Raw genomic sequence first — 72,089 nt, forward strand, 5'->3', positions numbered from 1 at the left:
ACAGGCAATTTTTATACTCCTATGGCTCTGAAGAAATTGCCTTCCTTCCCTGAAACTTCTACCATACAAGCTCCTCTGGATACCTGTAAATTGAGTTCAACCACCCAATACTTCAATACATAAATCCTAAAAGGGTCAACAAAATACTCCTCCATGTTAACACAGACCAACAGTTCTCAACAGGAGTGATTTTGCCCCCCTAAGAAGTCATTTGACATTCTTGATTGTCACAACTTGGAAAGAAGTGGGGACTTGCTGCTGGTATCTACTGGGTAGACAGAAGGATGCTGATAAACATCTTACAATTCAGAAGACAGCCTGTCACAAACAATTATCTAGTCTAAAAGATCAGCAGTGCTGAGGTTAAAAACTCCTGCCATATACTTTGTTTTCTCATATAGCATTCATGTCCTTCTCTTCTATCAGACTAATACCTTTTAACAGCAGAAACATGTTACCTGAATGTAGCAGAGCTATGGCTGAATCCATCATTGCATAGAATTATGGACAAGTAGATTATAATACCTTATTTTACAAGTATAATTAAACTAAGAACACAATAAATTACTTTAAAATATGTACATTCCCTGGATTCTTATAATCTAGCATCAAGCAGCCAGCCTTAGCAACAAATCAGTGGTTTTCAAATTGGTCATGCAATCAGTAATTCTAGTAATTAACAAAAACAATTAAAATATCAGAAAAAGGTGGAAAGAAATACCAAGTGTGTAAAGGCGAAAACAGGAGTGATTTTGGGGGTGACAGATTTTGGTATAATGAGGGGGGAACTGTTATTTTCCAAATGTTCTAAAAACAGAAGCTATTAACTATAAGAAAATACCTAATTCTAAAAAAACTTCTAACAAAAACTTGAATTCTTAGTTCTACCAGGAAAATACACCATTGAGAGGAACCAAAATCCTTATAAGAAATCTAGGAGGCAAAGGCAACACAACAGAGAATGGAAACATTCCATCAAGGCAACAATAATCAAAGACATATAGAGAAGACAGCTAATCTGTAACATAGGCAACGCTTCCATTAACCATCAACATTAACAATGCTGCTTCAAATTATTAATGACTGTTTCCATTATTATCTACAGAAAGACCATTTTTTTCCTTCCTACCCATCATCACTAGCCCTGATGCTAATCAAGTTAGCCAAGGCATGGTAGGTAGAAAGTACAAAGGATGGATGTGGTCTCTGAACAACACAAAGATTTAGCAGGATTTATAAAATAAACTGCTGATTCCTCCCTACCCACATTTTTTTAATTAAAAAACTTGGGCCAGGCATGGTGGCTCATGCCTGTACTCCTAGCATCTTGGGAGGCTGAGGCGGGCGAATTGCCTAAGCTCAGGAGTTCGAGACCAGCCTGGGCAACACAGTGAAACCCCGTCTCTACTAAAATACAAAAGACATTCGCCGGGAGTGGTGGCAGCTGTAATCCCAGCTACTCGGGAGGCTGAGGCAGGAGAATCGCTTGAAACTGGGCGGCAGGGGTTGCAGTGAGCCAAGATCTCGCCACTGCACTCCAGCCTGGGCAACCGAGCAAGACTCCATCTCTACAAAAAAAAAAAAAATCAAACAATTATAGGTAACACAGAGAGTAAACTGGCTCTCCAATGAAAATAAACTGGCTCTCCAAACGACATTATTAAACGAAAAAAGTAAGGAGACTCTAATGGGTATATTGCCCAACTATAACAAAAGTAGTACCTAGAAATTAACATGTCCTGAAGCAACACCCCATCTATGGATTACACATGCTTTTTTTGTATGTATATTTGAATTGCTTAACCTTTCTTACGCTAATGCCACTCTATCACCTAAAAAAAACCACTTATCCCAGCAAGATGGGTAACAGTGAGTTATATGGTGAATGGGGTAATACAAAAAACAAATGTGAATAAGAGATTCTAATTTAATACTAGTAAACCCTAACTCAAGAGGTAAGTGTATCAGGACACTACAGTGGTATAAAAAAACAAGAACAACAACAAAAAAAAGTCTTATCTTTCCTACTCTAGAAAGGCTGGCCCTGAATCTTAAGTTAGTTGTAAAAATCTAGCTTTCAAACTCACTACCACAGTGAGATGAACCAAACAGAAAATGAAGATTAATTATGATCATTAATGTGAGGTTTCAGTTTTTAAGAACACCGAAACAGTAGTACAGTCTGGAACATTCCTGTCATCAAGTCTCAAAATTTTAAGTCACTTTTAAGTCCTTCCCTCGTAGTCACCAAATTCCCAGAAATTCAGCAATGTCAAATTTGGAATCTGATCCAGAAGAGGCTGTTTAGTCCTAACTCTTCTCAGCAAAGCCACTACCTCCAAAGCCATCCACATTAAAGATTCCTTTTTTTTTTGAGACTGAGTCTCGCTCTGACACCTAGGAAGGAGTACAGTGACAGGATTTCAGCTCACTGCAACCTCCACCTCCCGGGTTCAAGTGATTCTCCTGCCTCAGCCTCCCTAGTAGCTGGGACCACAGGTGTGCGCCACCACACCCGGCTAATTTTTGTATTTTTAGTAGAGACGGGGTTTCACCACGTTGGCCAGGCTGGTCTCGAACTCCTGACCTCGGGTGATCTGCCCACCTCAGCCTCCCAAAATGCTGGGATTACAGGCATGATCCACCGTACCTGGCCTAAAGATTTCTTAATTATAAAGTCTTCTTTACAATGAGCCAAAATCTACTTCCTTAAATAAACCTATTTCTTTCCCCCAAATGACAGCATTTCATATACCTGGCACGCAAGCACATGACTCAGTTGTTCTCTATGCTTGGCTAATCATTGCTTCCCTGATAATGGCAAATTAAAGTACCTCCAAGAAATACTGACAAGTGTCACTGAAGAGTGGCATTCTAACACAATACTGTAAATGCAGACTGAAAACAGGAGTCTAGAATAAACTGGAGCTTATTACTAATTTTCCACTTCTAGACACCATACCACTCTTACATATTGTCTGTGTTACCCTAGCTTATTCGGCAACCACACATTACTGACACCACAGCTTACTTGTTAAACTAGTGTAAATACTTGACTTTAGTCAATTCCATCTTGATAGATACAAACTTTCTTTCTCAGGCTATCAAAATTTTTTCAGATCCTGACCGTCATCCAAGGCATTTATCACTGCATGGAGATTCAAGTTACCAAACGTATCATAAACAGTCCAACTACACTTTCAATTGTTGATAAAAACTAGAATATGACCTACAGCATACCACTATGGCCTTTCATTTCTTTCCAAAATCTCCGACCTTTCTCCTTTCTATTGCTGCCACCCTCCTCCTGACCTTTGTTGTCTTTATTCAAATAATCTTCATTATTCAGCCACTTACAACATGCCACCCACACAAGGGCTCAAAAAGGGGGTGAGGGGTGCTATGCAGCTTAGCCCAGTATGAACTAACTCCTGACACTGACTTTATTACAAGTTTTACTTCCACAAACACTGCTTCAACTAGATTCACCTTTTTTCTTCACTGTGCTGCTCAAACCTCTTTATTGCAAAGCCTTCTCTGACAACCCTAATCCAGTCTCCCTTCATCCTTCCTTTATGCTTTGCACCATTTGCTTCCACTGTAACAGTAGTCTTTCATGTTCTATAAACTCTCTAAGAACCTGTGTATCTGCAGTAAAAGTTTTCATGCTAAACACACTATTTGCTAAATTATTATTAAAATATCTCTGAACCTATCTTGTCAACTACATTCATCAAAATGGCTGTACATGAGGCTGAGGCAAATGGATCACTGAAGGTTTGGAGTTTGAGACCAGCCTGGTCAACATACTAAAAATACAAAAAAAAAAAGGGGGGGGCGGCCAGGTGCGGTGGCTCATGCCTGTAATCCCAGCATTTTGGGAGGCCGAGGTGGGCGGATCACGAGGTCAGGAGTTTGAGACCAGCCTGGCCAATATGGTGAAACCCCATCTCTACTAAAAATACAAAAATTAGCCGGGCGTGGTGGCGCTCACCTGTAGTCCCAGCTACTTGGGAGGCTGAGGCAGAAGAATTGCTTGAACCTGGGAGGTGGAGGCTGCAGTGAGCTGAGATCATGCCACTGCACTCCAGCCTGGGCAACAGGGCAAGATTCACATCAAAACAAAACAAAATTAGCCGGGCACGGTGGCAGGCTCCTGTAGTCCCAGCTACTCCGGAGGCCGAGGCAGGAGAATCTCCTGAACCCAGAAGGCAGAGGTTGCAGTGAGCTGAGATAGCGCCACTGCGCTCCAGCCTCGGTGAGAGTGAGGCTTTGTCTCAAAAATAAAAAATAAAAAATAAGGCTGTATACACATCATGACGGCATAACCAATTTGGTGACTAAAACCATCAGAACCATCACAGCTATTAAAATAATAACTTGTGGGCTGGGCACAGTGGCTCATACCTGTAATCCCAGCACTTTGGGAGGCTGAGACGGGCAGATCATGAGGTCAGGAGATCGAGACCATCCTGGCTAACACGGTAAACCCCATCTCTACTAAAAATACAAAAAAATTGGCCGGGCATGGTGGCAGGCGCCTGTAGTCCCAGCTAATCAGAGGCTGAGGCAGGAGAATGGCGTGAACCCAGGAGGTGGAGCCTGCAATGAGCCGAGATCATGCCACTGCACTCCAGCCTGGGCAACAGAGCGAGACTCCATCTCAAAAACAAACAAACAAAAAAACAAACTTGTAACATGCAAACAGATTTCATCTATTCCAACGCTTGTACATAGACATTATTAGCATTTCATCAGGATATTTCCATTATTTAAGATTGTCATGGGATTGCAGCATCACTAGCCTTGGGCTCCAATTCCAGCAACATACCACACAAATACATAAACACACCTGCCTGCCCTTCTTCATGGTTTTTAAATCAACATGTCTATTTCCAAACATCCCCTAGGTAGGTAAGGGAAGAAAGCATTATCACCTATTAATTTACCCTAATCATAGGGCAGCAAGTAGCACAGAATTGTAAATGGAGGCTATTAAAACAGCAAATGGTCCATGAGTTACATAAGAATATTAGAGAGCCCTGGTCAGCTAGTCAGGTTATTTATCCAACACCTACTACATAATGGGGCACAGTTCTAAATGTTAGGGAGAAAGGAAAAATATATATATATTCTAACGGGGAAATGAAAGGAAATAATTTACAAAGTCAAAAAATAATTACAAGCTCATCCAAGCAAAATCCATTTTATCATTTTTAGAACACTGTCATGGGGGCAACTGGGTGGTAAGGTGCTCAATGTCACCTTACCTGAAAAGAAAGCATCAGTCATAAATGGGCTGCTTTCAACCCCTACGAAAGCAGAACAGCATAAGGCAACCTTAAAATGATAATGGCCATGGCTTGGCTGGGCACAGTGGCTCATGCCTGTAATCCCAGTACTTTGGGAGGCTGAGGCAGGCAAATCATTTGAGCTCAGAAGTTCCAGACCAGCCTGGCCAACATGGCAAAATGCCATCTCTACTAAAAATACAAAAATTAGCCAGGAGTGGTGGCACACACCTGTAATCCCAGCTACTCGGTGGCTGAGGCAGAACTGCTTGAACCCGGGAGGCAGAGGTTGCAGTGAGCTGTGCTCGCACCACTGCCCTCCAGCCTGGGTGACAAAGCGTGACTGTGTCTCAAAAAAAAAAAAAAAAAAAAAAAAAAAGGCCATGGCTTAAAGAAGGCAAAGCATGGCTAAAAGGGTAATTAAAAGGAAGAGTAGGGAAAGAGGTAAGAAGGAACTTATCTGGATAGGGCCTTGTTTGTAAGTCATTTTTCAGCATAGGAATGCTGTGATCTAACTGACGTTGCCAAATATAAAGGGCAACAGAAGGCAGTGAGACTAGCTAAGTTTCTTCAGTAGTCTGAATGCTACAAATGGTACCTTAGAATAACTAGAGTAGTAGCAGCGAAGAAGATAAAAAGTTAGATGCCAAAATATTTTGACAACAGATAGAACCTACTTCCTTAACTCTTTAACACTACCTAAACCACTACATAATTTAAAGTTATCAGGCTACCTGGTGACGTAACTTGTACAGTTGGCTTAAATTGTTATGCCTAACAATAGGGACCTCAGCTAAAGAAACCTGGCATCAAACTAGGACTGGGATGTTTAGCTGTATGGCCTCAGGAAAGTCTATTTCTTTCTACTACCTGGCAGAATGGATTGTTGAGGCTGAATTTAAAGGTAGTAACATAGCATCTAGCAAAGCTCCTGTCCCTTAACAAGCACTCAAGTAGTAGCTATTAATCACCTTTTCACAAGTTTAGATCTTGCTTCCCTAGCTAGATTATCACCATTTACAAATGGATTTTTTTCATTCCCCAAAATAAAGGTAGATGTTGGCTAGAATCAGGGTCATTTAAGAAACTTGCAGTTGCTTTTAATTAACTTCATGCCTCTTCAACTGTTAACATCAATTAACCCATTTTTATAAGTCCACATACAAATATAAAGTCCACAATACTATTTAACCTAGAGAAACTAATCATTGCTGTATCAGTATTAAAAGACAATGCCAAATACCTAAAACTATTTCAACCTAAGGTATTCCTCCAGACACTCAAAAGAGAAACAGAGGTGCTTCAATCTTGTCTGATCTATAAATAATGCAAAGGAGGCATGAGGCACTTTCCCAACATTTAGTTATATATAACTAGAATGACACTTCAATTAAAAATTCACTTTGGATAGAATTGTAACAAGTAGAATCTCAAAATGTAACACAGTAGAGATAGTTTCCAAAGTATGCGCCCTTGAGGAACATACTTAGGAAAGGGGTATTCATGTCTGCAAATGAATACAAAGTGGCAAAAAACATCCAAAACAACTTGAGATTTGTATTTTCTCCAGAATGTTTCAATTACTTCACTTTCTCTAAAATCTAGTTCTTTGTTGTGCTAAAGCAAATCCACCAGATCCTACCCACAGTAAAGCATCCTTTTAAAAAAAGCAAACAATGGCCAGGCACAGTGGCTCATGCCTGTAATCCCAGCAATTTGGAAAGCCAAGGCAGTAAGATTGCTTGAGGCCAAGAGTTCAAGACTAGCCTGGACAACATAGTGAGACACCACCTCCACAAGTTTAAAAATTAGCCTAGCAGGGTGGTGCTCTCATAGTCCTAGCTGCTTAGGAAGCTGAGGCAGGAGGATCACATAACCCCGGGAGTTCAAGGTTAGTGAGCTTTGATCATGACACTGCACTCCAGCAAGGGCAACAGAGTGACACCCTGTCTCCAAAAATAATAATAATAATTAAAACCGTTTACTTAAGGCCAGGCGCAGTGGCTCACACCTATAATCCCAGCACTTTGGGAAGCCAAGGCGGGTGGTGGATCACAAGGTCAGGAGATCAAGACCATCCTGGCTAACACGGTGAAACCCCATTTCTACTAAAAAAATATTTAAACAATTAGCTGGGTGTGGTGGTGGGCGCCTGTAGTACCAGCTACTCAGGAGGCTGAGGCAGGAGAATGGCGTGAACCCAGGAGGCGGAGCTTGCAGTGAGCCGAGACCGCACCACTGCACTCCAGCCTGGGCAACAGAGTGAGACTCGGTCTCAAAAATAAATAAATAAATTAATTAATTAATTAAACAATTTACTTAAAAGTAGGCTGGGTGTGGTGGCTCACACCTGTACTCCCAGCACTTTGGGAGGCCGAGGCCGAGACTAAGGTCAGCAGTTTGAGACCAGCCTGGCCAACATGGTGAAACCCCATCTCTATTAAAAATACAAAAATTAGCAGGGCATGGTTGCGTGCACCCGTAATCCCAGCTACTCAGGGGGCTGAGGCAGGAGAATCACTTGAACCCAGGAGACAGAGGTTGCAGTGAGTTGAGATCACACCACTGCACTCCAGCCTGGGAAACAGAGGGAAACTCCGTTTCAAAAAAACTTACTAAAAAGTCAAAAAAAGCAAATGATGATACGACCAATTTATCCTAGCGGCTGTATACCAATACCTACCATTGGAAATTTTTTTTTCCCCTTTTTGGTTTTTTGAGACAGGGTCTCTGTTGCCCAGGCTGGAGTGCGGTGGCATGATCACAGGTCATTGCGGCCTTGACCTCCTGGGACCACAGGTGCACGCCACCATGCCTGGCTAATCTGTTACTTTTTTGGTACAGATGGGGTCTATGTTTCCCAGGCTGGTTTCAATCAATCCTTCCCCCTCAGCCTACCAAAGTGCTGGGACTACAGGTGTGAGCAACCACACCCTGCCAGAAGTATCTTTTAAAAGGCAACAAAATGCAAAGTCTCCTATTAATTAGGTAGTACAAAATAATTATGCCCCCAGAAAAGGACTCAAATCACGACAGAGAAACCCAGAAAGAAATGTAGTTTAGGAGAAGAGTTAATTCCTATGCCAATCAAAAAGAATGCTTATCTATAGAAGTTTCTCCATTATATTTAAAAACCATATTAAGAAGACTATATTCTAAGCAACCTGCAGCAATGCAATTTTAGAATTCAATGTATTTATTAAACAAGGCAATTGTACAAATGGAAACATTTCCTAGTGTCTACTGGCACTCAAAATCACTGTTACTAATGGATTATAAACCATCTTCCTCTAATGATGTAACTTTACTGTAAGGTTTCTGGAAAACATCTATAAATAAGTTATAGTGGTCACCTACCATAATTGGTATATTTTGATGGCAAGAATTAAGTAACCTACAATGTCAGTTTAATGATTCTTTTTTTAAAAATGTTAAAAAATGGATCCGACACCATTAGCTAAATTCTGCAGTGGTCCCTCAGCACATACGGGGGACTGGTTCCAAGAACCCATACCAAAATCCATGAATGCTCAACTCTCTTAAATAGCATAGTGTTTGCACATAACCTACGAACATTCTCTCATACACTGGTGTATTGTTACTTTTTTATTGGGTTTTTTGGGAGTATCTTCAATCCTCAGCTAGCTGAAACTGAATGCAGGACCCACGGTACAGAGAGCCCACTGTATTAGCTTTCTGTAGTTACGATACCTCATTGCTTACTGGATCATTCTGCATTTTCACTTACTGCTACTTTATTGCTACTTGGCAAAAATATTCTACTCTTTTATAGGAGATTAAAGGATTTTGGGACAGACAAGGTGGCTCATGCCAGTAATCCTTGCATTTTGGGAAGCCGATTGCTTGAGACCATGAGTTCAAGACCAACCTGCCAGGCACAGTGGCTCATGCCTGTCATACCAGCACTTTGGGAGGCGAAGGCGGGCAGATTATTTGAGGTCAGGAGTTCGAGACCGGCCCGGCCAACATAACCCCATCTCTATTAAATATACAAAACTTAGTCGGGTGTGGTGGTACATGCCTATTATCCCAGCTACTGAGTGGCTGAGGGAGGAGAACTGCTTGAGCCCAGGAGGCAGAGGTTACAGTGAGCCAAGATCATGCCCACCACACTCCAGCGTGGGTGACAGAGACTTTGTCTCAAAAAACAAACAAATCATAAAAACAAACTAAAGTATTTCTAAGGTACCTCTTTCTAGAGCTCTAAAATGCCCATCCCCTCAAATTGAACTGCTGAAACTAAAATTTTGACAACTCAAAGGTTACCAGTAAATCTGAATTCCCTCTAAAACAGGAGGCGCTCTTTTATGAAGGGAAAAATCAGACATGATTTGAAAATATCTAAATTCTCAAATTCTCTTTGCAAAGGCTTCTATTCTTTCAAGTAGCATACTTTTGTACTGTTTAACTTCCATCATACTCAATTATGTAAACCAGTGGGGGGTATTCACGCAATATAGAAAAGAGAAGACCTGGCCGGGTGCAATGGCACACGTCTGCAAACCCAGCACTTTGCGGGGCTGAGGCAGGCATATCATCTGAGGTCAGGAGTTCACGACCAGCCTGGCCAACAGAGTGAAACCCTGTCTCTACTAAAAATACAAAATTTAACCAGGTGTGGTGATGCACGCCTGTAATCCCAGCTACCGGAGGCTGAGGCAGGAGAATCGCCTGAACCTGGGAGACGGAGGTTGCAGTGAGCCAAGATCGCACCACTGGACTCCTGCTGTCTAGGTGACAGAGTGAGATTCTATCTCCCAAAAAAAGAAAGAAAAGGAAGACTTATGAGTTTTATTTTTCTCTTTAAGGCTTGCTTAAAGTGATAAACCTCATGGTAAGGGAAGGCGGAAAACTCAGGAGGGAGGGGAAAAAAAATGAGTCTGAAGATTTTAAGTTTGTCTGGAATTACCCACAGGATATGTAAGCCAGATAAAGCAAATTTAACAAACATGGCATATTGAGCTATCTTGTACAAAAGTTCTCCCCAGTTGTATTGCTTGATACGTTCTATGGGTTTAAATTAGCCCCCAACTCTTCAACTATAAAATGCAGAAACCACTTCTGTCACAGAACTTAATAAAACTAGTTTCAGGGACTTACATAAACCATAATTTAAAATATTAAAATTTCTTTCTGGCCAGGCGTGATGGCTCACGTCTATAATCCCGAGACTTTGGGAGGCCGAGGCGAGTGGATCACCGGAGGTCAGGAGTTCGAGACCAGCCTGGCCAACAAGGCGAAACCCCATCTCTACTAAAAATACAAAAATTAGCTGGGCGTGGTGGCAGGCGCCTATAATCCCAGCTACTCGGGAGGCTGAGGCAGGAGAATCACTTGAACCTGAGGGGTGGAGGCTGCAGTGAGCCGAAATCACACCACTTCAGCTTGGGCAAAAGAGAAAAACTCGGTCTCAAAAAAAAAAAAGAAAAAAGAAAAATTTCCTTTTTGAAAAAGTTGGAAAAATTACCAGGTCCTTACCTAACATCTAGTATTTTTAAATCAAATTTTACCACTCACCATAAAATCTTTTGTTTCATCAACTAGAAATGTATCACCATGTCTTTTGTGAATTATTTTAGAAAAAGGGGTGGCTCAGGTATGGCCAGGAAGTATGACAGCCCTTACCAGTTACTTTTCTTAAATCTTTTCACATTCCTATAAATTTAAACAAACAAAAAATGTCACTAAGCCAGACGTTTATAAGAACCAATTGCTAGGAATTCTACCATGCCACCTTTTAGATGCTGAATCCTATCAACTATACATGCAAAGAATATCACTACAATGCTTGCACAGTGATGTGGGGGAAAAAAAAAAACCTGCCTAAATCAGTACTTCAACAAATATTTGGTAAACTCTTAGGCACAAGAAGAAAAAAACTTGATATTAAAGACGGTGAACGTGAAAACTGAAGGGGAAAAAAATGACAACTTACCAGTTTAACAGCCTCCTGAGCTGCTTCTTTCGTACAAAAAGTGACAAACGCATAACCTCTATTGAGACCAGTGAGTGGATCCATCATTAGACGAAGATCCCATATAGGCCCAGCTTTCTCAAATAATGGGACAAGTTCATCCTCAAATAGATCTCTTGGGATCTTTCCCACAAATATCTGTAAATTAAATATTAAGTAAAAACCATGGAGAACTGCTTTAGGAAACCAGATACCTGTGCTTTTACTACAAAAGATACAAGTTTTTAGTTGCTTTACCTCAGTGCCAACAGAAGGCTGCTGACCTGAATAAACGGAATCTGGAGGTGGTCCTCCATACTTCCTCTGTCCAGTGGTCACATCAAGTGTGTAGCCTGTTCTTTCCAAGAGTGCCTTGAAAAGTTCAAACGTCATTAATATAACATTTAATTCACTAGACCACACCCGTACATTTAGCAGTTAACATCCATCTTGCTCAAATCTTTCCAATTATCTTGGCATGTTCCCTCATAAACAGGTTTGTGATGTCTGTTTTAAAATTTCCTCTTAAATGTGTACTTGTTATACTCCTAAATTATCATCAAAATTCCAGGGTCTTGTTCAAATTGCTTTCTAGTCTCCACTTAATTACTGAATAGTGTGCTTAATGGACAAAAAAAAGTTAAGATCAATCCATCAGCAACTTTCAAGACAGGATGTATTACTACGTTAATACCATCTTAAAAAATGTACCTAATTTGGTTGAGTGTCTTTCAAATCTGGATCTCTTACCCAATAAATTCCCTATAAACCCCACTCCTAGGTACATACTGCCATTCTGGACATTGTGCCAACCTCAGAAGAAATTACACTTCCCATATCAAGTCTAGAAACTTGGGAGCTACAAGGAAAAAAAATCTCCTATTATTATTTGACATTTATGTGCTACATTTCATGGGATAGCATGGGTCATTCAGAAAAGTAACAGCCACAACGACTTTTAAAAACTTTATGAAACTGCAACAATGTTACATAACCTCTACATTTTAACTCCCAAAAAGTAATTGTTAAAATTTACACAACTCATATTTACTCAGAGCATCGGGTGTTTATTTCTTATTCTAGGCAAAGTATAGAAAGAAGTATAGGCTGGGCGCAGTGGCTCACGCCTGTAATCCCAGCACTCTGGGAGGCCGAGGCGGGTGGATCAGGAGGTCAGGAGTTCAAGACCAGCCTGGCCAAGATGGTGAAAGCCCGTCTCTACTAAAAATACAAAAAATTAGCCAGGCGTGGTGGCACGCGCCTGTAATCCCAGCTACTCAGGAGGCTGAGGCAGAGAATTGCTTAAACCTGGAGGGGCAGAGGTTGCAGTGAGCCGAGATCACACCACTGCACTCCAGCCTGGGCGACAGAGCAAGACTCCATCTCAAAAAGAAAAAAAAAAAAAAAGTATACTCCTCCGTTATCTGAAGGAAAAAGTCAAGAATTATTCCCCTTTTCCACTGCCTCAACCACAAAGCACAAAAGTGGTTTTCTAAACAAAACCAATTTTATTAGCTAGTACATTCTGAAATAAAAACAGACTAACCCTAGCTATCTGACAAAATTTATCAAAATGCATAATCTAGGGTCACCTCAGTCTCTGAAAATTACTGGACAGATTTTTAACATTTTCTACTCAAAGGACACTAACTGTTTATGAAAAATACTGTAATTAACAAAAACATTCATAAACTTGCTCACATCTATGACTGTAACATAAACTAAATGAGTAATAGCTCATCTTTCCATTTTCTCACATGTAATCCCTGTGCTATAAACGAATTTTTTAACCTTAACAGTTAAGACCCAAATAACACTTTTTGTCAATCCATAAAACCAGAAAGGAAAAACTTATTCCCTCTGTCAAACTTCCTATAAAAATGTCTCTATGCCTTCTTACCACAACTTAGGTCTCATTAAAAATTTAAGAGGCCAGGCGTGGTGGCTCACACCTGTGATCTCAGGACTTTGGGAGGCCAAGGTGGGTGGGTCACGAGGTCAAGAGATTGAGATCATCCTGGCCAACATGGTGAAACCTCATCTCTGCTAAAAATACAAAAATTAGCTGGGCCTGGTGACGCCCACCTGTAGTCCCAGCTACTCGGGAGGCTGAGGCAGACTTGCTTGAACCTGCAAGATGGAGGTTGCAGTGAGCCAAGATCACGCCACTGCACTCCAGCCTGGGTGACAGAGTAAGACTCTGTCTCCCAAAAAAAAAAAAAAAAATTAAGCCACCCCCTTGCAAAAAAAACTGAAAGCTGAAAGTCACAAACTAAAGTTCAAAAATTTTAGTTCTAGCTCACAAATGCAGACTTAATTACAACTGAATTACAATGAAGACAACTATATGCCACTTTTATGGAAAAACTAGATTTACAGATCAAACTCAATTCACTCACAGCTAGATCTGTGAAAGCCTCCAATTCATAGCTGTCTTAAACAGCTAACTCCATATACCAACCTTTTCCATATTCTAGGCTTTCCCTGTTTCCACACCATTACAACAATGCTCAAGGCCTATACCCTTAACTGATTTTCTTAAACCACACGCTTGGCTCAAGAGCACTGGCACACTACAAAGCACACCAGGTTAAAAAGTAATACGATCACCACATTGTCTATAAATTAGAAAACTCACCAATATAAATATCAAAACCAAGCTGAATTTGAAGCCATTCACTATGATTTTAAACCAAAAAAAAAGCCTTCCCCTCCTAGCCTCAGTTTCTCATTTACATATCCACACTAAATCTTATTGTTAAAGCTGCTTTGAAAAATAATCTAATAATCCATACTGATGGAAGTGGAGGGCAGCAGGGTTAACATTCTAAATTCACTGGGGTTTGAGACTCCTAAAAAAAAACAGTTGCCAAATGTACATTCTCCATCAGTATTCAACTGTCAGTAAGCTGGCTTTGCAGCTTTTCAAAAAATATTCTAGAGGTATCATGGGTGTATTTCTTTTATATTGGGACTACCAATAGAAGAGATTTAAACATCAGTAGCTGGATAACATGATAAACTTCACAGTAAATTGCTTTAGAAACAAACAGTTAAAAGAAAATAAAAAAAAAAAAGGAATTAGGAAAGATTTATGAATTATCTCAACATCTAACATACATCCATTTCACGCCCAAGGAATATTTACCAAAATTAGGAAACAGTTAAAATGACTTTAAAACTAAAGGGAGTATAAAAAGACATACCTTAATTTTTGCCTCATCTGGTCCTTTACTAGAATCTGCTACTTTGGTCCCTTGTTTTTCTCTCTGCCTATAAGTCTTCATGACTCCACATAAAAAGGCACTTTTGTTCTGCAAAAAAATGTTCCATTAATATTTAACAATAACCATATCTGAGTCTAATAAAATTTAGCAGATAGTATCCAAACTACTCAAATTTTTTAATTCTTTTCACATTGACATTAACATTACCTGAACATGAGAGAGATCACTGTCTTTAAACTGTTGAAGAACTGCCAATGCACCGTCTTCATTGAATTCTTTTAAAGCTTCAATAGCTCTTTCATCTAAATCACTATGTGCAACTAGCCCTGGAAAAAATAAAAGTTATCAGCTTTTAATATTTTTAGAAAAGATTTTTTAGAGAAGACTATGTTGGCAATACAGGTACATGTGTGCCTTTACAATTCTTCTACTCCCCTTATCTGTATCTGAAAAAAAAAAAAACACACACACTTCAGCCACTCTGAACTGAATCCTGAACTAAATAGGCCCTACCAAGCACACTTACAATAATGAGCTAACTTCTTTTACATCTTTTATCTCCGAAGTCTGATAGCTCTGAACACTATGGTATTTTTACAGTATAGACTTACGAATCGTAGAATCAACCAACAAAGTACCAAGCATGACAACTAAACCTCTACTCAATTTCAAATACCACCAGAAAAAGTTAACAGCCGCACCAAAAAGACAAGAAAACAAGTCTACAGTTACCAAGTTATTTAAGAAGAATCCTACTATAAAAATACTCAAAAAAGTCACATGGCCTGTTCCCAACATTTAGCAGCTGTTGCTACTATCATATACTTATCCATCAAGCCAGCATGCAAGCCAGCCTTTAGCTCCTAACCTTCTCTTCTACCCTCCCTCTATACATCTTAACCTCTACTTCAAACTTAAATTAACCAACTATCACAACAAGCAAAACTCCAGTTCCCACACTTATTGGAAACCACAAAAAGTTGCTATTTTAGCTCAAAGCCAGAAATCCAATAGAAAAATTTCATAATGTAATTTTGCAAGTGTTAGTTCTTACCTGCAACGTAAATTTCATCTAGTTTTTCAGCAACTTTCTGTGGTAAACCAGCATCAAGCAATGTCTGAAAATTTTCTGAATGGATAACTGCAGAAGTAGTATCCATGGGCTCTTCAGTACCATTTCCATTAACATGTTCTGTAGCCATGTTTCCAGAGATCTGTTCAAACGCAATAAGCAAAATTAAACTAGGATCTTCAAAAAGAATACAGGACAATATGAGAGCCCCATCTTTACTTTCTCTACCATTTACTACACCAGCTAGCCTGCGCCTCCCTTTAAAAAAGCCTTACAGTCACATATCGCCTGCCAAGCCAGATTTGGAGCACAGGGCACAGAAGGACCGATTCACTATATTCTTCCTGAGCACCACCCCTGACTCACCTGCTAACACTCCCTAGGAAAAACCATTATTACAAATACAGCCCAATCAGCACGGGTACAAGCCAGCGTGCCACATGCAGCTGTGCCCGTTCGGAAAATGAGGTGTGTGTGGAAAAAGCAAAACTGGGCTCCTCTCTCTCAAAGATAAACCCCCAAAGTGCGCGCTTTTCCCGCCTGCCGCTTATAGATCGGTAACAACAGCCAGCGAAGAACAAAGCGCTCATACAAGCCACCTTCCCACCACCCAATTTCTCCACCCTTTAACCCCGCACCCCAAAGCCCGCCCCTGACTCCGCACCCAGAGCGGCAGTCTCACCACTGCGGCCGCCAGGAGCCCATTAGAAACACGTGCTCTGCGCCTTCCAATGTCCTACAACTTCCTTCAACGGAAACCCAACGAATCCCAAACCAAGACGACCATCACTGGTTCCCAACATCAACCCGAAGCCGCGGTCGGAGCCCCCAGAAACCTGCAGCAGCACAATCTCGCCCCTCAACACCGAGGCAGCGGCGGCGCCAGGCCACAGGCTCTCCCCGCCCCCCAGCGCCGCCGTCTCCGCCGTGACACATGGCTCTCCGCCCCGGGCGCTCCCCCGGCGCCGACGACCCCAGGCCGCCCGCCCGGCCGAGACGTGACCGGTGGCGCGCGGTGCAGGTACCCACCCCTTACCCCTCCGAGCAGTGACTGCGGCGCCGGGCCGGCAACCCAGCAGCGTGAGGGCGTTCCGCGAACAGCCCAACGCCCGCGGGACCATGAGCACCGCCCAAGCTCGCCGCACGGCTGCAGGACCAGACCCACTCCTCTCCGCCCACTCCCGCGCCGCGGCGACCGCCACGACAGCACCAACTCTGAAGCCGCTCGCGGTCCGTGCGGGCCACGGGACCATGGAGGCGCCTCCTACCAGAGCGCCGCAGACAAAGCCCGAACGCCAGCAGCACATGGAGAGGAGGAAGTGGCGGCGCGGGCCGCGGCCTACTCCCAGGCAGCCCCAGTCAACGTGCTCTTCTCCCCCTTGGAATCCATTTTCCAGAAAAGCCGGTTTCTACCCGCGCCACCCTCCCCCAGCTCACTCCACAATGTCATGGAGCTCCCCTCCCAGACCCAGGTTCTGGCGGTCGTTACCTCCCCGTTGGGCTGAGGCGGAGGAATCCTTTCCGATGGTATCGGGTTGCGGGAAACGCGTGCTCGCTGCTCCCTGTGTCCGGCGCGAGTGGAGCTGTTGTAAAATGGCGGCCGAAGCTCACGCCGCTGGCAGCAAACCCGATCCAGTTCCACTCGCCTCCGAGCGCGCTCCCGGTGCGCGCGCGCGCCCCCGCGTGACCCCCCCCTTCCCTTCCCTCCCCTCCCCTCCCTCGCGCGTCCGCTTCACTCACTCACTCCCTCAGCCCCTGCCCTCCTCCAGCTCCTCCTTCTCCCCCTACCACCACCACCACCACTAGCCTCTGTCCGCCTTCTCTCGGCCTTTCTTATTCCCGCCCCCCGCTCCTTTACCCCACTGCTCCCGCTCCCCTCTGCGGTCGCTCAGGCACGAGTGGCCGCCTCTCCCCTTCTGGCTCGCACGCTCCCTCACTGCCTCCCTCGCTTGCTCGCACTCTCGGCCCTGTCCCCCAGTCCCTGCCGAGTCGGCTCCTCTCTTTCTCTCTCCCGCGCTGACGTGACAACGTAGCCTACGCTTCGGGACGCGCGCCCGCGGGCTCCGCCCCCACGCCGCGCCGCCTTCCCCGCTCCTCACCCCTTGGGTTGGGGTGGGGGAGGCACAAGGCCCCGCCCTTCCGCTCCGGCGGCGGCGGCGGAGGGGCCGAGACTGAATGAAAGGCCCGCCCCTTCCCCTCCCGACACTCCCCCTCCCTCTGCCCTCCAGGCGGGGCGGGCCGGCTCAGCGTGTCCCAGTCGTTCTCCTTTGTCAGGAGACTGGCATCTCCCCACCCCGCCCCACCCCACCCCCACCGCGACACCACGCGCACGCAACCCCCACCGAGCTCCCGCCCGCCCCATCCCTGCCCGGTCCGGGGCTGGCGGGGCAGAGTGCTGTGGGCGCTGAGTGCGACTGCTGCTTTCCGGAGGGCACCCACCGGTCTGTGCGCGCCCGGCCCCCGCCCCCGGCTCCGCGGCCGCGTAGCCGTTCCAGGCGGTGTCCACGCCGCTGCCACCGCCCCGCGCTCTCCTCGGGAAGCTGCAGGCGCACGTGTCCCCCGGGGCGGGGCGAGGCAGACAATGGGGCCGCGGGGGAGGGGAGCGGCGCGGAGACCCGCGGACCTGTGGTCCGCCGGACCGGCGGTAGTTGACTGCGAGAGTGGACCCTGGAGACTCGGTCTCCCCAGCTGGACAATGGGCCCCCCGTCGCAGCCGCGCGGCTCCGCTTTCACGGGAACCGTCGGCGAAGGGAGGGGCGCCCCAGGCTTGGACGAGAAAACCCCGGCTGCTTTTGAAGGGGGAACGGGGCTGGCTCCAGTGGAGCGAGGAGCGGCTCCCGCCTTGGGATGACACGAAGGCCAGATTTGGAAGCGAAACCGCCCGGTGGTGAAGGGTTGTGCAATACTCCGTTTCAGTCCCTGGCCTTTTAAGCAGTTAAGGGCTTCCTCCTGGCACAGTTTGAGCAACTTGAAACAGCACAAAGCTGCGTGGTTAGAACAACTTTGAGAAAAATGTCTCTTTTTAAAAACCTTGGCAACTAAATCTTATGTGAAGTGACATTTCCTTTGTAATCGTTTACTAGGTACAAGAAAGACAAGACAAAGGCATTTGAATTACAGATGCGATATGGATACTAATTTTATCCAGGGCAGCTGTAACGAAAAATAGGAACAATGTCCTTTTAATTAAAAAGCTTATTTTTAAGAGCTTACTGGTTCCCCAGATGAGCTCTGTGCTATGATAACAAATCAGTGGTTTGAGGAAAAGTTAGCTAAGCACTCTTCAAAGTGCATAAGCACATAAAATGATAGATTATTTTCATAGCTACCTGGATCAAATACGAAGTATGTTTTAGCCAAAGCACCACATAGCCAACCTGTTTAGTAAGGATTTGAGATCTCCACCACCCCAGATTCCTTACTATCAAACATACGTGGTATTCAGCTGCTTCAGCCATAGGGATTTTTGTTCACAATGCAGGGGGTCGTGGTTAATGATATACATGAAAAACAAAATGTTTAATAGAAAACTATGAAAATAAGAGTCATACTATGGATTAAACAAGAATAAAAATTGGCCGGGCGCGGTGGCTCAAGCCTGTAATCCCAGCACTTTGGGAGGCAGAGGCGGGCGGATCACAAGGTCAGGAAATCGAGACCATCCTGGCTAACACGGTGAAACCCCGTCTCTACTAAAAATACAAAAAAATTAGCCAGTCGTGGTGGCGGGTGCCTGTAGTCCCAGCTACTCAGGAGGCTGAGGCAGGAGAATGGCTTGAACCCGGGAGGCGGAGCTTGCAGTGAGCCGAGATCGCGCCACTGCACTCCAGCCTGGGCGACAGAGAGAGACTCTGTCTCAAAAAAAAAAAAAAAAAGAAGAATAAAAATGAGTCTGAAACATGTAACACTTTGTTTAGACCTTCCTGGGTATCAAAATTTTTTTTAAGAAGTGCCTTAACCTGGGCAAAGCTCCCAAATTAAAATCTCTAGCTCTTCTCTGACATCTAATTCCTTTCTCTAACCACTCCCTCAACGTTTATGTGGGCTTTCTGGCACTCCAGATCGGCATTTCAAGAAACTGAGCACGTGATCTTCCCCCAGTCTTCCATCTACAGAGTTCCCATCTCAATTAACATCCCCCACATGAATTACTGGAGCGGATCATTCAAGGCACTTCCTTCTCTACACTGCCATATCAGTTAATCAAGTCCTATCAATTCTGTCTCCCAAATATATCCCATTTATCTCTATGTTGCAACCACCCAGGCAAAGCCACCATCATCTACCACCTGTACTAATGGCATAGCCTCCTGATTCATCCACTCTTACAGCTGTCCTAATCTGTTCAAAGCCCAAGTCATCTGTCTTTCTGTATGACTCTGTCTCCTGTGTAGGCTCTCTCCCTCCCTTGATCTTGTCTCTCTTAATTGCAAGTAAGATCCTATGGCGCATCGGCTTGAAACCCTTCATTAGCTTCCAATTACACTTAGAACAACAGCCAAAATCCTTAGCTAGATCAACAAAGCTCTCCAATATCTGTCACACCTGTCTCCCCAGCTCATCTCAGCCACTTTATGGCTTCAGCCTGGCCTTCCCTTGATTCTGGCATTTCTTTTTATTTGAGATGGAGTCTCGCACTGTCGCCCGGTCTGGAATGCAGTGTGTGATCTCGGCACAGTGCGTGATCTCGGCTCACTGCAACCTCCGTCTCCCAGGTTCAAGTGATTCTCCTTGCCTCAGCCTCCCAAATACCTGGGATTACAGGCGCCCGCCACCATGACCAGCTAATTCTTTTGTATTTTTAGTAGAGTGGGGGGTTTCACTATGTTTGCCAGGCTGGTCTCGAACTCCTGACCTCATGATCAGCCCGCCTCGGCCTCCCAAAGTGCTGAGATTACAGGCGTGAGCCTCTGCGCCAGGGCTCGTTTTTTGGTTTTTTGTTTGTTTGCTTTTGAGACGGAGTCTCGCACTGTTGCCCCGGCTGGAGTGCAGTGGTGGGCTCACACACTGCAACCTCCGCCTCCTGGGTTCAAGCGATTCTCCTGCCTCAACCTCCCGAGTAGCTGGGATTAGAAGCACCTGCCACCACACCTGGCTAATTTTTGTGTTTTTAGTAGAGACAGGGTTTCACCATGTTGGCCAGGCTGGTCTCGAACTTCTGACCTCAGGTGATCCACCCGCCTCGGCCTCCAAAGTGCTGGGATTACAGGCGTGAGCCACCGCTCCCGACAGATTATTCATTAGTTTAATTGCTGTCTTTTCGTCCATGTAAGCTTTGAAACAGTGAGAATATGCAGCCCTGTTGAGCTGGCAACTAATGAAAGAGAGGAATGTAGGCAGGCCTGTTTGGATTTTTTACTTATCCAAAATTCTTCCACCCAGTCAATGCCACACTGCCACACTGTTTTTTGTTTTTTTGTTTTGATTTTTGCGTATTTTCTTCTCTTATTTACTGCATTTTCTAAACTTCCTGCCATTAACATATATTAATTTTATAATGGGCCAGGGAACCCTTCAATTCACAGGGTAAAAATTCACAGCACACCATTACTTTTTCCATAGAACCATAAAAAGCTAGTGTTGAAAGAGACTATGGAAGCCATTCAACCTAATCTTTCTAGTAATCAAGAAAATTTGTGCACTATCTCTTACATCTGTTTTTTTTTTTTTTTTTTTTTTTGAGCTGGAGTCTTGCTCTGTCGCTCAGCCTGAAGTACGGTGGCGCAATCTCGGCTCACTGCAAGCTCCGCCTCCAAGGTTTATGCCATTCTCCTGTCTCAGCCTCCGGAGTAGCTGGGTCTACAGGCGCCCACCACCACACCCGGCTAATTTTTTTGTATTTTTAGTAGAGACGGGGTTTCACCGTGTTAAACAGAATGGTCTCAATCTCCTGACCTCATGATCTGCCCGTCGCAGCCTCCCAAAGTGCTGGGATTACAGGCGTGAGCCACCGCGCCTGGCGGCACTATCTCTCACATCTTATTTTCATAGTAATAAAAAGCCTGCCCTGTCAAAAATTAAAAACTTTTGTTCCAAGAAAGACACTGTCTAGAGAATGAAAAGACAAGCCACAGACTAGGGAAAAAAAATAACCCTTGCAAAACACATATCTGATAAAAGGCTGTTATTCAATAAAATATACAAAGAATTCTTAAAACTCAACAATAAGAAAACACACAACCTAATTTAAAAATTGGCAGAAACGTTGATACCAAGTGTTAGGCAAATAAAAAACAAAAAAATAAAAAATGTTTTGTTTTTTGGTTTTTGGTTTTTTTTTTAGTTTTTTTTTTTTTTTTTTTTTGACACAGAGTCTTGCTCTGTCGCCCAGGCTGGCGTGCAGTGGCACGATCTTGGCTCATTGCAACCTCCACCTCCTGGGTTCAAGCAATTCTCGTGTCTCAGCCTCCTGAGTAGCTGGGATTACAGGCAGGCTTCTGCCACCAGGTCTGGCTAATTTTTGTATTTTCAGTAGAGACAGTTTCACTATTTTGGACAGGCTGGTCTAGAACTCCTGACCTCAGTGATCCACCCGCCTCAGCCTCCCAAAATGCTGGGATTAAAGACATGAGCCCCTTCCTTCCTTCCTTCCTTCCTTCCTTCCTTCCTTCCTTCCTTCCTTCCTTCCTTCCTTCCTTCCCTCCCTCCCTCCCTCCCTCCCTCCCTCCTTTCTTTCTTTCTTTCCCTCTGTGGCCCAGGCTGCAATCTACTCAGCTCGCTGCTGCCCGCGCCGCGGACGCCCTGGGACTGCCACCGCACGCCACCGCCGCCTGCTTTTTCTCCTTCGGCTGCAGGCGCGCGGTCGCCATGTTGGCCACGCTGCTCGCCAGCTCCTGACGCCGACTGCTCTGCCCGCCTCAGCCTCCCGAGCCCCTGCCCGGCCACCGCCCCGTCTGGGACGTGGGGAGCGCCTCTGCCCGGCCGCCCCGTACGGGAAGAAGTGAGGAGCGCCTCTGCCCGGCCGCCCCATCCGGGAAGAAGTGAGGAGCGCCTCTGCCCGGCCGCCCCGTCTGGGAAGAAGTGAGGAGCGCCTCTGCCCGGCCGCCCCGTCTGGGAAGAGGTGAGGGGTACCTGTGCCCGGCCGCCCCGTCTGGAAAGGAGCACCTCCGCCCGGCCGCCCCATCTGGGAAGTGAGGAGCGCCTCCGCCCGGCCGCCCCGTCCGGGAAGAAGTGAGGAGCGCCTCCGCCCGGCCGCCCCGTCCGGGAAGAAGTGAGGAGCGCCTCCGCCCGGCCGCCCCGTCCGGGAAGAAGTGAGGAGCGCCTCCGCCCGGCCACCCACCGTCTGGGAAGTGAGGAGCGCCTCTGCCCGGCCACCCACCGTCTGGGAAGTGAGGAGCGCCTCTGCCCGGCCGCCCCGTCAGGGAAGTGAGGAGCGCCTCCGCCCGGCCACCCACCGTCTGGGAAGTGAGGAGCGCCTCCGCCCGGCCACCCACCGTCAGGGAAGTGAGGAGCGCCTCCGCCCGGCCACCCACCGTCTGGGAAGTGAGGAGCGCCTCTGCCCGGCCACCCACCGTCTGGGAAGTGAGGAGCGCCTCTGCCCGGCCACCCACCGTCTGGGAAGTGAGGAGCGCCTCTGCCCGGCCACCCACCGTCAGGGAAGTGAGGAGCGCCTCTGCCCGGCCACCCACCGTCTGGGAAGTGAGGAGAGCCTCTGCCCGGCCACCCACCGTCTGGGAAGTGAGGAGCGCCTCTGCCCGGCCACCCACCGTCAGGGAAGTGAGGAGCGCCTCTGCCTGGCCGCCCCGTCTGGGAAGTGAGGAGCGCCTCTGCCCGGCCGCCCCGTCTGGGAAGTGAGGAGCGCCTCTGCCCGGCCGCCCCGTCTGGGAAGTGAGGAGCGCCTCTGCCCGGCCACCCACCGTCTGGGAAGTGAGGAGCGCCTCTGCCCAGCCGCCCCGTCCGGGAAGAAGTGAGGAGCGCCTCTGCCCGGCCACCCACCGTCTGGGAAGTGAGGAGCACCTCTGCCCGGCCGCCCCGTCTGGGAGGTGAGGAGAACCTCTGCCCGGCCACCCATCGTCTGGGAGATGAGGAGCGCCTCTGCCCGGCCGTCGCATCTGGGAAGTGAGGAGCGCCTCTGCCCGGCCGCCCCGTCTGGGAAGTGAGGAGCACCTCTGCCCGGCCGCCCCGTCCGGGAAGAAGTGAGGAGCGCCTCTGCCCGGCCGCCCCGTCCGGGAAGAAGTGAGGAGCGCCTCTGCCCAGCTGCCCCGTCTGGGAGGTGAGGAGAACCTCTGCCCGGCCACCCACCGTCTGGGAAGTGAGGAGCGCCTCTGCCCGGCCACCCCGTCTGGGAAGTGAGGAGCGCCTCTGCCCGGCCACCCACCGTCTGGGAAGTGAGGAGCGCCTCTGCCCGGCCACCCACCGTCTGAGAAGTGAGGAGCGCCTCTGCCCGGCCGCCCCGTCAGGGAAGTGAGGAGCGCCTCTGCCCGGCCACCCACTGTCTGGGAAGTGAGGAGCGCCTCTGCCCGGCCACCCACCGTCTGGGAAGTGAGGAGCGCCTCTGCCCGGCCACCCCGTCTGGGAAGTGAGGAGCGCCTCTGCCCGGCCGCCCCATCTGTGAAATGAGGAGCGCCTCTGCCCGGCCACCTATCGTCTGGGAGGTGAGCGCCTCTGCCCGGCCGCCCCGTCCAGGAAGAAGTGAGGAGCGCCTCTGCCCGGCCGCCCCGTCCGGGAAGAAGTGAGGAGCGCCTCTACCCGGCCGCCCCATCTGGGAAGAAGTGAGGAGTGCCTCTGCCCGGCCGCCCCGTCCGGGAAGAAGTGAGGAGCGCCTCTGCCCGGCCGCCCCGTCTGGGAAGTGAGGAGCGCCTCTGCCCGGCCGCCCCGTCCGGGAAGAAGTGAGGAGAGCCTCTGCCCGGCCGCCCCGTCCGGGAAGAAGTGAGGAGCGCCTCTGCCCAGCTGCCCCGTCTGGGAAGTGAGGAGCGCCTCGGCCCAGCCGCCCCGTCTGGGAAGTGAGGAGCGCCTCTGCCCGGCCACCCATTGTCTGGGAAGTGAGGAGCACCTCTGCCCGGCCACCCATCATCTGGGAAGTGAGGAGCGCCTCTGCCCGGCCACCCATTGTCTGGGAAGTGAGGGGCGCCTCTGCCCGGCCACCTATCGTCTGGGAAGAAGTGAGGAGCGTCTCTGCCTGGCCGCCCCGTCTGGGAAGTGAGGAGCGCCTCTGCCCGGCCGCCCCGTGTCTGGGAAGAAGTGAGGAGCGCCTCTGCCTGGCCGCTCCGTCTGGGAGGTCTACAATGGAGGCCAGAAGCAATGTGGGGGCTGGACGTGGTGGCTCACGCCTGTGGTCCCGGCACTCTGGGGGGCGAGGCGGGTTGATCACTTCGGGCTAGGAGTTCGAGACCAGTCTGGCCTACTTGGCGAAACATGAAAAATACAACAGACAAACCAACCAACCAACTCAGTGACAACAAAACAGGTCTACCCTGGAGTCATACTCTAATTTTTTTATTTTCCTCCCTTTCTGATCCTTTATCCCACTTTCTTTTTCTTCCTCTTCCTTCTCCCTCTTCTTTGTCAAATAGAGGATTGAGTTATTATCACTGATCCACATAAAGTCCCTCTCTACCTTATTTTAACTCCCACCCCCCATTTCTATTCCCCGACTTCCCATGTGTAACCTTCCTAATATGTTTGATATGCATCTTTTTGTTTGTATGTATTTTTAGAAAATGTTTATTATTTTTGTGTGCAAAAAAAAAATTAATAAAAAAAAAAAAAAGACATGAGCCACCACGCCTGGCAAAAAAAAAAAAAAAAAAATTTAATGGGCAAAAAATCTGAACACATAGCCCACCAAAGAGGATGTACAAATGGCAAATAAGCATATGAAAACATGCTGAATATCATATGTCATCAGGGACTTGCAAATTAAAACAGTGAGAAAATACTCAAGATATGAAATTAACCCAAGTGTTCATTGATGGATGAATGGATAACAGAAAATGTGATATATATACGCAATGGAATATTATTCAGAATAAAAAAGAACGAAATTCTGTCATTTGCAGCAAGATAAATGGAATCTGGAGACCATTATGCTAAGTGAAATAAGCCAGACACAGAAAGACAAATATCATATGTTCTCATTCATATGTGGGAGTTTAAAAAGTTCATCTCGTGAAGGTAGAGAATAGAGTGATAGTTACCAAAGTCTGAGGGGAAGGAGGCGTGTTGAAGAGAGGTTCGTTAATTGGTACAAACATACAGTTAGATAGAAGGAATAAATTCTAGGGTTTGATAGCACAGGGGGGTGACTATAGTTAACAATATGTTGCATATCTCTTTTTTTTTTTTTTTTTGAGACGGAGTCTCGCTCTGTCACCCAGACTGGAGTGTAGTGACGCAATCTCGGCTCACTGCAAGCTCCGCCTCCCGGGTTCACGCCATTCTCCTGCCTCAGCCTCTCCGAGTAGCTGGGACTACAGGTGCCCACCACCACGCCTGGCTAATTTTTTTTGTATTTTTAGTAGAGACGGGGTTTCACCATGGTCTCGATCTCCTGACCTCATGATCCGCCTGCCTCGGCCTCCCAAACTGCTGGGATTAGAAGCGTGAGCCACCGCGCCCAGCCGAATATGTTGTATATCTCAAAATTACTGGATTTGAAATGTTCCCAAAACAAATAAATGATAAATGTTCAAGGTGACAGATATCCTAAATACCCTGAGTTGATCGTTACACATTGTAGCATATATCAAAATACCACATGTACCCTATAAATATGTACAAATATTATATATCAATTTTTTTTAAAAAATTGAGATATTATTATATACCTATTAGAATGGCCAAAATCCAAACCACTGACAACACTAAATGCTGATGAGAATGTGGAGCAACACGAACTCACATTCATTGCTGGTGGGAATGCAAAATGGTACAGTCACTTTGGAAGACAGTTTGGCAGCTTCTTGCAAAACTAAACATACTGTTATCATACAATCCAAAATCACACTCTTTGGTATTTACTCAAATGTGTTAAAAACATGTCTACCCCAAAACCTGCACACCAATGTTTACAGTAGCTTTTTTCACAGTTGCCAAAAATTGGAAGCAACCAAGATGTCCTTCAATAGGTGAATGAATGAACAAACTAATTTTTTTATTACTTTGTTTTATTTTAATAAAAAAATTGTTGTTTATTAAATGGAATATTATTCCATTTGAAGTGTTCCTTTTGAAGTGTTATAGATCCTTTTGAAGTGTTACACAAATGTGGCAGCTGTCTTTAAATAAATCTTTTTTTGCTTGTATTATTAACGTAGATAAGACATCGTGTAAAAATGTTTAGGTTTAAGAACTCAGTATTGTCTTGATAGATTGGTGGCTTTTGTTTCGGTCCACACATTAAAATCACCTAAATAATTCTTTAGAGACACTTGTGCCTAGGTCCATCTCTGCCCTATTAAGTCGGACTCAAAAGTTTATAGAATGGAATATTATTCGGCACTCTAAAGAAATGACCTAAAAACCACAAAAAGACATGGAGGAATCTTAAGTACTTATTGCTAAGTGAAAGAAGCCAATCACAAAAGGCTACATACTATGTGATTACAATTATATGACATTCTGGAAAAGACAAAACTATAGAGACAGTAAAAAGATCAGTGGTTAGGCCGGGCATGGTGGCTCATGCTTGTAATCCCAGCACTTTGGGAGGCCGAGCAGGGGGAATAATGAGGTCAGGAGATCAAGACCATCCTGGCTAATGTGGTGAAGCCCCGTCTCTACTAAAAAATACAACAAATTAGCCAGGCGTGGTGGCTGGCGCCTGTAGTCACAGCTACTCGGGAGGCTGAGGCAGGAGAATGGCATGAACCCGGGAGGCAGAGGTTGCCATGAGCCGAGATCGTGCCACTGCGCTCCAGCCTGAGCAAGAGACTCCGTCTCAGAAAAAAAAAAAAAAAAAATCAGTGGTTGCCAGGGGCTCAGGGGAAGGGAAGGAGAAATGAATACATTGAACATGGGATTTTTAGGGTTGTGAAATTATTCTATTTGATGCTGTAATGATGAAGATATGTCATTATAAATTTGTCAAAACCCATAAAATGAAAAACACAAATAGTGAACCTTAACGTAAACTATACACTTCAGTTAATAATAATGTATTAGTATTGACTTGTCAATTGTAACAAATGAAGAAATATACAGGACTAATGCAATATGTTAATAATAGAGGAAATTAGGGGGTGGAGGAAGTGTTGGTGAGAGGGTAAACGGAAATTCTGTACCTTCTTATTTTTCTGTAAATCTAACAGTGAGCTAAAATAATTGTTTATTCATTAAAAGAAGGCTGTTTTTTTGTTTTTCGTTTTTTTCTGGAAATGAAGTTTCACTCTTGTCGCCCAGGCTGGAGTGCAATGGCACGATCTCGGCTCACCACAACCTCTGCCTCCTGGGTTCAAGTGATTCTCCTGCCTCAGCCTCCCGAGTAGCTGGGATTACAGGCATGCACCACCATATCCGACTGATTTTTTTGTATTTTTAGTAGAGACGGGGTTTCTCCATGTTGGTCAGGCTAGCCTCGAACTCCCGACCTCAGGTGATCCACCCGCGTCGGCCTCCCAAAGTGTTGGGATTACAGGCGTGAGCCACTATGCCCGGCCTGATGTTTTAAATATACTAGAAATGTTAAACATTCTTTGTATTGGTTTTAGCTTTTTTTTTTTTTTTTTTTTTTTTTAGATTAGAAACCCAGTGTCATTTTAGCTTTTTGGCTTTTCACTTTTATGATAGAAGGTGATGGATTAAATTACCAGAAGCCACAGAGTATATACCAGTACCTACAAAAAAAACAGGGATAATGTAAATATAAACCCAAACAATGGTTTTTATCCAGGTATTCCCATCCTAATCTGAATGGAGTTCCAGAATAAGAGCAATCTTTCGTTGTTCAGTTTTCAAGATGATTCATTGCACAAAAAAAGAAAACTATTGTGATAGTTGTTTTCACTGAACATGTCCATCATGGTGTATCTGAAAGCTCTTTTCCAGGGTGACTCCACCCAAAGCTCCTGCTAAGGGAGCAGCCTAGGCTGTCTTACTCTGCAACACCCACTCATCCTTGCCTTGCCACAACTAATTGGACCAGCATCCGGCACCAGAAGATTCCTATAGAAAAAAAACCGAAGGTAGAATCAGTGTCATGAGGAGGGAGTTGGAGCTGGGGCTATGAGAGGTCATGTCGAACTAAGTTATAAGACAGTAGAAACTATAAATAAGCGGAGCCCAGGATGAATTTGGAGAAGTTAGCAGGAAGCCAGATTATACAGGAAATCATTGAAAGATTTCAAATATTTAAAATTAGTGTTTAGGGCAGGGTGTGGTGGCTCACACCTGTAATCCCAGCACTTTGGGTGGCTGAGGCAGATGGATCACTTGAGGCAAGGAGTTCAAGACCAGCCATGGCGAAACTTTGTCTCTACTAAAACTACAAAAATTAGCCGGGAACGGTAGTGCGTGCCTGTAGTCCCAGCTACAGGGGAGGCTGAGTCATGAGAACCACTTGAACTAGGGAGGCAGAGGTTGCAGTGAGCCGAGATTGTGCCACTGCACTCCAGCCTGTGCAAAAAGAGTGAGACTTCATCTCAAAAAATAAATAAATAAACATAAGATGAAATAAAATTAGTATTTAGAACTTTAGAAAACTGAATAGTTATTGGAGGTTGAGGATAGAAGTGGCACCAGATGAGGGGTGGCAGGTACTTGGACTAACGGTGTTGCGAAGGAAATAGAAGTGGGCATATTCACAGTGTATTTTCAAATATAGTTTGCCAAGCATTTAATGATGGACTGAAAGTAGGGAGTAAGGGAGCGATTGGGTGGTTGTTTGTATCACTGAGTTGGAGAGGAAGGGAGAGTAACAGATTTCAAGTGCGTGTCAGTGAGGCAAAACCACTCTAAGTATTGTGAAATAAAGGTTTTATTATGGGAATAAGAGTTTATATGAGATGAGAGAAGCTGAGAAAGTAATGATCCAAAAGGGAGACTTGGAGAATGAGCAGTATCACTAACCAGTCCTTCACAAGGCTGGGTGAATGAGGAAAGCTTACAGGACAATCTGGAAGCCAGCCATGTCTCATTCCTGGAGTGAGACCATGAAAAGGAACTATCTAGAAGGCTGTTCTTGGCCAGGCATGGTGGCTCACACCTGTAATCCTGGGACTTTGGAAGGCTGAGGCCAGCAGATCGCTTGAGCCCAGGAGTTCAAGACCAGCCTAGGCAACATGGTGAAAGCCCCATCTCTACAAAAATTAGCAGGGCAAAGTGGTGCGCACCTGTAGTCTCAGCTACTTGGGAGGCTGAGGTAGGATCACTTGAGCCCAGGAGGTCAAGTCTGCCGTGAGCCGAGATTGTACCACTGCACTCCAGGACGAGATTTTTGTCTCAAAAAAAAAAAACAAAACAAAAAAGGCTGTTTTGTGGCTGGTGGCAGGCCTGTGGTCACTGTTGGTTACCAGGGTTCACAATTCGGTAAAAGAACTGGCTACAGACCAGGGGAGAGCAAGATGAAGATGAAAACCTACCAGCACTTCTGCATGTGCTTTTCATTACATTTAACCAAGTTCATACATTGCATTTTGTTTCTTCAGTTTCTTCTAAACTAGAATGAAAATGTCCAAAACCATAGCAACTAGCTACATGTGGCCACTTACATTAATTAAAATAGAATAAAGTCGGCCAGGCACGGTGGCTCACGCCTGTAATACCAGCACTTTGGGAGGCCGAGGTGGGCAGATCACGAGGTCAGGAGATCAAGATCATCCTGGCTAACATGGTGAAATCCCGTCTCTACTAAAAATACAAAAATTAGCCAGTCGTGGTGGCAGGCACTTGTAGTCCCAGCTACTCGCAAGGCTGAAGCAGGAGAATGGTGTGAACTCCGGGAGGCAGAGCTTGCAGTGAGCCGAAATGGAGCCACTGCACTCCAGCCTGGGTGACAGAGCGAGACCCCGCCTCAAAAAAATAAAATAAAACAAAGTCTAAAATTCAGTTCCTCAGCCACACTAGCTACATGTCAAGTGCCCAGTAGCTACATGTGACTTGAGATGAACACATCAATATAGAACTTTTCTAATCATTGCAGAAAGTTCTACTGAACATGTTTCCTTAAAATAAATAATACTCCCTCCCTTTATTTGGCTAGATTGAGGTCTTTAATCTAGCACAAAAGGACCCAATTAGAATACAGCCACTTGAGACTTAACCATTTACATAAATTAATTACATTATTGTGTCTATATTTTCAACTCAGCTGATAAAATGTGACTAGTTCTTCTCTCCCTGTATTTGCATAGAGATTAGTGAAGAGATGAAAAGCCAGCAAGAAGCATATGAGGAAATAAAAGTCCTAGATAACTCAATCACAGAATTCTCCAAGAAGACAAGGACAATCATATAGTTTATCAGATTACTAACTTGTATATCTGTAGTCCTACTTTTATTTTAAATATTTTTGTTATAAAAGATAATATATGCTCCAATAAAAAATTCAACCATTATATAAACATGTAAAATAGAAGTAAAAATGTCCTGTAATCTCATTGCCAAATAGAGCTACTATATAAAAATATGTGTATCTCTTTCAGTTTTTTTCTCTCTAGATACTAATATTATTTTCACATGTTTAACAAGAATGGTTTCACATCGCACATGTCATCTTATGACTATAACTAGCTTTTTCACCTAATATGTATATTTGGGCACGTTCTCTTGTCAGTATACTTCATACTTCATATACTTCAATTTTCAATAGTTGCATAGAATTTTACTTTATAGAAGTTTCGTAATTTCTATAGCCATCCTATTACTGGTGAGCATTTGGATTGGTTTTTGTTTGTTTTTGTTTTGTTTTGTTTTTTATCCATTACAAACAATTCCATAAAAAATGCCTTTGAGTATTTCTGTTATATAAGCATATTTTGATCTACCTCCTTTTTCATGATCTTGACAATTATTTAAATTTGTTGTTAAATTGGCAATTTTATTTAGAGCAATTTGCATATAAATAAATGAAGACTAGAACTTTTACAATATTAAATCAGTTGCTAAACTGATTCAGTCGTGTGCGTATTTACTTTGTGTAAATGTTGGTTAGGGAAAAGAGTACAAATACAAACCCCAAAGTCTAAAAATGCTCAAAACCCACTCTATAACTGGAAAAGAGGTACAAGTGTTAGAGTACAGAAAGGGCAGTTACTGGGCAGAAGGAAAATATAGCCTTAGGGATGGGAAGAAATAAAACTGCATAAAAACGAAATAAAATTGCCATAGGAGATTTTAATACTGCACTTTCCTAGGCTAAGGCTGACAATAAATAAAGAAGGACAATAATATTAAGTCATTTAATTAGTTTAAAGTAGTATTTTACATATATGTTGAACTTGGTATTTTACAGAGAATACAACTTTTCAAACATTTAAAGAATACTGACAAAAGGCCGGGCGCGGTAGCTCACGCCTGTAATCCCAGCACTTTGGGAGGCCGAGGCAGGTGGATCACAAGGTCAAGAGATCGAGACCATCCTGGCCAACATGGTGAAACCCCATCTCTATTAAAAGTATAAAAATTAGCTGAGCATGGTGGCAGGCGCCTGTAGTCCCAGGTACTTGGGAGGCTGAGGTAGGAGAATTGCAGTGAGCCGAGATCACGCCATTGCATTCCAGCCTGGGGGATACAGCGAGACGCTGTCTCAAAAAAAAAAAAAAAAATACTGACAAAAATCATGCTCTAGGTCACAAAAAAACCTGCAACAAATTTTTTTTTCTTTTTTACTTTTTTCTTTTTTCTTTTTTTTTTCTGAGATGGAGTTTTGCTGTTGTTGCCCAGGCTGGAGTGCAATGGTGCCATCTTGGCTCACTGCAACCTCCGCCTACCGGGTTCAAGCAATTTTCCTGCCTCAGCCTCTCGAGCAGCTAGGATTACAGGTGCCCGCCACCACGCCCGGCTAATTCTTTGTATTTGTAGTAGAGACGGGGTTTCACCATGTTGGTCAGGCTGGTCTTGAACTCCTTACCTCAGGTGATCCACCCGCCTCGGCCTCTCAAAGTGCTGGGATTACAGGCGTGAGCCACTACGTGCAGCCAACAAACTTTAAAAAGCAAAATTGAATAGCCTAAATCTTCTGAATTCAATTTCATACCCCTACAAATTAACCACAAAAGGTTAGTCAAAAACTATGCCCCAGTTAGAATATTTAATTGGATTTTATTTATTTGTTTATTTAAGACGGAATCTCACTCTGTCGTCAGGCTGGAGTGCAGTGGCTGGATCTTAGCTCACTTCAACCTCTGCCTCCCGGGTTCAAGTGATTCTTTTCAGCCTCCCAAGTAGCTGGGACTACAGGCACGTGCCACCACGCCCAGCTAATTTTTGTATTTTGGTAGAGATGGGGTTTCGCCATGTTGGCCAGGATGGTCTCCATCTCTTGACCTCATGACCTGCCCGCCGCTGTCTCTCAGAGTGCTGAGATTACAGGAGTGAGCCACCGTGCCCGGCCCAATTTGATTTTAAAACAAAAATTAAAATAAATTATTCTAAGTATATTTTGGATTAAACAAAAAATTAAAGATCAAAATAGAATTGCAATAAACATTTATTTGGGCTGAATAACAAAAAGCCGAGCATTAAAATCAATATTCAACAAGACCAAGGCCAAATCTGAGTATCATAATGATAAAATAAACTTCTAGAACACAAAAATAAAACCTGATATTTTACTTTTTTTAATTTAATTATTGCCAGGAACAGTGGCTAGCACCTGTAATCTCAGCTACTCGGAAGGCTGAGACAGGAGGATCTCTGGAGCCCAGAAATTCCAGGCTGCAGTGAGCTATGATCTCGAACTGCACTCTAGCCTGGGCAAAAGAGTGAGTTCCATCTCTAAAAACAATTTAATTATTATTGCAATTCTATCATCAAATTATAAATGCCTAAGACTAGCATAGAGGAACACAAATTTTTCAGCACTGTTACCTGGTAGATTCCTCCTGCAGAAATCTGCTGCATGTTTGCCATACTAAATAGATGTTTGCTTTCAATTAAGGCAGGCTGTACTGGGACCTCAAGTCTGAATAGACATTATCTAGGTGAAGAGGTAGGGAAAGAGGAATCCAGGCTGAAGGAACAACATGTGTCAAAGCAGAGGGGTAAGATAAATATAGGGGCTTCTAGAAATGGAAAAAAGTTCATTTTAGTCAGAATGCAGAGTGGGCAAATGGCAGGGCTAGGGAAGGAGAACTTCTTACAAGATGTGATATTGGAGAGGTAATATACCATCATATTAGGAAAGCCTTGCACACCACCTGGAGCTGAGGCTTTCACACTTTTTTGACCATGATTAAAAGAAAAAGATATATTTCATAATACCACCAGCTTACACATTTCATGTATATGTATATAAGAACTATATTTCATGAGAATACTTTTACTATGTCCAAAGCTCTTTTGTATTTTCCATTTCATGTTCACTTTTACTTTTAAAAAATTGTGTCTGTCTTCTACTAGACTACACTGAGCCTTTGTGTGAATTAGAAATAAGTATTCTCTCTAGGCAGATATAGCTTAGAGACTGTGAAGACCAGGCCTTGAAGACTGGAAGGGGCAGTGGAAAGTGCCTTTATCCAAAAAAGATGCCCCTTCCTCAAGTTGGATGAAGCGCCACATATTTGCCCCCAACATTTAGAGAGTGTGGGGCAAGAGTGCACATGGAAGCCTACATACCCTTAAGTCTATTTAAAACCGTAGACCAATCTAACCAACCAATAAATAACATGTGTTCTGGCTGGGTGTGGTGGCTCACACCTGTAATCCTAGCACTTTGGGAGGCCGAGTCAGGCGGTTCACCTGGGGTCAGGAGTTCAAGACCAGCTTGGCTAACATGGTGAAACCCCATCTCTACAAAAATACAAAATATTTGCTGGGCATTATGGCAGGTGCCTGTAATCCCAGCTACTCGGGAGACTGAGGTGGGAGAATTGCTTGAACCTGGGAGGGGGAGGTTACAGTGAGCCGAGATGGCACCGTTGCACTCTAGCCTGGATGACAGAGAGATTCCATCTCAAAAAAAAAAAAAGTGTTCTACCCTTCTTCCTCAACTTATATAACTTCATAGTGACCTCAAAGATTCAGGTTCCAATTTAGAATTCTTGGACTCAGAATTCAATGTAGGCACACAACTTCAAGCCTGCTCCCCTTCTTTTCCCACCCTGAATTCCACCCTATCCAAAAAGGGCTTTTTGTCCATATACATCTGAGCACTCTGTCCTAGTAATCCAAGTTGTATTCACCATTCCCTCTCCTCCCAGCAAAGAGTTAGAAGTGAACTTTGAACTGTTTGAGTAGGAAAATATATAGTCCTGGGTAGCTGAACTAGAATAGTGTGTGTGTGTGTGTGTGTGTGTGTGTGTGTGTGTGTGTGTCTGTGTGTGTTTAAGAGATAGAGTATTGCTATGTTGCTTAGGCTGGACACGAAATCCTAGGCTAAGCAATCCTTCTGCCTTAGCCTCCTGAGTAGCTGGGACTACAGGCATGTGCCACCATGCCTAGCTGAAAATGGGTTCTCATGTCAAAGTGGCATGGCATGAGAAATCCAAGAGCAAGTTCCTCTAAAGACTTGCTACTCAAAATGTGGTCCTTGGACGCAGCATGGGTACCTCTGGGGAGTTTGCAAAAGTGAGTAACCTCAGGCTTCATCTCAGACCAATTAAATAAGAATCTGCAATCCCAAACTGATTTGCATACACTTTGGAGATTAGACACACTACTATCAAGTGGGGGGCCCAGAGTAGTGGCTTCTTTTCCTTGGCCTACCTAAGGTCATTACTGCATCCCCACGTCAGGATGCAAAGCAGGACAGGTAGAGTGCAGGCTGAATTTCCCATCCCTTTTTCCTTTTGAGTATCACCGTGTAAAATGCAACTGTAGGGGAAGGCTCTGGCAAGTCTTAGAAACTTTTGTTTTTTGTTTTCTGGAGACAGAGTCTTGCTCTGTCACCCAGGCTGGAGTGCAGTGGTGCCATCTCTGCTCACTGCAGCTTCCACCTCCTGAGTTCAAGCGATTCTCCTGACTCAGCCTCCCAAGTAGCTGGGATTACAGGTGTGCGCCACCACACCCAGCTAATTTTTTGTAGTAGAGACAGGGTTTTGCCATGTTGACCAGGCTGGTCTTGAATTCCTGACCTCAGGTGATCTGCCTGCCTCGGCCTCCCAAAGTGCCAGGATTATAGGTGTGAGCGAGCCACCACTCCTGGCCCTGAAGATTCTTAGAATGTCATTGTCTTCTTTGTTTCTTCAATGCGAGATCTGATGCCCCAGTGGAAAGCATGGCCTTTCCTTGCTCACTGAGACTCAGCACGTTTCTTTTGTACTCACTTCGAGCCTTACTGAACTCCCACATATCATGGGTCCACTGGAATCCTGTGCTCATGAAGCATCATGGCTACTGTATAGAAATGGAGCAGCAAAAAATGGTAGGCACACATATTGCATATATCTCCCTTGCTCACACATGTACTCTATTGTCCCATTGGACTTCACTTACAAAATACAAGTTTAAAGATAAGATTATTAAGAATTTCAAGTTGGCAACAGTAGAGCTTAAAATCAAACATGGATCCCTTTGAGTGCAAAGCCCTAGGTGACTGCACAGGTCATCTGCCCATGAATCCCACTTTGAGAGCCACAGCAGAGGCAAAAAGACCAATACAGAGGGCACTATAACAATCAAGACGAAAAAAGATGATGGCTAAGACTGTTATCTGTTGACGTTGGCAAGGGCGAATTCAGTGGAGTGATAGAAGCAAAGATGAGAATGCAGTGGGTAACAATGTGAGTAGATCAGCATACAAGGCAGGTGTAGATAACTCTTTCAAGAAATGTGGCTGTAAAAGAAGAATGAGGGATAACTTGGTAGCTAGAAGGAAACTTGAAGGCAAGAAATATTATAATTTTTATGTAAAGAGATTTGGGACATTTAAAAGTGGGAGAGCCAGAAGAGAGGGAGAAGTAGAAAATAGAGGATAAAAAAGAGATAATCTATATGTCTAGGCTTTTAGCAGGGCAGTTAAGCTCTACAGCAAGGGCAGGGATCTTCGTTTTGCTTACTATTTTGTGCCGATTATAGCACATCAGTTTCCTAGGGCTTTTATAACAAAGTATCACAAACTGGATGGCTAAAAACAAAAAGTTGTTATCTCACAGTCCTGGAGAGTAGAAGTCTTAAAGTTGGTAGAGCCATGCTCCCTCTGAAACCTTTCTTGTCTCTTCTCAGCTTCTGGTGGTATTCAGGCAATCTATGGCATTCCTTGGCTTGCAGCTGCATAACTTCAACCTCTACCTTTATCATCACATGATGTTCTTTCTGTGTCTCTGTATTTTTTATGGCCCTCTGTTATAAAGACTGCAGTCATACTGGATTAGGACCCACCCTACTCCAGCATCACCTCATTTTAACTCACTACATCTGCAATGATCCTATTTCCATTCTGTGGTACTAGGGATTAAGACTTCAACATATCTTTTTTGGGAAGACATAATTCAACCTATAACAAACTAGGAAATTCTGTATTTGTTGAATAAATGAATGTGTTTCAGAGCACTGGAGGAGAAATTTGCCTTACCCCAGAGGACACCATTCTATTGTAGTGAGAGGGAATGAAAAACAGTGGATACAAATGAAAGCTGGTGTAAGGAAATTGTGTCATCTGACAATATCAAAATTCTCCATGAAGAGGGAGGTAAAATCATATTTTTAGGTGAGGAAAAAATTGAGATAGGGGAGAAAGGAGTGAAGAGATGTGGAGGAGAAAGGAAGTCTGAGGAACGAAAACTGACAAAGTGGCTGGGCGTGGTGGCTCATGCTTATAATCCCAGCACTTTGGGAGGATGATGCAGATGTATCACGAGGTCAGAAGTTCTAGACCAGCCTGGCCAACATGGTGAAACCCATCTCTACTAAAAATACAAAAATTAGGCGGGTGTGTTGGCACGTGCCTGTAGCCCCAGCTACTCGGGAGGCTGAGGTGGGAGAATCACTGAACCTGGGAGGTGGAGGTTGCAGTGAGCCGAGACCATGCCATTGCACTCCTGCCTGGGTGACAGAGTGAGACTCCATCTCAAAAAAAAAAAAAGAAAACTGATAAGGGAAATAAGAATTGCCTGTAGTATTGAGAGCCTGGTTGAGTTGGAGACCATAAATTTATGGTGGCATAAGTCTGTGCTGCCATGTGATTTAGGCAGCAAGGCTCAGTAATACTGGCATGTTATTGGGAAAGGCAATTGGTTGAATCAATCCATAGCTGGGGTTTTTCCAGGTAGTGTTACAGACCAATGGGTTATTCTTGCCCACTGCACAGAAAAGCCAATACAATGAGATGGCAGTGTTGCAGCTGAGAGTAATTATAGCAAGGCAACTGAATGGAAGGATGGGAGATATTTCTCAAATCTAACTCCCCGAGAATTCAGAGGCTAGGGTTTTGAAGGATAATTTGGTGGGCTGGGTCTAGGGAATGAATGCTGCTGATTGGTTAGGGATGAAATCATAGGGACATTGAAATTGTCTTTGTGACCTGAATCAGTTTCTGCATGGGGGGTGTCAGGGAATCACAGGACCCATAGAGTCAGTTCTTTGGCATGGGCCACAGGTACAGCTAGCATCTGCCAGGATGCCAAAGCCTGAAAAATATCTCAAAGACCAGTCTTAGATTTTACAATAGTAATGTTATTTATAGGAGCAATTAGGGTTACAAATCTTGTGACCTCCAGCTATGTAACTCCTGAAGAGTAAACAATTATAGAAAAGCAAGCTAGGGAACAATGGCTTGTTATCGTGTAACTGTGTCTACGTCTTCACAGAATTCAGGCCACTCCCATAATTCTAACCTTGTGGACTCTCATTAGCTTTAGGGAGGCAGTTTTGGTTCCTGAACAGTAAGGGGTTAGTTTTAAGAAGGGACTGCTGTCATCCTTACTTTAAACTATAAACTAAATTCTTCCCATAGTTAGCTTGAACTATGCCCGGGAATGAGCAAGAGTAGTTAGGCCTTGTGAAGTTAGAAGTGAGATAGAGTCAGTCATGTTAGATTTCTCTCATTGTTATAATTTTTGCAAAAGTGATTTCAGTAGTTTCCCAGGAAAGAAGACAGGGTAAAGAAGTTGGGAATATTGCATGAGAGGGCCACCGATAAACCTCGAAATTAGGCTGGATAGGAAGGGAAGTTAAAAACAAGTAGGATTTGATGTGAAATGCAGAGGTCCTTAACTTTTCATGCCATAGACCACCTTGCCAGTCTGGTGAAGCCTATTGACCCCTTCTCAAAACATGTTTAAAAATGCATAAAAGATGCTCTTCAATTTACAATGAGGTTATGTTCCAATAAACCCCATTGAAAATATTGTAAGTTGAAAATGCATTTAATATAACTAACCTACTGAACATCATAGTTTTCCTAATCTACCTTAAGTGTGTTCAGAACACTTACTTTATCTTATAATTAGGCAGAATCATCTAACGCAAAGTTAAAATGTTGAATATCTCATATGCTTTATTAAATACTGCAGTAAAGTGAAAAACAGAATGGTTGCATGCGTATTTGACCTACAGTTTCTACTGAAAATGTATTGCTTTCACTCCATTGCAAAGATAAAAAATCATAAGTTGAACCATTGTAAGTTGAGAACCATCTGTATAAGATTACAAATGAAACCCTTTACATTAAAATACAACTATCAAAATATTTAAACAAACCAAAAGTGTCCCATAGTAATATATGTGCTTCTTTGCATTAAATAACAAAATCTCTGACAGGCTTAAAGAGTATCATAATTTCTACATAGAAATAATGTAGAGGTTTACATATTTGTATCTGATCTGAACTGTAAGATATATAAAAATAGCTGTGGGTCTCAGTTCCTCTGGGAAGGTAAGAGCCTAACTCTGGTGGGCAAGTGGGCACCTTGCTCCAATTTGCAATAATTGCCTTTCTAATTTCATGGACATTAGATGCCACATGGATGAAAGAGGCAAACACCATATCCACATCACATTCTACCCCAAACTTCAGATCCTGGATGTCCTTTTCTGACATGGCAAGCAGGTCCATAGCCACCAGGAAGGTCTACACCCTTTTTGCTGCTCAAAGAGCCATGATTTTCCATTGCTATCACCAGGAGGTCAGTACCTTTCTGCTCTGACTGCAGAGAAATAAGTTATTACATCTGTAGATCTTGCTGCCCCCTTCCATACCTTACAAATGTTCTTGTAGTCCAGCCACAGGCAGTTCTCATCATAGTTTTCCATGTAGGCATTATCCAGTGTGATCTGAAGGTGGCTCCCTTCTTCAGCTCCACCTCCATGGGGACACTGCTCTGTGTGAGCCCAGTTCAGACCTCAGGCCCGTTAGTGTCCAGAGCCACAGCAACTAGCCGCTAGAGATTGGGGTCAGAAGCAAAGCTTTCCATAGTTGTGCACATGTTCCTGATGGTCTCTGCGTGGTACCCGTAAGTTCAGACAAGCCATATTAATTCCAGACTTAATCATCAACATTTCCACCAATCAGGAAGCTGGGCCGATAGTACAGATGATGCCAGTGTTCTGGGCTGTGGGGGTGGCCAGTCAGTGTTCAGGCAGCACACATGCTACAGCAGTGTGTCAGCCACCACTGTGGGCAGCTGCTGAGTCTGAAATGAAGGCCCTCCTGGCTTCACTGTGGGGCTTCCACTTGGCTTCTGAGGTCTTCCAGCGTTTTCTGGCTCAGACTACTTGCAAATGCAGAGAGGTCAGGAGCCTAGGGACGTTCACTCCTGTCCATTATATATGTTTTATTTCCAGAATGTCTATTTGATTGTTTTCATGTCATCCAAATTATTTTTGATGGTCTTTTATTTCTATATCATATACCAATGTCTTCCTTTATTTCTTTAAACATTTTAACATACTCATTTTATAATTTTTATTTAAAATTTCTGTATCTGAAGTCCTTGTGAGTCTGGTCGCGAGGTTTGAAGATTTTGCTAATTCTTATTCATGCTAGCTCAGTTCCTTGTGTGTTTTGGGTTTTTTTTTTTTTTTACTTTTAAATGTTTTTAAGTTGACATATAATTGTACATATTCACGGGGTACATACTGATGTTTCAATACATATAATGTATAGTCATCAGATCAGGGCAATTAGCACATCCACCATCTCAAACATTTATCATTTCTTTGTGTTAGGAACATTCAATATCCTCCTTCAAGTTATCTGAAAGTAAGTATTATTGTTAACTATAGTCATCCCACAGTGGTGTAGAACACTAGAACTTCTTCCTCCTACATAGCTATAATTTTATATGCTTTTTTTTTTTTCTTTTGAGATGTAGTTTTGCTTTTGTTGCCCAGGCTGGAGTGTAGTGATGCAATCTCGGCTCACCACAACCTCCGCCTCCCGGGTTCAAGCAATTCTCCTGCCTCAGCCTCCCGAGTAGCTGGAATTACAGGCATGCACCACCATGCCCAGTTAGTTTCTTGTATTTTTAGTAGAGACGGGGTTTCTCCATGTTGGTCAGTCTGGTCCTGAACTCCTGACCTCAGGTGATCTGCCCACCTTGGCCTCCCAAAGTGCCGGGATTATAGGCATGAGCCAACACACCTGGCCTTAATTTTAAATCCTTTAACAAATCTCTTCCTATCTTCCCATCTCCCATATCCCTGCCAATCTCTAGTATCCTTTGTTCTACATTTTACTTCTATGAGATCAACTTTTTTTTTTTTGAGACAAAGTCTCACTCTTGTCCCCCAGGCTGGAGTGCAATGGCTGCAAGTAACTGTAACCTCTGCCTCCTGGGTTCAAGCGATTCTCCTGCCTCAGCCTCTCGAGTAGCTGGGATTACAGGCACCCACCACCACACCCGGCTAATTTTTGTGTTTTTAGTAGAGACAGGGTTTCACCATATTGGCCAGGCTGGTCTTGAACTCCTGACCTCAGGTGATCCACCCACCTCGGCCTCCCAAAGTGCTGGGATTACAGGTGTGAGCCACCATGCCCGGCGAGATCAACTTTTTTTAGTTTCCACATGAGTGAGAATATGTGGTGTTTAACTTTCTGTTCCTGGCTTATTTCGCTTAACATAGTGTCTTCCAGTTCCATTCGTGTTACTGCAAATGACATGATGTCATCATTTTATGACTGAATAGTAGCCCATTGTGTATAGATACACACCACATTTTCCATTTTTTTTCTTTTTGAGACAGGGTCTTGCTCTGTTGCTCAGGTTGGAGTGCAGTGGTGCTATCATGGCTCACTGCATGGCTCATTGCAGCCTCAATCTCCTGGGCTCAAGTGATCCTCCCACCTCAGCCTCCCAAGGAACTGGGACTACAGGCACACACTACCGTACTTAGCTAATTTTTTAAATTTTTTATAGAGATGAAATCTTGCTATGTTGCCCAGGCTGGTTTTGAACTCCTTGGCTCAAGCAATTCTGCTTCAGCTTCCCAAAGTGCTGGGATTGCAAGTGTGAGTCACTGTGTCCAGCCTAAATTTTCTTTATCCATTTATCTGTTGTTGGACACCTAGGTTGATTTCATATCTTAGCTACTGTGAATAGTGCTGCAATAAACATGGGGATGCAGATGACTCTTTGGGAAAAAAAATAGCTGTGCTTTCTATTGGTGACAAACCCATAGACATTGCTAGTACTATTGTGGTGTACAGTTTACATTTGTTATTGAAAGAAATGCTAAATTTCAGTTAGTGTTTAGTAAAAGTATACATATTTTCCCCTGTCCAAGTTCATAGACTTCTTGAATTTTATCCATGGCTCTCTATGGGACAGTGGAATCCCAGGTAAAAAAGACTGAAGTGGAGGGAGAAAGTGGAGGAAGTCAAAGAACTGATACACCAAATTGTCTGGACATTGACATGTAAATATTAGAAATAGATATTACAGAACAGAGCCACGAACCTGGTCCCAAACTCTTCAAAATTAATAAGGGGCAGTAACCCCAAAGTAAGAAAATGATAGCCTCGAAGTAAGACAAAAGATGACAAGCCAGGTGGCATGAACATGAAAAGATCAGGGGGTTTTACATAAAGATGGAGGAGTAATTGTTAAGAAGTGGCAGTAAGGAGGCTGGGCACGGTGGCTCACGCCTGTAATCTCAGCACTTTGGGAGGCTGAAGCGGGCAGATCACTTGAGGTCAGGAGTTCAACACTAGCCTGGCCAACATGGTGAAACCTTGTCTCTACTAAAAATATATAAATTAGGTCGGGCATGGTGGCTCATGCCTGTAATTGCAGCACTTTGGGAGGCAGAGGCAGGTGGATCACTTGAGGTCAGGAGTTCAAGACCAGCCTGGCCAACATGGTGAAACCCCATTTCTACTAAAAATACAAAAATTAGCTGGGTGTGGTGGCACACGCCTGTAATCCCAGCTACTTGGGAGGCTGAGGCAGAGAATCGCTTGAACCTTGGAGGTGGAGGCTGCAGTGAGCCGAGAGCGTGCCACTGCACTCCAGCCTGGGCAACAGGGCAAGACTCCATCTCAAAAAAATAAAATAAAATAAAAAATAAATAAATAAAAATACATACATTGGCTGGTTGTGGTGACATGCATCTGTAATCCCAGCTACTAGGGGGGCTGAGGCATAAGAATTGCTTGAACCTGGGAGCCAGAGGTTGCAGTGAGCCGAGATTGTGCCACTGCCCTCCAGCCTGGGTGACAGAGTGAGACTCTGTCTCAAAAAAAAAAAAAAAAAAAGAAAAAAAAAGTGGCAGTGCGGAGCAAGGAAGATACTAACCTTAACTTCATACCTGAGGGAGGAAGCAAGCTGCAGCAAGAGAAAGCAGTACCCTAAGGAAGGAAGAATCAGATTTTAATTAGGGCAAGGAGGTGGAAGAAATGCATGCACACAAAAAAATGATCGAGGATATAGGGGTAGTTTCTTATCCCTGTAGACTGTGCAGTGGAAAGATTGAGAGAGAGAGGGCCATGTTGGGGGGTAGTGTAGACTAGAATGGCTGCAAATGGATATGAGGGGATAGATTACCAGAGAGGTTTAATTTTTTAATGGTAATATAAACCCACTAGCTAGAGATTATTCTACTGTCCAGAGATAACCAGTGTACCATTAAACATTTGGACTACTTATTGCCATAAACTTTGTCATCATGATAAAATTAAAGGCAACCTAAATTTCTAAAATTGATTAAATAACCATTTAATATCTACAAAAATAAAATGCAGCCAGGCGCATTGGCCCACACCTGTAATTGTAGCACTTCGGGAGGCCAAGGCAGGTGGATCACTTGAGGCCAGGAGTTCGAGACCAGTCTGGCCAACATGATGAAACCCCATCTCTACTAAAAATACAAAAATTAGCTGGGCATGGTGGCACGCACTGCAGCCTGGGCAACCAAGTGAGACTCTGTCTCAAAAAAAAAATTAAAAAATAATCGAGGCACTGTGGCTCACGCCTGTAATCCCAGCACTTTGGGAGGCCGAGGTGGGCAGATCTCAAGGTCAAAAGATTGAGACTATCCTGGCCAACATAGCGAAACCTTGTCTCTACTAAAAATACAAAAATTAGCTGGGCATGGTGGCGCATGCCTGTAGTCCCAGCTACTCGGGGGGCTGAGACAGGAGAATCGCGTGAAACCGGGAGGCGCAGGTTGCAGTGAGCCGAGATCACACCACTGCACTCCAGCCTGGCAACAGAGTGAGACTCTGTCTCAAAAAAAAAAAAAGAATAAAAAAAGAATAAAAAATATGCTCTCAATATTGCCAATGAAAAGAATGAGTAGGAGAATTTTTAATAATGTTGAAAATTGTCATGATAGAAATGAAATGAGCTGGGTGTGGTGGCCCTCGCCTATAGTCCGATTTACTGGGGAGGCTGAAGCCAAGAATTGCTTGAGCACTGGAGTTCGAGGCCAGCCTGGGTTACATAGCAAGATCCTGTGTCTAAAATAAATAAATATTTTTAAAAAAAGAATATTAAATGAAAGGAATCAGGATGACAAACTGTATATAATTCAAATTTTATTAAAATTTATATCTGCATAGAAAAATACATCAAAAATTATATAACAGTTACTTCTGAGTGGTGGGATTATAAGTTATTTTAATCTTCATATCTTCCTTATTTTCACATTTCATCTCTTTTATATATCTTTTTATAATTTTTATAGGTTAAAAAATAGAGCCTTTAGGAAATTAGATACAGTCAAACACCTCAAAACCTCATGTCTAAAAATTGAAAATGTATACTTTACTTACTCTGGAGGTATATATTCTCTAGAATAATTTTTTATTAAAGTTAAAATGTGATAAATAATTTAAATACCAAGAAAATGGTTAACAGAAAACTGTGTAGGACACAGTTTCTCTTATTTGGATTTCACTGGATCTCTCAAGCTTAATAGGTTGTATTTATTCTTTATTTTTGAGACAGGGTCTTGCTCTGTTGCCCAGGCTAGGATGCAGTGGCACAAACACAGCTCACTGCAGCCTTGACCTCCTGGACTTCTTGCACCTCAGCCTCCCAAGTAGCTGGGACCACAGACTTGTGCTACCATGCTTGGCTAATTTTTAAAATTTTCACAGAGGCGGGTCTCACATTGTGTTGCCCAGGCTGGCCTTGAATTCCCATGCTCAAGTGATCCTCCCACCTTGGCATCCCCAAGGGCTGGCATTATAGACATGATCCGCCGTGCCTGGCCAGTTGTATTTATTCTATGTTAAATAGAATGGTCAAATAAATTTAAGGTTCTATTATATGAATCATCCATTAACCATAAATCTACAAAGAACATTAACATAGTTTTTGAGCATATTGTACTTCCTGAAATATGACTGTTTAGTAAGATAGGCAATAATACAATGGACAAGACTGATATCACTAGTTGATAGAAGTGTTTACTGTGTACAGTTGACCCTCTATTTTTTATTTTTTTTGACGGAGTTTTGCTCTTGTTGCCCAGGTTGGAGAGCAGTGGTGTGATCTGGGCTCACTGCAACCTCTGCCTCTCGGATTCAAGCGATTCTTCTGCCTCAGCCCCTGGAGTAGCTTGGATTACAGGCGTGCACCACCATGCCCAGCAAATTTTTTTGTATTATTAGTAGAGATGGGGTTTTACCATGTTGTCCAGGCTGGTCTCAAGCTTCTGACCTCACGTGATCCACCCACCTTGGCCTCCCAAAGTGCTGGGATTACAGGCGTAATCCAGGCCGACCCTCTATATCTGTGGGTTTCATGTCCATGGATTCAACCAACTGCAAAACAAAAATACTAGGAAAAGAACAATTAAAAATAACAGTACGACAATAAGAAATGACAAAAATACAGCAACTATTTACAACATAGCATTTTACATTGTATGTATTTGTTTTTTTGTGTGTGTTTTTTTTTTTTTTTTTTTTTTGAGACCAGAGACCAGAGACCAGGTCTTGCTCTATCACCCAGCAGCAGCTGCAGTGGAGTGGTGTGATCTTGGATCACTGCAACCCCTGCCTCCAGGACTCAAGCAATTCTCCCACGTCAGCCTCCTGAGTAGCTGGGATTACAGGCGCGTGCCAGCATGCCTGGCTAATTTTTTTATTTTTATTTTATTTGAGACAGTCTCGCCCTGTCACCCAGGCTATAGTGCAATGGTGCAGTCTCAGCTCACTGCAACCTCTGACTCCCGGGTTCAAACAATTCTCCTGCCTCAGCCTCCCGAGTAGCTGGGATTACAGGTGCCTGCCACCATGCCCAGCTATTCGTTGTATTTTTAGTAGAGACAGGGTTTTACCATGTCGGCGAGGCTTGTCTCACACTCCTGACCTCGTTGGCCTCCCAAAGTGCTGGGATCACAGGCATGAGCCACCACACCAGCCTAATTTTTGTATTTGTAGAGTTGGGGTTTCACCATGTCACGCAAGCTAGTCTCGAACTTCCGGACTCAAGCAATTTGCCTGCTTTGGCCTCCCAAAGTAGTGGGATTACAGGCATGAGCCACTTCGTCTGGCCACATTGTATTAGGTATTGTAAGTACTCTAGAGATGAAAATTACTTAAATTACAATCATGCACAGTATAATTACCTTTTATGGCCAAAGATGGACCTCATACATGATAGTGGTTCCATAAGATTACAATGCACTATTTTTACTGTATCTTTTTTATGTTTAGATGCATGTATACTTACTATTGTTTTACACTTGTCTACAGTATTCAGTACAATAACATACTGTACAGGCTTGTACATATATATATACACACATATATCTCAAACCATCCTTTGCTGGCATTAAACTCCCCAGCTGTAAGTTCTTCACCTTGCCAAGTGCAGTGGGAGCACTCCAGCACTTTGGGAGGCTGAGGTGAGAGGATCACTTGAGTCCAGGAATTTGAGACCAACCTGGGTAACAGAGAGAGACCCTGTCTCCACGTAAAAAGGAAAAAAAAAAAAGCCAGTTGTGTGTGGTGGCATGCACCTGCTAGTTGCAGCTACTTGGGAGGCTCCTGGGCTCAAGTCATCTGTGTGTCTTGGCCTCCCAAAGTGCTGGAATTATAGGTGTGAGCCACCACTCCCTGCCGTGCTGGTTTTTTTGTTTTTGTTTTTTTTTTTGTTTGTCTTTTGTTTTTTTTTTTTTTTTTGAGATGGAGTCTTCACTCTGTGGCCCAGGCTGGAGTACAGTGGTGCAATCTTTGCTCACTGCAACCTCTGCCTCCTGGGTTCAAGCGATTCTCCTGCCTCAGCCTCCTGAGCAGCTGGGATTATAGAAGCCTGCCACCACGCCTGGCTAATTTTTGTATTTTTAGTAGATATGGGGTTTCACCATGTTGGTCAGGCTGGTCTCAAACTCCTGACTTCGCAGATCACATATTTTTTTAACTGAAGGGATCTGATGGACTTAACTTATTCGAACGTAGTGGCTCACAATGTTGTGTTTACTGATATGCATAGAAACACCCAATTTTATTAACAGTTATAGCTAATGCATAATGACAAGCGCTATATTAAACATTTTATATGCATTATTTCTTTTCTTGTTCTTCTTTTTTTTTTCTTTTAGATGGAGTCTCCATCTGTCACCCAGGTTGAAGTGCAATGGCACGATCTAGGCTCACTGCAACCTCCACCTCCCAGGTTCAAGTGATTCTCCTGTCTCAGCCTCCCGAGTAGCTGGGATTACAGGTACCTGCCACCATGCCCGGCTATTTTTTGTATTTTTAGATTTTTAGTAGAGATGGGGTTTCACCATGTTGGCCGGGCTGGACTTGAACTCTTGACATCCAGTGTTCTGCCCACCTCAGCCTCCCAGAGTGCTGGAATTACAGGCGTGAGACACCTCATCTGGCCTGCATTATTTCATTTAATGCATGTAAAGTGTCTCTAAAGCATATGCTCTGACTGGAATACCCTGAATTTAATCACAAAGAGAACATATGAGAGCACTGAAGAGTCATGAAGACATTATATATCTATATGGACAGGTGGGCTACGTTCGTGGCAGCAGGAAACGGCCCTGTTCTGTTACAGCACTAGCCAGAACACAATAAAACCAAATTATGAAGAAATACAATATCTTATGTTAGAAATTAAATCAACTTAAAAAATTCACAGATTAAAAAAATTTTATTCTATAAATTTCAAACATGTACAAAAATAGAGAAAGAGTATAATAAACTCTCAAGAGCCCATCATCCAACATTAACAATTATCAACTTCAGGCTAATCTTGTTTCATTTCTACCCTTCAACCACTTCCTTTGTTTTCTGTATTATTTTGAAACAAATCTCAGACATCAAATCATTTCATCCATAAATAACTCAGTATACATGTCTAAAAGATACAGCCTCTTTAATAACAAAAAGAGCCACAATGCCATTATCACACCTAACAAAGTCCCAATTATTTTTTAATACATGAAATGCCTGTGTTTAAACATGTATCTCATAAATTCATTTTTTTAAACAATACTGAATGAGAATCCAGCTGTGATGCAAACATTGAGAATGTTGATATATCTTTTCAGTTTCTTGATTTATAGGTTACCCATTCATCTCGTTTGGTTGGTTTCTTTCCTTGCAATTTATTTGTTATAGAAATCATTTGTAGAGTTTTTCATAGTCTGGATTTTGCTGATTGTATCTTTGTAATGTAGTTTAACATATTTCTTTGTCATCTGTAAATTAGTAATTATATCCAGAGGCTTTATCAAATTCATATTCATTTTTGTTGTTTTCAGACAAGAGCATGAAACAGGCAGTGGCAAATTCTTTCTTCAGGGACATATAATATCTCATCACCTCTTTTTTGGATGTTCGCAGTCACTGATATTTATTGCCTATATATTAATTCATTAGAATGTTGCAAAATGATGATCTTCTAATTATGCCAATCTTTTTTCATTGTTAACTGGAATATGTCAATAAAGACAAACTTTTTATCACCTTTTATTTGGTTATGTCAGTACAGTTGGTATTGGAAAGTCCCTTTATTTGCAGTTCTGAAACTGATGATTAGCATCCTTTAACACCTATATTAAATTCAGTTTTTAAAAGTATCATTCTGAATTCATAGATTTGAAGACATATTATGTCTTTTTCTCTATTTTTTCTCTATTACACCTCAATAATAGTCAAATTTTCCATCTTTGGAAAGTGAGAGACTCTCCAAGTTAACTCCTGAGTTCCCTTTTTTTTTTTTTGAGATGGATCTCCCTCTGTCACTCAGGCTGGAGTACAGTGGCGAGATCTTGGCTCACTGCAACCTCCGCTTCCCAGGTTCAAGCAATTCTCCTGCCTCAGTCTCCTGAGTAGCTGGGATTATAGGCACCCGATGCCATGCCCAGCTAATTTTTGTATTTTTAGTAGAGATGGGGTTTCACCATGTTGGCCAGGCTGGTCTCGAACTCCTGACCTGAAGTGATCTGCCTGTTTAGTAATCCTCGCTGGGATTACAGGTGTGAGCCACCGCGCTTGGCCTCCTGAGTTCTTTTAACACAACTCCAGCAGTCTTGCTACCTGTTATAGCAACGTACAACAAGCTCATCTTGTATATTTCCTGTCTCAGATCTGCTTCCTTTTAGTGGTAAGTGGTATTTAGAGGCCACAATCTGGGCCCTAGGGGTAGGGTTCATAGATTTTGATGTGTATGAATCATACTTGGAGTTTCTGTGTTTTCTTTCACAGTGGTTCCCATTTGACTAAGAGTGAAATCCTTTCAATGACCCATTAAGCCCTACATAAGCTGCATGCCTTGCTTCCTTTCTCACTATGCATGCTCCTTCCCATGGGCCACTGCTATGGAAATGCCTTTTTCCCAGATATATGCACAGATCAATCTCTCACCCTCTCTCTGTTAGGTGAGAGATTGAGCTATGTGCATATCTAAATCTCTGCTTAATTAATCTCAACTTTTCATTGAAGCCTATTCTGTCAACCCCATTTACTTCAATTGCCTCTCAGATGAGAGAATCCCCATTTGAAACTGCAATACTAATTATCTCCCCAAACCCACTCCCAATGTCTCATATTCTATTTTTTCTGTGTCATTTCTCATTTTTAACATAGTTTATAATTTATTTATTATATAATGTCCTTCTCCTCTTCCTACAATGTAAGCTCCACAAGGGCAGAGGTTTTTGTTTGGTTCACTACTGTATCTCTAGTGCCTAGGATAGTACCTATACATGGTAGGCATTCAGGATATTTGTTCAATGAACAAATGAATGCAAACCTTAGTATATTTCTGAATCATCATACATGTAGTCTATCAGTATGGTTCAATCTCCCGAGGAACAGATTGAATTGAAAGCAAACAATATCCTTCAAGAAAGTGAGCTATATCAACATGTGGGGACAAGTCCATGAATTTCAAAACTATCCTGACATTTCTGGGCATGTGGCCAAACTCTGAACAATGTTTGTGTCCCTCCCTCTCTCCTTCCCTCCCTCCCTCCCTTCCTTTCTCTTTTTCTTTCTCTCCCTTCCTCCCTTTCTCTCTCTCTTTCTCTTTTCTCTCTTTCTTTCTCTTGAGATGGGGTCTTGCTGTGCCTAGGCTGGTCTTAAACTCCTGGGCTTAAGCGATTCTCCTGCCTCAGCTCTGGAGTAGCTGGGATTACAGGTGCGTGCCACCAAGCCAGGCTAATTCTTGTATTTTTAGTAGAGATGGGGTTTCACCATGTTGGCCAAGCTGGTCTCGAACTCCTGACCTCAAGTGATCTGCCCGCCTCAGCCTCCCAAAGTGCTGGGATTACAGACGTGTGCCACCACACCCGGCTGCTCTTTTCTGTTTTTTAAGGGCTAGTCAGTCAGTATACATTCACTTTTGAAAAAGAAACATAACATAAACTCAGAATCTCCATCAGTAATGAAATTCAAGTCAGAATTACAATGTATCTCAAGGAGTACACCTTACTATTGCTCCAGAGTAGTTTAGTGTGTTTAATGCTTATGTTCTCATTGAAGCAATTAAACTAATCAACTATTAGCAACAATTCCCAAACTGTACTTTTGTTAGTTTTTATTTATTTTGTTCTTTGAGACGGAGTCTTGCTCTGTCACCCAGGCTGGAGTGCAGTGGCATGATCTTGGCTCACTGCAACATCTGCCTCCTGGGTTCAAGCAATTCTCCTGCCTCAGCCTCCCGAGTAGCTGGGATTACAGGCGTGTGCCACCACACCAGGCTAATTTTTGTATTTTTAGTAGAGATGGGGTTTCACCATGTTGGCCAAGCTGGTCTCAAACTCCTGACCTCAAGTGATCTGCCTGCCTCGGCCTCCCAAAGTGCTGGGATTACAGGCATGAACCACTGTGCCGGCCTTAATCAACTACTTTTATACAAAGGTACAGGTTGGGGCCGGGTGCTGTAGCTCACGCCTGTAATTCCAACACTTTGGAAGGCTGAGGCAGGCAGATCACAAGGTCAAGAGATCGAGACCATCCTGGCCAACATGGTGAAACCCTGTCTCTACTAAAAATACAAAAATTAGTTGGGCGTAATGGTATGCGCCTGTAGTCCCAGCTACTCGGGAGGCTGAGGCAGGAGAATCACTTGAACCTGGAAGGCAGAGGTTGCAGTGAGCTGAGATGGCACCACTACACTCCAGCCTGGCGACAGAGCACAACTCTGTCTCAAAAAAAAAAAAAATGGTTGATTAAAATTATTTGGTATAGGTGTGGCCGCTCACATCAATAATCCCAGCTACTCAGGAGGCTGAGGCAGGAGGACCACTTGAGGTCTGTAGTTCAAGACCAGCTTGGGGTACACAGTGAGCTGTCATTTCATTGCTTAAAAAAAGAAAAGTGTCTTGGTGAGGAGACTCACACTTGTAATCTCAGCACTTATGGAGGCCAAGCTGGAAGGATCACTTGAGGTCAGGAGTTTAACAGCAGCCTGGGCAACATAGTGACACCCCATCCCTACAAAAAGTAATACAAATCAGCTGAGCTTGGTGGCACATGCTGGAGGATCTCCTGGTTATTTGGGAGGCTGAGTGGGAGGATCCCTTCAGCCCAAGAGTTCAAGGTGGCAGTGAGCTATGATTAGGCCACTGCATTCCAGCCTGGGTGACAGAGTGAGAACCTGTCTCTAAAAGAATTAATGATGATAATAATAATGATAATGTTATTTGGCCTATATTTTTGTTACTGCTCATATCCATATTTTTAATGTACTCAATGTGTTTTTATTGATGGCATGGTCTTCAGTTATGAAAAATATGGATATGAGCATAATAAAGACACAGTGCAAATAACTTTAAATAACTTTTTCGTTTTTTTTTTTTTGAGAAAGGGTCTCACTCTTGCCCAGCTAGAGTGCAGTGGCACAATCATAGCTCACTGCAGTCTTGAACTCCTGGGCTCAAGCAATCCTCCCATCTCAGCCGCCATGTAGTCAGATCCTTCAAGTAGCCCAGCTAATTTTTTAACACTTTGTAGAGATGGTCTTGCTATGTTGCCCACTGGTCTCAAATTCCTGGCTTCAAGCAATCTTCCCACTTTGGCCTCCCAAAGTACTGGGAGTTTACAGGCATGAGCCACTGCACCTGGCCTAATCAACTATTTCTGTACAAAGGACAATTTGGGGTTTGTTGCTAATAGTTGGTCACTTTAACTGCATCAATAAGAACATAGGCATAAAACACACTAAATTTCTCAAGGGCAATAGCAAGGTGTGTTCTTTGGGGTATAATCTAAATTCTGACTTTTGAATCTCATCACTGATAATGATTCTGGGCTTACATTATACTTCTTTTTGGGGTATTCAGAATATGAATTTTGGGGGTATATAGTCAGGCCACAACAGCTTCCAAATTTTCTCATTTCTATCTCCTTTGGAGAATTTAAATCACACCACCAGTGCCACCCTAAAAAAACATGTTGAACTCCATTCCAGTAGATATTTTATGGATGCCATTACATTGTCCTAGGCACCAAGTTTAAAGAGAGATTAAAGTGAAGTCTCTGCTTTAGAAGAAGTGACACTCCAGGTCCAGAAGGGAGAAACCAATAATCACAACATGTTATACGACTCATTCCGTAGTATAATTGGAGAGGGGCTTATTCTACCTTGTTTTCAACAACACATTTCTATAGCACATCTGATCCTCTGTCATTACCTGTGACAATTTTCCAGCCCTCTCCTGCTTTTTTTTTTTTTCCTTCCCTGATCAGCTTGGGATTACAAGGTCAATACAGTAACTTTAGCACTTTTACCTGCATCCTCAGTACTCTTGGCCCATTATTCCTCTGCTCCTCCTGGTCAGTTTATCCCTGATTTTGGATTAATCCAGTTTATCTGCTTTCTGATCCCAAGGAGATAAGCACCACACAATACTGAAGAAATATGCTGATTATCTTTGTTAAAATTGGTGGTTTTCAGCCTCAGCTGATACTTTATCAATGCTAGGCAAATTTATAACTTGTCCATGGTCAGCTCCATTTTCTCCAAATCTGCAGTGTCTGATGAAAAAGCCTTATCATACTTCCTAAATTCCTCATCTTATTCTCTCCTGAAGATCACTTCGTCTGTTACTTTGCAAAGTCATGATCAGACACTAACTTCTTCAGTTTTCATGTTGACCAATGGTCTGTATTAAATCCAAGGCAATTTCCAGCAAGTTTTGCTTGGTTCTTATCCTTCTTTTTCACTCCAGGCATCCTTGGTTTTCTACTTAGTTTCTGTTCCTAACAAATATGGCCCTTGAACTTGGCAGCAGATTCCTGCATCCTGATTTTTGTCTCTTGGCACAAATTATTCTCTAGGATTTGAATAAACCTGGAATGTCCTAATCCTGAAAGGCCACAGGGTTCAACTCTTGGACTTCTTTTTTCTCTATTGGTGATCTCATCTAATCTTATGGCTTTAAATATGCCTTCCATATGTTGATGACTCCCAATTTTCTTTAGTCAGACCTCTCCTCTGAACTGTGGACCTCTATATCTAACTGCCTACTCAAAAATCCCAATTTGAATATCATGTGCTATTTAAACTTAACATGTTCAAAATCAAGCCAACAAAAGAATATTTTTGGGAGTGAGGGATATAGTCATTATCTTGATTGTGTTGACGGTTTCATGAGTATATTCCTATGAAAAAACCCATCAAATTGTATATTTTTAAATGTACACATTTTTGTACATCAGTTATACTCACTACAGGAGGCAAGAACAGTTTCCTGATCTCAGTGAAGTGATGCACATTTGTAAATTATTATTGCCTTCAAATAATAGATTTTTTTGCGTATTCTGAAGTGCCCTTTCCATTGCTCTTTTGAAGAGAACTACAATAAATGAAGTAACAAGAAAGATAAAGTTCTCAAATAGGTTGGACTGGATTGTACTTGATTTGGGATTCTGATTAAACCCGCATAACTCTGACAAACTCAGCTATATGGCATGCTGAGACCTCAGCAGTGGAATAGTAGTACAGGGAGGAGACCAGGACTCATGAGAGTAAGACAAGGAGTCTGGTTCTCATACTGAAAATGTATCCTCTTCTGCCCCAAGATGCTCTCTACAAGATGTTACTCTACAGGGTGGAGTAAGTGGCAACATTCAGACAGTTAAGTCGTGTATACTAATATATACTTATAACTAAGTACTGTAAGTATTGTTTGGATCCAGAACCAAGCTTTTGGAAAGGTAGGAAGGAGGGTCCCACTCCCATTAAAGGACTGGCAAAAGATAAACAGGTTATTCTAGTAGGCTGATTCAAACAAAGGCTCTAATCCCAACTGGGGAACTGTTACAAAAACCACGAAAACAGCTAAAAGCTCTTTCACACACACAGGGCAGTGAGGATTGATGTTAGTTCACAGGACACTTAACTGGGGAGCCAAGCACAGTGGATATTGGGTTTCTGGCAATAGAACTAATTTTAGAAAGCACCAAATGGTAGGTTTGAGCTTACTGTATTTTAAGATTACCTGGAAGCCTGGTGTAAGGCAGAGGAAAATTCCTGTTGGCTGAAGTCACTAAAGTCAGACACGTAAATTATCTTTCAACTTCTGAAACCAATCAGAATCAAGCATATCCCAGTCTATTATAGTCAAGCTCCTTAAGGATCTTTTTTTTTTTTTAGCCTGGTCTGTTGCCCAGGATAGAGGATAGAGGTGCAATTATAGCTGATTGCAGCTTCAACCTCCTAGGTTCAAGTGATCCTATCTCAGCCTCCCGAGTAGCTGGAACAAGCACACGTCACCACACCCAGTTAATTTTTTTATTTGTAGAGATGACAACTTGCTGTTTCCAGGCTGGTCTCTTCCTGGGCTCAAGCAGAGTGCTGGGATTACAGGCATGAACCACTGCACCTGGTCCCAAGCAGCAGCTAGGCTCTGGAGGGTAAACTTATGCAACTGATCTTAACCAATATTGCCTGAGTTTTTAGGAGGCTATTACAGACTGACAGCCTCCTGTGTGATTAGAAATTGCCATCAAGGAGTCAGTAACTGAAACTGAGCTTTCAATTCAAGTTAAACCTTTTTGGATCTGACTCTCATTACAGGAATAATCTTACATTTGTAACTTCCTTGCTCAAGAATCTTAAGGGTATTTATAACATCTCAGTTTTCTGTCCTACACCTATCCACCCTGTTGGTACCCAAATCCTCAATATTTGTCTCAGTCTCTGACCCATACTGTCTTTGCTCAGTTATTTCTTAGGCCTATTGTCCCAACATGTGTGCTGGTTTAGACTCAAATCCACTTGTTCTATTTTCAAGAATTCTTCATAGCTTGACTTTTCCTTGGCATCTTGTGCCACTATTGACAAAATGGTGTTTTATTTCAGGAGTCTTGGCAGAGCCTAGCACAGGCCAGTGCATATAAATGTGGAGTAATTTCGATAATGTGACATATTAAAAGATCTATTGGGAGGCAAGGGAGGTAGAAGGAGCTACAGGAAAAGCGGTCAGAGGGCTCCAAAGCAAAATAGTCTATTTCACAACTTTGTCTTGTTTGCCAGCTTTAACAAAAGGGTAATGGCACTCTTCCTTGAAAATTGGAATCTCAATAGTCTTTTACCACATACTGCATAACATTAAGTGCCTGGCCTTATTCTAGGCACTCTTGAACTAATGAAACACAGATCCTAAAATTTTATGCAGAAGTTGCGGGAGGGGGAGAAAGAATGATTAACAAGAGTTTTAAGTACAGCAGGTAAGGGCATCGGAGATCAAGGGTATAAATATAAACGCAAGCAATGCTTTCACTGCCATCTTACACACACTACCTTCATAGTGAAGGTGCATTTTCTATCTCCAAATGTTACAGGCCTAAGGCTTCTCTCTTATTTGGTAGTATCAGATAGTATTATGTAACCCATCCTGCCAAATGACCTCTTCCTAGATTTTAGCAAGCCTGAATGTCTTTACCAGATTGTTTTATCAGTGACCTTCCCTCATGACCATACTTAATAAACTGCTATTATTGTTCTATTGTGCTCCTTATTTTCTGTATCTCATTCCCCCATTTCTCAACTTAGGCATCCAGGCTTTCAAAATTATAGTTACATCAAAACTAAATATTCCATGATTTGCTTAGTAACAATTACTTTTAATTCCTGTCTCTCCACTCTTACACTGATCCAAAAACCCTTACATTGTACCCTGCACAAACCCGAAACAGTCATTCAGAGTAATTTGATTACAAGGCTGGTTAGTGGATATTCCATTTAACGCTCCCCATGTTATTTCAGGACCTATTTAAAAGTAATAACAAAAAGCAACATAATCCAAAATTACATGTTTTATTTTCATGTTTGTAAAACGAAGAGCTTTTTTCTGGATGGTTCTCTCATCAGCTTTTCACACAACAGTCAAGTAAACCTCGTGGCACTAGCCCTGGAAAAGGAAAAACACGAGATTCTTAGAAGGCTACCAACATTACAACAGCTTATGTAAAAGCATTAAAAAAAAAAAAAAAGTATTGTCCTTATAACGGTCCATCTCAGAAGCCAGATCCGTAAAAGTTTTTTTTTTTTTCAACAGAAGTTCAGGTTCGGGATAAGATCATCACAGATAAGACCATGGACACCATATTCACTAATCGCTAAGCAAACAGAAAAACTCCACTTACAGAAATCGTTGCAACTTTGGAACTTCCAAGACAATTTGGCCTCTATCAATGGGCAGACAGCGACCCTCACTGTTGGCAGAAAAAAAAAACCCCAGGATTTTATAACACAAGTGTTATAAAATCACGGCAACAAAATTTACTCCACCTCTGAATTACTGGTCTTAATCTCAGAAGCCGAATCCGTACTTATTTTTCTTCAGGTTATCAGCTTCGGGATAGGTTTCATCATTGATTAGACCAATCAGACCTTGTACACGTACACACAATACATTAAAGTGCACTTCTGTGACACTGACCATAACCAAGGTAAAGCTAAAAGGCAAGTATTATAGTACAAATACTACAGAACTTTTAAGCCATACAACCTACTTCAAAATGAAGCTGCTAGTCAGTGACATCCGACATTCATTATCTTCACTGGCTACTCGTCCACACTCAGAATGCTGTTCAATGACAAAACTAATTTGGTTTAGTCTAGGCGTGGATTAAATGCTATGCTCAATCATAAAGTACTAAAACAAAACATACCTGTGAAGAGTGTCAGGTTTTAACCAAGCGATTTTCCATTAAATATTCTCCGAGATGTTCTGGAATTTTTTTCGTGTATCTAACAAAAAAAAGTAAATTTCAAACGATCCAACAGTTCTTATTCCCGTAAATCAACAGGTTTACTCCTTTAGTTTGAAAACTAAGGGTAACTAAGCTCTTACCTTTGCATCTTCACAGACCTGCTCCGCTGTGCCACTGAAGACAGGGCCATTGTTCCTGCGGGAAATCGGTATTTAAGCATTCTCGCAGAAATGTCACACTCCAAGGTGTTTTTCCACACAAAACGCTTCCCCTTCATTAATCCGAACTGCACACAACGCCGCCTTCGAACAGCTCAGTCTCAATACAGGGTCGAGGCTTCCCATTTTAAAACAACGCCGACGAAAGGCCTTCGCCATTTTAGCAAAGGCCCCTTGCTCTCAAAACTAACCCTCCGCCCCAATTAAGGTGGTTTTTCCGCCGCCGCTCAGGCACATGCCGGAGGCCAGCAAGCTCGGCGCCCGTGGCCGATCAGCGGTCTCCTCGCGCCAAAACTCGGAGCCTGTGGCCGTCACGACTCAACCTCAGTACATGTGGCGGTCCGGCCGCACGTTTCCCACGTGCAAGCTTTCAACTCTCAGCACTATAAGTTCACTAAGATGGCTTCACAAGATTAAAGCTCTTAACTCGGCCTGCTCCACCATCTTTTGCTCGGGTACTAGCCCACAACACCCACTCACCTACCACACGACTAAACCGCCGCGAAGGCCGACGACGTAAAAGACCGAGGTGCACGGCCAGTAGCTCCTTATATAGCCTCCCGGAGTCAGAACGAGGCCGTCCCGCCCTCTCGCACCTATTGGACATGGAAGTAGACAGGGGTGTGGTCGCGAATTAGCGGGAGCGCGCGCGGCGGCTCTTCTGAGGCCCGTTCCGCGTTGTGGCGCGCCCGCCGCAGGCCGGCCGCGCTCCCGGCCATTTCCCGGCGCGCGCCCGCAGGCGCACTGCGAAGCGTCGCTTGCGAGTCTGGTGGCCGATTTGGCCCTACGTGGCGCGGGTGTGGCGCCAGAATTCAAACAGCTGCAGTTGGAAACGACGCTTTCGCCTGCCACAAGCCAAGTCCGTCCAGGACAGATTGGGTCCGAGAGTGGACACAAGTTTTGCAGCGCAGGGCGGCCTCAGCTTAGGACCGATTCGAGAAGCTGCGCTGGCTGGCCGGAGCTGGGCTGTAGCGGGCCCCCAGCGGAGGCCGCCAGAGGAGCGGGCGAGCCCTGGCCGCAGCACTCCGGGAAAGGGCAGTCTCCCTCAAACAGCGAACGTGAGGTTCAATACTCCATTTCGCAGAGGAGAAAACTGAGGCTTAAAACAGCCAGGTAATTTGCCTAAGGTCACACAGCTGAAATGCTTTGCTAATTTTTAATTTCTTTGTACTCAATTAGTTATATTGAAAACGAGAGAAAGATTAATTTGAGAAGTATCCCTGAATACTTTATCCAGACGACAAACACAAAATTCAAAAGCAGTGCTTTCATTAATTAGCATGTTTGAGTGAATATTTCTGCGTGTGTGTGTGCACACGACATTTGAACATTTCAGTATTTGAAAATTCAGGTCGTTCTTGTCTTCTGTATTTCAAAGCATTACTTATTAAACTTGTTTATGTGTGCATTTGATTATGATCCGATTCTGCTAGAGTGTGGGAGGAACACATCTGATTTTGTGCTCTGCTGTTTATTTTTTCTTAGAACAGTGTCTAGCATTAAGTAGGTTGTTGGTAGTGGTTGAATGAATGAATTAACAAATACATTCGGTGGCTTTTTAGAAAATTAGAATGAAGATCAAACTTCACATTCAAAGGTAGTAGTGAAAAGCACTTTTCTCTAACAGGAACCTAAGTGATAAAGTATTGACTGGGCCGGGCATTTTGTCGGTTTTTATATTACTTTGCAATGTCTAACATAAATTTGCATATTGCTCATAGTAAATAGTAAAACAAACAATACAGTACAAAAGGATATAAGAAGCAAAGTAGGCCGGGTGTGGTGGCTCATGCCTGTAATTACAGCACTTTTGGAGGCCGAGGTGGGAGGATTGAGCCCAAGACTCTGTCTCTATTGTATTAAAAAAAAAAATTTAAAAGAGTTAACAAAAAAAGCATGGTGAAAGTATCTTTCCACATGCCTGGGAATCTTCTCCCTAGTTGTACTCTTCAGCAATACCACTGTTAACAGTTTTTGAGACTTCCTATGCAAATGCAAATATATGTACTTCGTTTTTCACATACAAATGGGATCTATATGTTCTGCAACTTGTTTGTCCTTGTAAATATCATAAACATCTTTCCATATCAGTACATATAGATGACTTTTTTTTTTTCCAGACAAGGTCTCACTTTGTCATCCAGGCTGGAATGCAGTGGCTCTATCTCTGTTCACTGCAACCTCTTGGGATCAAGTGATCCTTCTGCCTCAGCCCACCAACCATGTGGGACTACAGCCACACGCCACCACTCCCTGTAATTTTTTTTGTGTTTTTCGTAGAGATAGAGTTTCTGCCATTCTGAAGACCACAAACATCACCTGGTCAAAAGCCATATAAAACAGTGATTCCTTACCCTAACTAACCAGTTAAAATCTGGTAAGCTAAAAAATATCAAATTTTCTGGGCCCGAACCTGGAATCTTGAAAGCATAATGTTCAAAAGTGGGACCCAAAAATCCACATTTTAAACAAGCATTAGAGGCAATACTGTCCAATTGGAATATAATAACCACAAATGCAAGCTACACATGTAATTAAAAATGTACTAGTAGCTATATATATATATATATATATATATATTTATTTATTTTTTTTTGGGAGAGTCTCTCTCTGTCACCCAGGCTGGAGTGCAGTGGCGTGATCTCGGCTCACTGCAAGCTCTGCCTCCAGGGTTCACGCCATTCTCCTGCCTCAGCCTTCTGAGTAGCTGGGACTACAGGCGCCCGCCACCACGCCCGGCTAATCTTTTGTATTTTTAGTAGAGACGGGGTTTCACCCTGTTAGCCAGGATGGTCTCGATCTGCTGACCTTGTGATCCGCCCGTCTCAGCCTCCCAAAGTGCTGGGATTACAGGCGTGAGCCACAGCGCCTGGCCTAGCCCCCTTTTTTTTTTTTTTTTTTTTTTTTTTTTTTTTTTTTTTTTGAGACGAGTCTTGCTCTGTCGCCTCGGCTGGAGTGCAGTGGCGCGATCTGGGCTCACTGCAAGCTCCGCCTCCCGGGTTCACGCCGTTCTCCTGCCTCAGCCTCTGCAGTAGCTGGGACTACAGGCGCCCGCCACCGCGCCCGGCTAATTTTTTTTTTTTTTTTGCATTTTTAGTAGAGACGGGGTTTCACCATGTTAGCCAGGATGGTCTTGATATCCTGACCTCGTAGTCCGCCCGCCTTGGCCTCCCAAAGTGTTGAGATTACAGGCGTGAACCACCACGCCAGGCCACACATTTTTAAAATGTAAAAAGGCTCACATGGGCCGGGCGTGGTGGTTCATGCCTATAAGCCCAGCACTTTGGGAAGCCGAAACGGGTGGATTGCTTGAGCTCAGGAGTTTGGGACCAGCCTGGGCAACATGGCAAAACTCCATCTCTACAAAAAAAAAATAGAAAATAAAAAATTAGCCGGGTGTGGTGGCTGAGGTGAGAGCATAGCTTGAGCCCAGGAGGCAGAGGGCAGAGGTTGCAGTGAGCTTGTGCACTGAGATTGTGCCTCTGCCTTCCAGCCTTGGTGACAGAGCCAGACCCTATCTCAAAAAAAAAAGAAAAATGAAATTAGTTCTAATCTATTTTATTTAACCCAAATATAATCAAAGTTTTTTATTTTGACATAGAAACAATGTAAAAATTATTGAAATATTTTCCATTTGTTTTTTGTATGCAGTAAATGTAATCAGGTGTGTATTTTTTACTTCTCAATTTGGTCTGTACATTTATTATTTTTTAACTTTTAGGTTCACGGACACATGCACAGGTTTGCTGTATATAGGTAAACTTGTATCACAGGGATTTTTTTATACAGATTATTTTGTCACGCACGTATTACGCCTAGTACCCAGTAGTTATTTTTTCTGCTCCCTTCTATCCTCCAACCCTCCACACTCAAGGAAGCCCTAGTGTCTGTAGTTCCCTTTTTTGTATTCATGAGTTCCCATCATTTAGCTCCCACTTATAATTGAGAAGATGCAGTATTTGGTTTTATATTCCTGGATTAGCTTGCTAAGGATGATGGCTCCAGCTCCATCCATGTTCCTGCAAAAGACATGATCTCATTCTTTTTTATGGCTGTATAGTATTCCATGGTGTATATGTACCACATTTTCTTTATTCAATTTGTCATTGATGGGCATTTAGGTTGATTCCATATCTTTGCTATTGTGAATAGTGCTGTGATGAACATTTACATGCATGCGTGGTCTGTACTTTCAAGTGCTCAGTTGTCACATGTGGCTGGCCACTGCATTGGACAGCACAGGTGTAGGGTGATTCATATAGAAGTTTGAGAACCACAGTCTTAGGGTAAGAGAGATACTACATATGTGATATATATTCCAATCTTTTTTTCAAAAAAAACCTTCCATGTTATTATTTTTCTTTTTTATACGTACAGGGTCTTGCTCACTCAGGCTGGAGTGTAGTAGTGTGATCACAGCTCACTGCAGCCTGGAACTCCTCAGCTCAAGTGATCCTTCTGCCTCAGCCTCCCAAGTAGCTGGGACTACAGGTGTGTACTACCACACCTGACCAGTTTTTTTTTTTTTTTTTTTTTTTTTTTTTGGTTGAAACAGAGTCTTGCTCTTTTGACCAGGCTGGTCTCAAACTCCTGGCCTCAAGCAGTCTTTCCACCTGGACCTCCCAAAGTGTTGGGATTACAGACATGGGCCATCTTGCTGAGCCCTGAATTACTTTTGACTCAAAAACTAGTAACTGTAACAAGGGCAATGCAAAAATGAAATTAACTCAGAGCCTGATAATTGTCAACAGTGCCTTCCTGTGAACGTGGATGATGACTATAAAGTCAGTACACAACTCCTTTAAGATGTTTATCTCTTCAGGAAACAAAGATGAACTGAGGGATGAAGCCATCAGTTATTGCTCCCACACCTAAAACAGTCAAGCAAATTACTACCAAATATTTGAAGTGGCTTAATAAAGATCAATACTGAAATTAAAAGTGTCTTGGAAGTCTTCGTTATACTGAAAATAAATTCTTATATTCTGTAACAAACTTCCTGATAAGATAATCACTTTAGTCATTTTTTTGAAGAAATGTTCACTGAACCCCTGGTGCATGCACTGTGCTTCAGATAAATCTAATATGAATATACAAAAGTCAACCTTGAAAGAATTTATAGTTTAGTAAAAAGTAAAAGTATCCACCCAACTTTTTACAAAGTTTGGAAATGAGATATTGTGAGGAACACCATTATAATTTTGACCATGGAAATGGAAGGTAGGGAAGAGTACAACATATGGTGAGTACTTGTTATATGCTGTTAGGTTCTTGTATGTGTTAGATCATGTACTCTTCAAGACAATTCTGGTGTGTATTTTTAACTTTATATTAGAAATGAGCAAAGTGAGGCATGGAGATCTCAGTTAACTAATGTTCCCAAGTGTTTCTGACCTTAAATGCATAATCATGTCACCACGGCATTATGTAGCTGTGCTGAAGTAAGAAATGAAGGATGTGATGATGAGCTGTGGGAGAAGAGAGGAAGTGGAGTGGAGCCCAGGTGGCTTAGAGAATGGCAGGTAGTTACTGGTTTGGGAGCAAGGAAAATAAGATAATTCCATTTTGGTTGTGTTAATTTTTGAGTGGAACATTGGTTGGTTACAGTTTTCCAGTGGATCATCAGAAATGTGGACCTGAAGGCAGAGAAGAATCAGCACTAGAGGAGGACGATTTGGCAAACACTAATGCGGAAGGGATGATTGAAGCTATGTGAACAGACGAGTGTGCAGAGAAAAGGAAAAAAGAGCCAATAGTGGTGGCCTAGAATTAGAATTAGTACTATAGTGTGTCCAGGTAGCTTACAGTAGACAACCTTAAAAACATAGTCAATATAAAGATCTGGTTACAAAATTATAAGAAAAAAGTACACAAAGATTTTGGTTAAATCATGGGAGAAACATGTATAAGAAGTTAAGTATTGGAGGCATAATTACCTTATTCCAAAACAGAAAAATAGCCTTAAAAAAAGAATTGAAGAATTCTATGACAATTGAGAAACAAAGGAATTCTATCTCTCAGTCTAATATTCTTTTTTAATTTTTCCCCAATATCTGATCTGGCCAGTAAATTCTAGGTTCCATGGTAGGACAGCCAACTGAAAATCTTGTGAATACTCTAAGAAATAGTAAAGTTAGAGTTAAATTAGGGAAAATATCTGGTGTATGTGGATACATTAAGGAGGCAGTTTGGTTCTTGAGTCTGAAGTTCAGAGGAGAGGTCAGGGCTTGAGTGTCATTGGCATGAATAAGGAACTTAAAGCCTGACACGAGTGAGATCATCAGAGAAAATATAAATACAGAAGAGGAAAAAGCCCAGGACAGGACCCTGAAACACTGCAAAGTTTAGAGTTCTAGTAGAAAAGGAAGAGCCAACAAAGGAGACACCTTGGGAAAACTGGAGAATATGGTACCTCAGAAATGAAGTAAAAAATTTTAGGAAGAGGTAGGTGAATTGGGTTCAATGTTTCTGAAAGATCAAGTAAGAACAGAAATGACCACTGGATTTGGCAACATGAAGATCACTGGTGATCTTGTAAACACAGTCTCAGTGGAATCATGATGATGGAAGTCTACTTGAAGAGATTGAGGTGAGAAGGCAGAAATCGGTCACTAGGTAGAGAGGGATGTAAGGACAAGGCACTCCTTTGTAAATAGGAAATACTAGAGTATATATGTTCATGGGAGTTATTTAATAGAGGGAGAATATTTATGATGCAGGACAAAGAGGCAAAAGTTATAGGAGCCAAACCCTTGAGAAGACAAGAGATCCTTTCCAGAATACAAATGGAGATCTTTGATTGGAATAGGGACACTTCATCTGTTTCATTTGTTGAAAGAGAAGGCAGGTGTTGGGAAAGGCTATCATGTGCAGCCTGTCCACCCGTGCATGGCCACATGAGTGTGCCTTGTGACATGGGCCTGGAACACTTTTTTTCATTGAGCTAAGGAGCCCTTACATCCTGAGTTGGACATGTCACCTTGTTTGGTAGTATCTTTCCGTGTTCTGGGTTTGATGTGTACTTCTTTGTTCTTTGTTCTGCTTAAAGTATGTGCAGCATATAGCACCTGGCCAATCCCAGTACTATTACCTATTCCTAGTTGGGAAGGAAGGGGTTTCTTTGCCCACAGCCCAGGTAGGATGCATACAGACCATTATGCTGCGTCAGCTGCCTGGCAAGACCCACTGCGGGGTACCATACTCAAATCAAAGCTAATCTTGCTCTGTCTCTTCTCTATGTGAGTAAAGTGTTGTTCTATCCAGTACCTCTGTGAATTGTGTCTTTCCTGGTGATCCTGTCACCTGCAAACCATGCAGTGGGATGACATCCTCGGACTGCTCCTCCTCATGGTAGGCAACAGGTGTTACTTGCTTGACAATTTGGCACAGCAAGCGGGGTCTGCCAGTCCAGCCATCTCAGGATGGTGCCAGCTCCCTGAGGGGATGATGGGCTGACTGAGCTGCTGGCTTCCCTCTGGTTGCATGGTGGGGGTACATGGGATGTTGACATTCTCCCTGTTAACAAGAATAAACTGGTACAATGGATGAGGGTAGAAATGCAGGAGATGGGCCCTGTGAAAAATATAGGATAACTATACCTTGGCTCTGGGTAGCCAACTTTACACTCCCAAACCATCTGCCGACTCTCACTGTGTCCCAGGGGTTGCAGAAAATGCCTGAGGGGAATGAAAGTCCCCCACACAGGAAACTCCTCCTGGTCTGGTCACTTACAAGTCCCAAGTAAGACCTGTTTTCAGTATCAGGTAATCATCGATGGTGTTGCTGAAAATGAAATTTAAAATGAGTACCTTCCTTGAAAATGAAATAATACAGAAAAACAGACATGGGCGGAGGCCAGGGGAGCCCTAGGTGGCTTCGGTAGTTACTTGTTTGATGAGGAGGTGTTGTACACTTTAGTGTCTCAGACTGAGTGGCTCAGTATAGGTAAGCTAACCACTGACCCCTTGCTGCAACATTATTTTGCTTACATTGAACAGGACAGCCAACAGGACAAGGATAGAGATGAGTCCTAGCTGCTCTTGATCTAGGTTGAAAAGATCTTGATAATGGTCTTCCCAACTGTGGGGAACTTCCTAAAATCCACTCGAAAGCCATCCATAAAGCCGAAATCACTCTTAAGGAAAAAGTCATACCTGACTGTGTGACCCTGCTCCCAGCATATGGATGATGCAGTGGAAGCCTTCATGTGACAGAGGTCTCCCCAAACCTGAAGACCCCATTATCCCTACTGTTGTTTCCTGAAATGATCATGGGGGAGCAATGGAAAAACTCCACTGAGTGTTCAGCGTTGGGATAAAAGCAAAATGGTTTCAGTGGTTTCCAACAACTTGAGCTGAATGGAGTTCTCAAGAATTGGAAGCAATGTCCAGAGGACCAAAAGAGCAAACCAATGGATGTCAAAGGGAAAAAATAGAACAGGGCTGACCCACAGAATAATATGGCTTTCGTTGTTAAAACGGGGGATAGACAAGGCTGGGTGCGGTGGCTCATGCCTGTAATCCCAGCACTTTGGGAGACCGAGATGGGCGGATCACCTGAGGTCAGGAGTTCGAGACCAGCCTGACCAGCGTGGCGAAACCCCATCTTCACTAAACATACAAAATTAGCCAGGTGTGGTGGCGCATGCCTGTAATCCCAGCAACTCCGGAGGCTGAGGCAGGAGAATCACTTGAACCTGGGAGGTGGAGGTTGCAGTGAAATGAGATTGCGGCATTGCACTCCAACCTGGGTGAAACTCCATGTCAAAACAAAAAACCCAGGGGATAGGTGAAAGGAAGATTGATGGGATCCCTACAGAAGATCTTGGCCAATGCTATCAGGCGGAGAGAAGTGTCACTAAATTAGAGGTTAGGATCGTAATTTTAGCCATAAAAACAAAAGTGCGGGCTCATAAGATTGAAAAGATTTAGAATCCTATATAGTGTCCTTTCAAGTCCCTGAATATGGGGACTATGACTTCTCTGTGTCCTGGAACAGGACAATCAGGAAGACAATGTTGACAGTGAATACAGTGAGTCAGACAGGGAGTATGTATGATTGTACTCACCCATACCCTGACCTTAATTAATTAATTAGGTTTTTTGAGATGGAGTCTCCCTGTGTCACCCAGGCTGGAGTGCAGTGGCGTGATATTGGCTCACTGCAACCTCCACCTCCCAGGTTCAAGAGATTCTCCTGCCTTAACCTCCCAAGTAGCTGGGATTACAGTTGCCTGCCACCATGCCTGGCTGATTTTGTATTTTTAGTAGAGATGGGGTTTCACCATGCTGGCCAGCCTTGTCTTGAACTCCTGACCTCAACTGATCCACCCGCCTTGGCCTCCCAAAGTGCTGGGATTACAGGAGTGAGCCACTGCACCTGACCCTGACCTTAATTTTTTCAACAAAAATAGAACTAAGGGGGATAAAACTTAAGGTCTCTAGGTCCCCACTGGGGACCAGAGCCCTATGCTCCTGCCAAGATTTAAAATAAAAATAAAAAGCAAATCTAAACTTTTTTTTTTTTTTTTGAGCTGGAGTCTTGCTCTGTCGCTCAGGCTGGAGTGCAGTGGTGTGATCTCTGCTCGCTGCAATCTCTGCCTCGTGGTTCAAGCAATTCTCCTGCCTCAGCCTCCTGAGTAGCTGGGACTACAGGGGCATGCCACCATGCCCAGCTAATTTTTGTATTTTTAGTAGAGGCAGGGTTTCACCATATTGGTCAGGCTGGTCTTGAACTCTTGACCTCAGGTGATCCACCTGCCTCGGCCTCCTAAAGTGCTGGGATTACAGACGTGAACCACTGCACTGGCCACAAATCCAAACTTTGCCCGGATGGCAATAATCCTGGGACTCTGAAGGAGTAAGGGTAAACTGATGGAGACAGATTCACGTGCTTTTGGGTAGGGCCCTTTGGGCCATTTTGGGCACTGAATGTATTATAGGTATTGACGTTTTGGTTACTTGCAGCATCGCTGCCACCTCAGGGGATATGCTCCCTCACGACAAAGGATTTAAGCCATAACAGTGAGATGTGTCAGCTCCCACCTACCATCAAATTTATCCAAGCCGCAGCAGGTTATTCTACAAAAGCAGTACTACATAACAGGTCAATGAAGAGACATGACCCTGTTGATATAAAACTTGCTACAGGCAGAAGTTATGCATCACTTTGTTTCACTGTAACAGCCAAGTCTGGACTGTACAAAAGGCCTCAGGATCCTGGAGGCTGACAGTAGACTACCAAAGATTATATGCTTAGGTGCCACCCTTGGCTCCTGTGTTACCTGACATCATTACCATCACTTACGCAATGGTGGCCCACACAGAGACCAACACATTATTGATCTGGCCAAGGCCGCCTTCTGGATTCCTTTGTAGGATAAATATCAAGACCAATTTGTGTTCACATAAATGACCTACAATACACTTTCACTGTAGTTCCACAGGGATACATCGGTTTTCCCACAAAATGCCACCAATAGGTAGGGCTAGATCTGTAACAAGCCTAGTTACCCTCAGATATATTTGTCATTCACTGTGATAATGACATCTTCATTGCTGGCCTAACTGAAACAAACAGGTTGACCAGGCCCTACCTAAGCTCATAGACACCATGGCATGTAGACTGAGCCCTCAAGTCCAAGGCTCAACAACTGGAGTTCCTAGGAGCCGCCTGGCTGGTAATCAGAGTGTTCTTTTTAAGTAAAAAAAAATTACTGTCCTTGGTAGCACTCACAAATAAGAAAGGAGCTCAACAGCTAATGGGCCTGTTTGGATATTAGAAACAGCATGTACCATGTCTGGGTATTCTTTTTGTCCCTTTAATCAAGATTACTCAAAAAGTGGCCACCTTTAAATGATCCATGGATCATTTAAAGGTGGCTTTAGAGCCCCCAATAACAGCAGACTCTAAAGGTCATACAACATGCAATGATATGGGTCCTGCCAGTAGGGCCAAGGAAGCCTGTCAGAACTACAGATCTCACTTACTCCTACTGAGACTGAACATGTGATAACAAGATACTGTTACTTGGATGTGTTGATCCCTTGGGTTTTAAACTTATAAATTACCTGAGGCAGCCAGTTACACCCCCTTTAAATGGCATCTATTAGCCTGCTTTTGGGACCTGATGGAAACAAATAACCTGACCACTGAAGTGCTGTATGTGACCTTAAAACCTAAGCTGCCCATCCTTATATGGATACTCACTAATTCTGTTAATAAAACAAGCTCAGCAAAGCTCTGTCATTAAATAAAAATGATATATCTGAGAGGGAGCCTGATTGGGGGCCCAAAGGGTTAATCGACTCCATAAACAAATATCTATTTTGCTGGAGGAGACTAATGACCCAAAGGGGATACTTCCTTCCCAGTCTTAACTAAATGGGTCTCACAGTTAAAAGATGTTCCAGCAGATGGTATGGCTTGGTTCACAGATAGATCCTTGAAACTGAAGTCCAGTGGGTCACTGGCTATCTGCCTCAAGGATGGCCACCTTCTGAGACGAGATAAGAACACTCTGTCTAATGGGTTGAGCTTTATACAATGATGATGTCTGTACAAGCCATTCCAACAGCAAATCCCTCCTACGTATTTGCAGACTCATGGGCCTCACAAATGGGCTAATCATAGAGTCCAGTGCCTAATGGATGAAGAATTATACCACAAAAGGCTCCCCTATGTGGAAACAAAAACTGTGGTAACAGTTTGCAAACTAGAAAGGAGAGATGAACCTTTTATGCTCCCTATCACTCTCAAGCAAAATGTAGGATAATAAAATAATAAAGTGGGTGACTCAAATAATGCCTATGAAACATGGCACTTCAATGCATATTAGAAAATACTGAGGCCAGATGCAGTTGCTAACACCTGTGGTTCCAACTACTCAGGAGGCTGAGGCAGGGGATCACTTGAACCCAGGAGGTGGAGGCTGCAGTGAGCCATGATCATGCCACTGCACTCCAGCCTTGGCGACAGAGTGAGACCCTGTCTCAAAAAAGAAAATACTGAGTTTGGGGTGGGTGGAGAACTAGGCAGATGCCTGATTAGGCTGTGCCTCTGAAATCCCAATCTCAGTATACCCAATCATTCTTTTTCTTTTTTCCTACTGGAACACACTACCCAGGGGTGGTTTGTGGTCTATGTTGCAGTGGCATCACCAGTAGGGTCTCTGATTCAGACCTGAAGGCAATGCTACCTTCAGGTGCCTCCCTCTTGTGGATTCTGTGGAGATGAGGGAAGGAGTGATAGACTATCAGGACACTAGGATTCCCCTGGTTGTGTTTGGAACTCCCAATTCCTCCATATAGGTGAACAGTATTTTAGGGCATGTCAAATTTGTTCAGGATGTGACCTTCTTCCCTGAGTTGGATGATTAGGGCTGAAAAGTTAGGGTTAAGCAATGGGATAGTGGATCCTCATGAAAATTGTAGCCTCAGGACACAAAGAGCCTGGGTAGCTATATTTGAGTAAGTGTCATCCCAGGTCACTGAAAAAGAGTGTCTTTGGCCTCAGGAGGTTTATGCAGACGGGATGGGTTGGGAATATTAATCTTTCCTCTTCCCATTCCTGCTTTGCCTGGCATGACAACACTGATGAGAATCAGCACAGTTGTGAGAAGTGGCGAGCTCAAAGTATGCAGGATTTGCCACCGCACGATGAAATCCCTTTCATCCCACACTCCCATCGTAGTGGCCTGGCCAGTGCACAGTGACTCGAACCTTCTCCAAGCCATCCAAGACCAACAAAACTCACTGAATTCACTAGCCAAGGTGGTGATGGACAACTGAATAGCCTTGATTATTTGCTGGAAGAATAGGGTGTTTTTGTGTTATTGCCAACACCTCTTGCTGTGTATATATCAATAATTCAGGGAAGGTAAAAACTGAGCTGGAGAAGATCCACACTCAGGAAGACAGTTAACATCTATACACTCACAGTTTCCTCGGACTCATTTTAATCTCTTTATTTGGCTTGACCCAGGCACTTGGGGTTCCCGGTTAAGTGCCTAGTTAAGCCCAAGTGCCTGTTTCTCTAGTAACCCAGAAGGAATGCTGTCTCAAAATGACAGGGACTCTCTGAGATAAACTACATCCATAATGAGTTGTTCAGAGGCCCCACAAGAACCAACTTCACCTTCAAATCCTGGTCAGGTTAGTGGTCCTACCAAATTTGATGTGCGTTACCTGCTATGTCAGCATCCAAGTATGGATTAGGGGTTCACCGTTGGGAAAGACAGTTGTGCACAGCCTGTTGACCCTTGCATGGCTGCATGAAAGTATGCCTCAGGTCTGGAACATATTTTTATACAGAGATAAGGGGCCCTAAGGACCTATGCTGAGCATATCTCCTTATTTGGGAGTATCTTTCCCTATTCTGGGTGTCATCTGTACTTCTTTATCCTACTTAAAGAATGTACATCATATGACGCCTGGCCAGCCCTACTGCTCTATCTGTTCCCAGTGAGAAGGGAACAGGGTCCTTTGCCTGTAGCACAAGAGGGATGTGTGAAGATTACTCACCCTATGTCAGCCGTCAGGCAAGACCTGCTGCCGTGGCAGACCAATGCACACTGTTGAAACTGATCTTGCTCTCTTCTCTAGGTAAGTAAAGCATTGTTCCTTTCAGTGCGTGTGTGAGTCATGTCTTTCTTAGTGACTCCAGTACCTGCAAATCACTTAGTGGGTTGACATCCTGATGCTGCTGCCCCTGATGGTAGGCAACAAGTGTTGCTTGATAGCAGGAAGTATAAGTACAGAAAATAGAGGTCCTCAATCATTTGTATTTTTTTAAATGATTATGAGGCAAGGTCATCAACTGAGAAAGGAAAGTTGGCAAAAGAAAGGAAAGAGAAAAGAAATGTGAAATTGTTATTATGCAGAAGAGAAAAGCAGGCAGAGTAGGGAAGTAAAGTAGGATTGCCTGGCAGTCTGGAGTGCCCATGAAATTTATGGCCATAAATGTAATGTGAGTAAAGTTGTAAGCTTTCTTTTTCTAGAGCTAGTCAGACACTTGGGTGCAGGTGTGGAGTATGTGGGATTAATTAGGGTCAAAGCTTTGTCAGGTAAGATAAGGAAGAAAGAAAGGGCTGGAGGAGTTAACGGCTTTTGCAAGGAAATGATTTTAGCGGTGAACAAAAATATAAAGTGGGTAAGGGAATGCTTTATAGTGAGAAAGAGATGGTGTTCCTGGACTGAAAATTT

General features: G+C 43.5%; 1 protein-coding gene, 2 non-coding genes and 1 pseudogene across 10 annotated transcripts in view; all 4 read right to left on the reverse strand.

Moving 5' to 3' along the window:
- SYNCRIP (synaptotagmin binding cytoplasmic RNA interacting protein) overlaps nt 1–18,083 on the reverse strand; it is a 35,404-nt gene extending 17,321 nt beyond the window's left edge. Inside the window, exons 1-6 of one of the 8 annotated variants that reach the window (XM_030809448.1) lie at nt 17,054–17,385; nt 15,547–15,706; nt 14,700–14,818; nt 14,472–14,579; nt 11,524–11,637; nt 11,248–11,424 (exon numbers count right to left, since the gene is read on the reverse strand). In XM_030809448.1, coding sequence (XP_030665308.1) covers nt 11,248–11,424; nt 11,524–11,637; nt 14,472–14,579; nt 14,700–14,818; nt 15,547–15,694 — 666 coding nt within the window. In that variant the 5' untranslated portion in view covers nt 15,695–15,706; nt 17,054–17,385. Of the gene's footprint in view, nt 1–11,247; nt 11,425–11,523; nt 11,638–14,471; nt 14,580–14,699; nt 14,819–15,546; nt 15,707–17,053; nt 17,567–18,003 lie in introns of those variants that run through there. The other 7 variants (XM_003258302.4, XM_030809446.1, XM_030809447.1 and 4 more) reach the window with 7 other exon arrangements.
- Nucleotides 18,084–39,076: 20,993 nt separating this feature from the next.
- On the reverse strand, nt 39,077–58,047 carry LOC100580344 (annotated as a pseudogene).
- LOC115834556 lies at nt 56,969–57,045 on the reverse strand. The gene has a single exon (XR_004029496.1). It is a non-coding gene; the product is annotated as a small nucleolar RNA SNORD50 (small nucleolar RNA).
- LOC115834557 lies at nt 57,265–57,334 on the reverse strand. The gene has a single exon (XR_004029497.1). It is a non-coding gene; the product is annotated as a small nucleolar RNA SNORD50 (small nucleolar RNA).
- Nucleotides 58,048–72,089: the final 14,042 nt, after the last annotated feature.

The sequence above is a fragment of the Nomascus leucogenys genome, chromosome 3 (genome assembly GCF_006542625.1).
Source record: "Nomascus leucogenys isolate Asia chromosome 3, Asia_NLE_v1, whole genome shotgun sequence".
Lineage (NCBI taxonomy): Eukaryota > Metazoa > Chordata > Mammalia > Primates > Hylobatidae > Nomascus > Nomascus leucogenys.